The following is a 72,089-nucleotide window of genomic DNA, read 5'->3' as shown; positions in this document are numbered from 1 at the left end:
ATGAACTCACTCACCGGCAACGCACTTGCAGACAGTGGCTAGTGTGCTTGTTCTTTCAGTCAAAGTTAAAGGGGAATAAATAAACAATATTGAACGGTTTCAAAGTAAACTCAATCGCCAGCAACGCACAGGTGGGCAGTGGCTGGTGTGCATGTTCTTTCAGTCATAGTTGAAGGGGAACGAAGAAACAATATTGAACGGTTCAGAAGTAAACTCAGCCACCAGCAATGCACAGACGGGCAGTGGCTTGTGTGCTTGTTCTTTCAGTCAAAGTTAAAGGGGAATAAATAAACAATATTGAACGGTTCAGAAGTAAACTCAGTCACCAGCAATGCACAGGCGGGCAGTGGCTAGTGTGCTTGTTCTTTCAGTCAAAGTTAAAGGGGAATAAATAAACAATATTGAAAGGTTCAGAAGTAAACTCAGCCACCAGCAACGCACAGGCGGGCAGTGGCTAGTGTCCATGTTCTTTCAGTCAAAGTTGAAGGGGAACGAAGAAACAATATTGAACGGTTTAGAAGTAAACTCAGCCACCAGCAACGCACAGGCGGGCAGTGGCTAGTGTCCATGTTCTTTCTGTCAAAGTTAAAGGGGAACGAAGAAACAGTATTGAACGGTTTAGAAGTAAACGCAGCCACCAGCAACGCACAGGCGGGCAGTGGCTAGTGTCCATGTTCTTTCTGTCATAGTTGAAGGGGGACAAAGAAACAATATTAAACGGTTCAGAAGTAAACGCAGCCACCAGCAACGCACAGGCGGGCAGTGGCTAGTGTCCATGTTCTTTCAGTCAAAGTTGAAGGGGAACGAAGAAACAATATTGAACGGTTTAGAAGTAAACTCAGCCACCAGCAACGCACAGGCGGGCAGTGGCTAGTGTCCATGTTCTTTCTGTCAAAGTTAAAGGGGAACGAAGAAACAGTATTGAACGGTTTAGAAGTAAACGCAGCCACCAGCAACGCACAGGCGGGCAGTGGCTAGTGTCCATGTTCTTTCTGTCAAAGTTGAAGGGGAACGAAGAAACAGTATTGAACGGTTTAGAAGTAAACGCAGCCACCAGCAACGCACAGGCGGGCAGTGGCTAGTGTCCATGTTCTTTCAGTCATAGTTGAAGGGGAACGAAGAAACAATATCGAACTGGTTAGAAGTGAACTCACTCGCTGGCAATGCACAGGCGTGCCGTGGGTAGTGTACATTTTCTTTCTGTCAAAGTTGAAAGGGAACGAACAAACAATATTGAATGGTTTAGAAGTAAATTCACTCACCTGCAATGCACAGCAGTCCTGTGCCCCTTTGGTCTTTCTCCCCCTATGGGTGGGCAATAGAGGCAATCAGGCTTCGGAAAGTGTGGTGATTTAGTCACTACAGGGTGAAGTGTTCTCGGTCCCCCCTCAAGGGGAAGTTTTGCTATGCATACCTTCACAGAGGAAGGGTGGGAGAGCCGGGTTATGTGAAACACTTAAGCTGGGAGAGGTCAGGACTCTGGCCGATTCAAGAGTGAATAACTAATTGTTTACTTACCAGAGGTGAATTGACTCACTCCCAGGTGACCCCATTTATGATATTCAACCGTTTATGTTACAGATGCGAACAGACTGATTTAACCGTGATTCAAGAGTTAATAATTAATTATTTATGTATCGGAGGTGAATTGACTCACTCCCGGGTGACCCAATTTATGGTATTCAAACATGTATGTAATAAATGTGAACTGACTTACCCTGAATGTTAGGACCTGTTTAATCTGACAGTGTGTTATTTGAATCAAATTTGGCCTATATAAAGCAAGCTATCATCAAGCTGGTAAAGTGAAGATAAGTCTGTGACTGTTTTATTTACAATATGTGCACCCTAACCAAGGTTAGCAAGCAGGTCTAACACATCTCATAGAAGAGAGCCCACGCTGGCCAGAGCCTACTAGTCTCTCTGGGTGCGGGCCATGGTCATCATAAGAGAGTCCCCTCCTTGCCCCTTGGGATAACATTTCACACGTGTGTGCGGGAAGGTGTGAGTATCCCATTCTCAGGACTCCTACAGGTTGCAGCACATGCCACTTGTCAGATATTTTAGGGAGAAACACCTGACACAGAGGCCTATCTGTTCCTTACATAAAATAAAATAAAAGAATTCCTTCACCTGGCCATTCATTCAGGGAAAAGGTTTTCTGGTCTTGGTGCAAATCTATTAGTCGTCACAGTGCCCTTCCCATAAAGGAGTAAATCTCTATCACTTCACAGGGATTCTTTTCATGCTCACCTATGTCAGTGAATCTCTATCACTTCACAGGGATTCTTTTCATGCTCACCTATGTCAGTGAATCTCTATCACTTCACAGGGATTCTTTTCATGCTCACCTATGTCAGTGAATCTCTATTACTTCACAGGGATTCTTATCATGCTCACCTATGTCAGTGAATCAATATCACTTCACAGGGATTCGTATCATCCTCACCTATGTCAGTGAATCTCTAATACTTCACGGGGATTCTTATCATGCTCACCTATGTCAGTAAATCTCTATCACTTCACAGGGATTCTTTTCATGCTCACCTATGTCAGTGAATCTCTATCACTTCACAGGGATTCTTATCATGCTCACCTATGTCAGTGAATCAATATCACTTCACAGGGATTCTTATCATCCTCACCTATGTCAGTGAATCTCTAACACTTCACAGGGATTCTTATCATGCTCACCTATGTCAGTAAATCTCTATCACTTCACAGGGATTCTTTTCATGTGTACCTATGTCAGTAAATTTCTATCACTTCACAGGGATTCTTTTCATGCTCACCTATGTCAGTAAATCTCGATCACTTCACAGGGATTCTTTTCATGCTCCCCTATGTCGGTAAATCTCTATCACTTCACAGGGATTCTTATCATGCTCACCTATGTCAGTAAATCTCTATCACTTCACAGGGATTCTTTTCATGTGTACCTATGTCAGTAAATTTCTATCACTTCACAGGGATTCTTTTCATGCTCACCTATGTCAGTAAATCTCGATCACTTCACAGGGATTCTTTTCATGCTCACCTATGTCAGTAAATCTCTATCACTTCAATGGGATTCTTTTAATGCTCACCCATGTCAGTAAACCTCTATCACTTCACTGGGATTCTTTTCATGCTCATCTATGTCAGTAAATCTCGATCAATTCACAGGGATTCTTATCATGATTACCTATGTCAGTGAATCCCTATCACTTCACAGGGATTCTTTTCATGCTCACCTATGTCAGTAAACCTCCATCACTTCACTTGGATTCTTGTCATGCTCACCTATGTCAGTGAATCCCTATCACTTCACAGGGATTCTTTTCATGCTCACCTATGTCAGTAAACCTCCATCACTTCACAGGGATTCTTTTCATGCTCACCTATGTCAGTGAATCCCTATCACTTCACAGGGATTCTTTTCATGCTCACCTATGTCAGTAAACCTCCATCACTTCACTGGGATTCTTGTCATGCTCACCTATGTCAGTGAATCCCTATCACTTCACAGGGATTATTTTCATGCTCACCTATGCCAGTAAACCTCCATCACTTCACAGCAATTCTTTTCATGCTCACCCATTGAAAGCTTTCTCCTCCTGGAGTGTTCTCAGTGACATTGAGATTTCTTTTACCCTAGAAAAACAGGTGTAAAGCCCAATGTGTTTTAAAATGTCAGAGAATTATAGTGAAAATCCATGATTCATCAGGATTTATAATGAAGGATGTGTGCCTTGGTGGGTCTCTTTTCTAAATACACCATTGGAGAGTTCATCACACTGGAAATTAAGTCTGTGTGTTCTGAAGGCCTCTTTGTCTGTGATCTAGTGGGAGGCCACAGAGTAAGTGATGAAAGTATATCAGCCTACTCCTGTTAGGGAGAATTCTCCAGAATGGATAATTTCCCTTACCTGCTGAGTCCCTCAGCAGCTTTGCTGGATTTCTAGGATTTATTCTTTTCACCTGGTAAGAGTGTCAGCCTTTTTCCCCACTCTTACATGTGTTTTGCTGTGTGTTTTACATTTTTGTGTTCATAGACTGTGGAGCCTCACCCACTTCGTAGGCATCATCGTTTTACTGTGTGTCACACAGCACCTTTAGTGCAGTGGCACCGGGTTGTCTTTTTCAGACTTCCCACTTTAAACTCCATATTCTGGGGCTGACTACTGTCTGTGTCATGATTCCTGCCCCTCATGTCCCCAGCCCTCCAAGATGTCAGGCTGGAGCCAGGCCACTATCACCTAGATGGCCCTCAAGGGCCTCTCCATCCCTCCAAAGACCCACTTGGAGTCAGACTTGGCGCTTGTGGCACCAGACTAACTCACTTCCATAGGATAACATTGGGGATTGGACTTGTAGTGCATTGATGGGGACAAGATGGATGCCCCCACATATTTCGGTTCTCAGAACTGCCTGTGCAGTCTAGTCTTTTGGGTGTTGTTCAGCCCAGAGACACCTGGGATACCCAGAGACTATTTAAGCCACGCGCGGACTGAGAATCATGCTTTGTGTTTTCTGCACCTGCAGCGTGACACTCACCGTGTTCGGATCGGTCTCCAGTAGGCCTGCATCTTTCTTCTGCGCTCAGCTCCTGCAAGAACAAGAACACTGTTAGGAACAGCCTTACCTTGCAGCGCTTCTGCCCATCATTCATGCTCCTTCTGTTCTGCGGGCATCTTCGGCGGTGTCATTCCCATCCCGGCACGCCGCTTCCTAAGGAAAAGGGAAAAGAACAGAAAAAAGGCATTAGTAAGCATTCAGCAAATCTTCGCTTATTTTTAAAGACTGTACGAGCTTCAAACGCATACCTGAATCCCAGCCGCTCTGGGGGAACTCTGTCTCCGGAACTTCTCATCCATCTGCAAGAGGGAAAAGGCACTCCGTTCCCCGGCCCACCCCTCCTACTCCTGGTTACATCCGCATGGGGCCTTGCCTCACTGTATTCACAGTTGTGGTTTACTAGGGTGCTTTTTCTCCCCTCGCAGGATTCTCAATCTTAGGTGGCCCGGTACCTAATACGCATTACTGTTTTTGCTCTGATTTGTGGTATACTAGGGTGCTTTTTCTCCCCTCGCAGGATTCTCAATCTTAGGTGGCCCGGTACCTAATACGCATTACTGTTTTTGCTCTGATTTGTGGTATACTAGGGTGCTTTTTCTCCCCTCGCAGGATTCTCAATCTTAGGTGGCCCGGTACCTAACACGCATTACTGTTTTTGCTCTGATTTGTGGTATACTAGGGTGCTTTTTCTCCCCTCGCAGGATTCTCAATCTTAGGTTGCCCGGTACCTAATACGCATTACTGTTTTTGCTCTGATTTGTGGTATACTAGGGTGCTTTTTCTCCCCTCGCAGGATTCTCAATCTTAGGTGGCCCGGTACCTAATACGCATTACTGTTTTTGCTCTGATTTGTGGTATACTAGGGTGCTTTTTCTCCCCTCGCAGGATTCTCAATCTTAGGTGGCCCGGTACCGAATACGCATTACTGTTTTTGCTCTGATTTGTGGTATACTAGGGTGCTTTTTCTCCCCTCGCAGGATTCTCAATCTTAGGTGGCCCGGTACCTAATACGCATTACTGTTTTGCTTGCTCTAATTGTGGTAACTTGTGCTTGCCGCTCACTTCCTGTCTGCGTGCTCTCGTTTCGTCTGTCTCCCCCCCTCCCTCCTACTCCATGGTGCTCTCCGTCTCGCCTATCGTCTCTAACTGCTTCTCCATTGACTATCCTGCTCTCCTCACTAAATCCGGTAGGAAAAAGTTTAAAAAGGACATCCTGGTCTCCAACCCAGGCCTCCCTATCGCTGACACCTACACTAATGCCTGCTCTAAGGAAACTCTCACTGACATCCTCTTTTTCGTGCCTTCGCCTGACCTATGGACCCTTCATATGGTCTCTGTGCTCTCTCCTTTCTCCTCCTGTCCCATTAATGGTGGCACCCGTTGGGATGTCCTCTTGGCCCCCTTCCGCTCCTCCAAGGCCATCCTTAATGTCTACGCTAATGGGACCGTCTTGGTCCAAGGCCCTCAGGCCAACCTTCACCTCTTCGATAGACGCTTCCCACACCTCATCAACTTCCTCTCCTCTCCTGCTGTCCCCCCTCCTCTATCCTTGGCTACCTTGCCTCTACCCTCCCTCCCTGCCCCCTCTCATGCTCCTTCTTCACCTCCTTCTTCAATACCTCCACAGGGCGTACCTCTGATCTGTACCCCTCCCCGGAAGTTCTTCAAGGATGGCAACCTTCTCCACATTGCCACTCTAAATTCTCGCTCTGCCATCAAGCACTCCTCCAATATCTGTCACCTTCTTGAGGAACTGGACCTCGACGTCCTTTGTCTCACTGAGACATGGTTCACAGCCAGCTCTGCCACCAGCTTTGACACACTCCTACCTGATGGTTACAAGATCCTCTCCGTGCCCAGGCCCAACCGTGCAGGGGGTGGTGTTGCCCTTATCTTCCCTGAGTGGATTCCTGCCACTGTCACTCCTACGCAGACCTACTCCTCTTTTGAATGCCTTGTCTGCCGACTCTCTCTCTCTCCTAGCCATTCCCTTACCGTGGCTACTATCTATCGGCCACCTGGTCAAATTTCCTCCTTCCTCTCTGAGTGGGCTGACCTCTCCTCTGCACTCCTGTCCTCAACCACTCAACTCCTCTTTCTTGGCGACTTTAACATCCACCTTGATGCCTCCAGTCCCCCCACTGGTCTCTTTCGTGACCTCTGCGACTCTCTATCACTCTCTATTCTCCCATCTGGGCCTACTCACTCTGCTGGGCACACTCTTGATGCTCTGATCTCTTCTGACCTTCCCCTCTCCGTCCCTCTCTCCACTCCTCTCTCCTGGAGTGATCACTTTCTCCTATCCTCCCACCTCACCCTGCCTACCCCACAGGCAAAGCCACCCTCTTCACTGCCACCCACCTTCTCGGTCATCCGACCCATGAAGCGTGTGTCAGTTGAGGCTTTTGCTGCTACCTTCTCGCCCCCCCCTGCCCCTTCGGCTGACTCCCACCCTGACACAGCCCTCTCCATGCTCCACTCTGCTATATCTGTTACTCTTGATATCCTTGCCCCCGTCATGAGAATCCGCCTGAAGCCCAAAGCCAAATGTAACTCCTGGTATGACTTGGATCTCGCCACCCTAAAACGCAAGTGCAGGGTTGCAGAGAGGAAATGGCGTGCTTCATGTTCATCCTCTGACAAACTGGCCTGCCGCCTGCTCCAAAGGCAGTACCGGCTCTCCGTTCTCACCAAGAAGAGAGCCCTTATCCAAGCCCGCATCTCTGCGGCATCAAACAACTCCGCCGAACTCTTTAAAATCTGCAAGGAGCTGGCCAACCCTGTTGCAGTCTCTACCTCTCCTGTCCCCTCCCAGGCCCTCTGCACTGCACTGGCCTCTCACTTCATCTCTAAAACTCAGGACATCCTCTCCTCGCTCTCCTCCTTTCACCTCCCTCCCTCCCTACCCGAACCTTCCTCTAGCCCTTCTGCGGTCACCCCTCCTCCCTCTTTCTCTGCCTTTCCACCTTTCTCTGCTGACGAGGTTTCCAGACAAGTCCGATCTATGAAAGTCTCGTCTAAACAGGTTCACCCCTGTTCCTCCAAAACTATCAAGGACCACATCGACTCCCTGGCTCCTACCCTGGCTGACTTTTGCAACCACTCCTTCGCCTCTGGAGTCTTCCCTTCCCCCCTCAAGCACTCCCTTGTGCACCCTCTTCTCAAGAAACCCTCTTCCGACCCCTCCTGCCCGGCTAACTATCGCCCTATCTCCATCACTCCCTTCCTGGGCAAGCTCCTGGAGAAACTGGCCATCTCCCAGTTTAACCTCCATGCTGAATCTGTTGGTAGTCTTCATGACCATCAATCTGGCTTCAGAGCTGCCAGAAGCACGGAAACTGCTCTCCTGAACATCCGTGAAGACCTGCTCTTGAACCTCGATTCCAACACTCCGTGTGCTCTCATTCTGCTCAATCTCTCCTCTGCCTTTGACACTGTCAACCATGCCATCCTGCTCAACCGTCTCCGGGAAAACCTGGGTATCACTGGTCAGGCTCTGGCGTGGTTGACCTCTTTCCTTTCAAATCGACCCTCCCAGGTCCAACTGGGGCCCTTCCTCTCCGACATCTTTTTCTCCACCTGTGGTGTCCCCCAGGGATCTAATCTCTCTCCCTGGCTGTTCAACCAGTATCTGGCACTCCTTGCCCACCGCATCGCCGCTCTCTGCCCTAATTTCCAGTGCTATGCGGACGATACCCAACTCATCTTCAGGCTACCCTCAGCCTCCCCCTCTCCTTCCCTCATCTCTGACTGTCTGTCTGCTATCCAAGAATGGTGTGCCGCCAATGACCTCTGCCTTAATGCCAGTAAGACTGAGATCCTACTCATCGGTACTCCCACTCCCTCCTTCCCTGTAGCTCTCTGGCCTGCCTCCCTTGGCCCCCTCCCTGCTCCTACCTGCAAGGCAAAAAACCTTGGGGTCATCTTCGACTCCACACTCTCCTTCTCTCCTCATATTTCTGACGTCGCCAAGAGGTCACACTACCAGCTGCACCTCCTCAGAGGTATTCTTCCCTTCCTCTCCTTCCCCCAGAAGCTCACTGTCTCCCGAGCCCTGGTTCTCTCAAAGCTGGACTACTGTAACAGCCTCTATCTTAATCTGCCTGCCTCCACTCTCCGCCCTCTGCAACTCATCCAGAACAGAACTGCGAGACTTGTCCCTGGCCTCAAGCCCAGGGACCGTATCTCTCCAGGACTCAAATCTCTACACTGGCTCCCAGTGGCTGCGAGGATAAAGTTCAAAACCCTCTGCATTGTCCACAAGGCCTTCTGGGGCCTGGGTCCTAAATACCTTCAACTCTCTCTTCCCAAATATCTTCCTTCCCGAGCCCTTCGCTCATCCGCCTCCAATTCCCTCAGGGTTAGCCGCTTCTCGAAGCAACGAGCTGGGGGTAGATCTCTCTCCGCGGCAGGGGCCTCCCTCTGGAACAGCCTTCCTGCCTCCCTGAAACTTGAGGAGAACCTTCTCCGGTTCCGGAAGCACCTCAAAACCTTCCTCTTTGCTTCTGCTTTCTCTCTCCCTCTCCCCTGCTGAACAGCTAATTTAATTCCTCACTGAAACTGCACTGATCCTGCAACTGGACCACTCTAAACGGCCTCGGCCCTGGGCCCTGCCACTCTCCACTTGCACTGATGCCCTGGAACCCCTTTGCACTGCGGGACTGTCTCTGTATCCCTACAGCCCCCCCCCTCCCCCAGCACCTGTTCTGCACTTACCTCACACTTGCCACCAGCTGGCCCTATTTATTTATTTATTACGTTACGCCACTTACCTTGTACTGCACTTCCCCCCTCCCCTTCCCCTTGCACTTTTCCCCCTCCCCCACCCCTGCACTTGCGCGATCTGAATGACACCTGGCCTAGTAAGATCGTTGTCTGTCTCCCCTTGTACCCCCCTCCCTGCCTCGTCGCGCCTTGAAACACATGTGTATAGGCGCGTTACAAATACCATATCATATCATATCTCATATCTCAGGTTAGCGTGGAAACATCTAGAGGCGCCGCATACCGCGCTTACTCACAGCATTTCTTCTTTATAACCGGCATCCACGCTGAAAACGTCACAGCACCTAAAAGACACAGAAAAAGAACTCAGTTCAATACAAATACGAAAAGGTCGCATCGCGCATCGCGCTCTCACTCACCTTCAGCGCTACTCATCTCAGCAGCACGTCGCCATCCCCGGAGGACGGCCATCATCTAAGGAAGGAAAGGAACGAAGTTAGAGAACTGTTCAAAAGACTCATTATACTTACCTGTCGGACTCTTGCTAGTGAAGTAACTAGGCAGCAACGAGCCCGCATCAATCAACGCGCCCCTGCGCTGAAAGCAGGACGGAAAGCACACTTTCCAAGAAAACAAGGTGAGCTGTGGATCAAAGGGAAGGGTTGGACCCCGGGGAAGAAGGGGTTCAAGCACGCAGAGACAATAGGGAGTTAAACTCTACCAATCCTGAGTTTCAGGCCCAGTCTCCAGTCGTGTAGACTCCAGGAAAGGGTTTGAGGTCGTAAGAGGTCAGAACAGGATGAGTGACGTCCCCGTGGATACCAGGTGAGCGTTACAGAACACAAAGCCTCACATCAAAATCCACCTGGGCGTTATGGAAATGTCAGAAACCGACCAGTTAGCCCACATGTTGGGGCAGCTACGTTCCGAAGTACATGCAGCCAGGCAGGGGACTAACACCCTGAGGAGAGAGTTGATAGTAGCCAAAGAACGCACTGATGATTTAAGCCGGCAACTTCTCCAGTCACAAGCAGGGCATGCACCATTGCCGGGAAGTGTGCCCTCGATGCCAGCACCTTCAGCCAATCTCGTTCAGATAACCCTTCCTGGGGCAGTTCCCTTGGCCCCGCCCGAATGATTTACGGTGGATCCCAAGAGGTTTACAATGTTCATTAACCAGTGCCGCCTGCACTTCCTTTGTAGACCAGGGGCCTTTCCGAATGACCAATCACGGGTCGCTTTTGTGCTATCCTACCTCAGTGGTAGCGCCACGGACTGGTCTGTACCCTTTGTGGCCCAAGACAATCCTTTGCTGCATGACTTCAGGGGCTTTCAGGGGGTTTCAGCAGGAGATGGAAAAGCTGTTCGCCCGTCGTACTCATGGACAGGCATTAGACAACGAACTTCTGTCCCTACGCCAAGGGAATCAAGACCTATTAACGTACATAGCCACGTACAATAGACTCGTAGTTGAAGCAGAATGGCCAGTGGAGAAGAGAACCATGTTATTTCATCAAGGGTTGCGGGGGGAGCTCAAGGATGTTCTCGCACCCCCCGAAAGACTGCACAGAAGTCATTGACCTTGTTGTTCAACTGGATCATAGGTTGCAGGACCGAAGAGCAGATCGAACCAGACCGGACCCTCGCCCTATGTATGTGCGTTCAAAGGACAATATTGCCCGCACAACGGAAGGTTCAGGAGAACCAATGCAAATCGGGGGGGTCAGATCCCCCTTGACTAAAGCGGAAAGGGATAAAAGGAGACAGCAGCAGTTATGTCTGTACTGTGGAAGGTCAGGTCATTTCCTTAAAGAGTGCCCTGTGAAGCCACCGAGGAGGACAGTAGGGGTCATGGACAAGGAAGATACCATCAAGGAATCGGAAAACTCCCCAGCCCGGCAAGTGTAGGGGTCCACTTGTCGAGTGAATAAAGTGAATTTGATCAATCACCAACAACCATCTCGGATGCACGCAGTAGGAGCGTACATTGACAGTGGAGCCGTTGGGAATTACATCGACCAGGATCTTGCGGCAAAGATGGGGCTTCCGTTAACCCCTAAATCAACCACCGATACTGTTACCACTGTCGACGGCACGGAAATAGCTTCTGGTCCAGTGTCCCAATGCACTGCAGCTTTAACCCTTCTGTGCCAGGATGGACACCAAGAATCTATCGTTTTCGACCTCATTAAGGCACCACAGTTCCGGTTGATGGAATGCCATGGTTGGTAGCTCACAATCCTCAAATCGATTGGCGAGCAAAAGAATTGGCCTTTCCCGAGACTTGCGCCCACACATGTTATCGCCAAGAGAAACAACCAATAGACACCAGAAACTCCACGTTTGCGACTGTGGCAATCAGCACCCTACCAAGTGAATATTAGGACTTCAAGATGTCTTTCAGAAAGAACAGGCTAATACCCTGCCACCGCATAGACCATACGATTGCCAAATTGACCTGATACCCGGCGCACAAATCCCTCGTGGGCGAATTTACGCACTCACGGAACCAGAAAACCAGCACCTGAAGGCCTATGTTGACCAATACCTGGCCAACGGGTTAATCCGTCCCTCGAAGTCTCCAGCAGCCAGTCCTCTATTCTTCGTACCGAAAAAGGAGGGGGGCTTGAGAACGTGCATCGACTATCGCGCACTGGACCAGATTACCGTAAAAAACTGCTACCCCCTGCCACTGATCCCTGAATTACTTGATCAAGTCAAAGATGCCCAAATCTACACAAAATTAGACCTGAGGGGGGCATATTACCTTGTTCGCGTAAAACAGGGGGATGAATGGAAAACTGCTTTTCGCACCAAATACGGCTTGTACGAATATCAAGTAATGCCCTTTGGCCTTTGCAACGCACCTGCAGCATTTCAATACTTCATGAACAATGTCCTACGGGAATTGATTGTTGTCTGTGCTCTAGTGTACATCAACGATATTCTAGTATATCCCGCATCAAAGCAGGACCACGTTAAACATGTCCGATCCGTATTGGAGAAACTCCGTCAACACCAGCTCTACGCCAAGCTTGAAAAGTGCTCATTGCAGGTCTCTGAGGTGGAATTCATGGGCTTTAGTCTCAGCCCAAATGGAATCCGAATGGATGTACACAAGGTAGATGCTATCCTGAACTGGCCATCCCCAAATTCATTCAAGGGGGTTCAAAGTATGCTGGGTTTTGCAAACGTCTACCGCCGGTTTATCCCAGGATTTTCGCAAATCGTGCATCCCATCACGTCATTGCTAAGGAAAAGCAACAAAAAGTTCCAGTGGACAACAGAAGCCGGAACTCAAAGCAAGATTCACATCTGCCCCAATCTTTTGCCACCCTCGCCCTGATCTCCCATACCTGGTGGAAACGGATGCCTCAAGCATGGCTATGGGAGCGTCCTCTCACAAAAGGACCCCGAAACGGGCCAGTTACACCCTGTTGCCTTCTGGTCGTGTAAATTCACACCCCCTGAACTCAATTATGCTATCACAGACAAAGAGCTCATGGACATTAAGTCAGCCTTTAAGGCATGGCGGCACTACCTCTTGGGCGCCAGACACACAATCACCGTAATAACTGACCACCGGAACCTCCAGTACCTAAAAACGGCAAAGGCCCAATCCTCACGACAACTACGTTGGGCTCTTTTTTTTGCTGAATATGACTACGTGATTATATTTCGACCAGGGGTGAAAAACGGGAAGGCCGATGCCCTTTCCCGTATAGGGGTGGAAGAGCAAGGGTATCAGACCCCTGACCCAATAGCAATCATCCCGAGTGACAAGCTCCTAGGAATCACAGCAACCATAACTCAGAAAGAATTACATGAAGAAATCCAAAACCTGATGAGTCCAGAGCAATTACAAGCGTGGAGTGCACAAGGAGAACATTACATGATAAAAGATCATTTGCCCTACTTCAGAAATCGTTTATTCTTACCAAACCAAGAACTACGAGAACAAGTCATGTCCGGTTATCATGATTCCTTGATCGAGGGCCACCCCGGAATCGCTAAAACCCTAGCCAAGGTAAAACGAAATTATTGGTGGCCCACGTGGCATAAAGACATTATCCAATTCATCCTATCTTGTGGGGTGTGTGCTCAAAACAAGTCATCCAAGCAGAAACCGGCTGGGCTATTACAACCGTTGGAAATCCCACCAGCACCCTGGCACACGTTGTCCCTTGATTTTATTACTGACTTACCACCCAGTCAAGGGTTTAACACTATTCTTGTGGTCGTGGACCTATTTTCAAAAATGGCACATTTCATTCCTCTTAAGGGGCTCCCAAATGCTTCCACTCTGGCAAAGGTATTTCTTGAAGGCATCGTACGGCTCCATGGGTTTCCTTCAGTTTTGGTCTCAGAACGAGGTACTCAATTCGTATCTAACTTCTGGAGAAAATGCTGCTCTGTGGCCCAGATCGACATCCGGCTATCCACCAGTCACCATCCCCAAACGGATGGTCAAACTGAGAGGACAATGCAGATGCTCGAGCAGTATCTGCGTTGCATGTTACACCAAGCTGAAGGAAGCTGGTCCGACCTATTATGGATAGCTGAATATGCTTATAATAATTCCCTACACACCAGCACTGGGCAGACACCCTTTATACCATGTATGGCAGGCACCCACGTACTTCTGAGTTGGACGTTCCTAGAACCCTGGAAATGCCAGCAGTCAAAACCTTGCACACAACCATTTCTCAAACCTTTAAAAGGGCAGCTGAACACCTACTTCAAGCTAAGAATCGGCAAAAGAAGTTTGCTGATCAACACCGAGCAAAGGCCCCAACTACCAAGTGGGAGACAAAGTCTGGCTGGCGTCTAAACACGTGTCCATTAAAGGAACCCGAACTTTCCGTCCAAGATACCTGGGTCCATTCACCGTCACCTCCGTGATAAATCCTGTGGCAGTCAGACTAGCTCTGCCGTCAAACATGCAGATTCATCCTGTGTTCCACGTGTCTCTCCTTAAACCTGTTCAACCTGGGACCCGGGTAGCATTGCCACCGCAGCCATTAGTAGCCGCCGGGGAGCCAGAATTCAAAGTCAAGGACATCCTGGATTCAAAGTACGTCAGATCCAAATTATACTACTTAGTAGACCCGAAGGGGAATGGTCCACAAGACAGGACATCGGAGCCTTGTGAGTACATCCATGCACCTCGCTTGCTTAGACGATTTCATCAAAACCATCCAAACAAACCAGGACCAGACAGAAGAGCCATCTTGAGAGGGGCCTTGGTGGGGAGTGCTGTCATGATTCCTGCCCCTCATGTCCCCAGCCCTCCAAGATGTCAGGCTGGAGCCAGGCCACTATCACCTACATGGCCCTCAAGGGCCTCTCCATCCCTCTAAAGACCCACTTGGAGTCAGACTTGGCACTTGTGGCACCAGACTCACTCACTCCCATAGGAAAACATTGAGGATTGGACTTGTAGTGCATTGATGGGGACAAGATGGATGCCCCCACATATTTCGGTTCCCAGAACTGCATGTGCAGTCTAGTCTTTTGGGTGTGGTTGAGCCCAGAGACACTTGGGATACCCAGAGACTATTTAAGCCACGCCCAGGCTGAGAAACATGCTTTGTGTTTTCTGCACCTGCAGCGTGACACTCACCGTGTTCGGATCGGTCTCCAGTAGGCCTGCATCTTTCTTCTGCGCTCAGCTCCTGCAAGAACAAGAACACTGTTAGGAACAGCCTTACCTTGCGGCGCTTCTGCATAGCATTCATCGCTCCTTCTGTTCTGCGGGCATCTTCGGCGGTGTCATTCCCATCCCGGCACGCTGCTTCCTAAGGAAAAGGGAAAAGAATAGAAAACAAGGCATTAGTAAGCATTCAGCAAATCTTCGCTTATTTTTAAAGACTGTACAAGCTTCAAACGCTTACCTGAATCCCAGCCGCTCTGGGGGAACTCTGTCTCCGGAACTTCTCATCCATCTGCAAGAGGGGAAAGACACTCCAGGTTAGAGTGGAAACATCTAGAGGCGCTGCATAAGGTGCTTACTCACCGCATTTCTTCTTCATAACCGGCATCCACACTGAAAACGTCGCGGCACCTAAAAGACACAGAAAAAGAACTCAGTTCAATACAAATACGAAAGGGTCGCATCGCGCATCGCGCTCTCACTCACCTTCAGCGCTACTCATCTCAGCAGCACGTCGCCATCCCCGGATGCCGGCCATCATTTAAGGAAGGAAAGGACCAAAGTAGAGAACGTTTCAAAAGACTCATTATACTTACCTGTTGGTCTCTTGCCAGTGAAGTATCTAGGCAGCAACGAGCCCGCATCAATCAACGCGCCCTACGCTGAAAGCAGGATGGAGAGCACACTTTCAAAGAAAACAAGGTGAGCTGTGGATCAAAGGGAAGGGTTGGACCCCGGGGAAGAAGGGGTTCAAGCACGCAGAGACAATAGGGAGTTAAACTCTACCAATCCTGTGTTTCAGGCCCAGTCTCCAGTCGAGTAGACTCCAGGAAAGGGTTCGAGGTCGTAAGAGGTCAGAACAGGCTGAGTGACGTTCCCGTGGATACCAGGTGAGCGTTACAGTCTGTCAGAATATGTAAAGTCACCATTGACTTTATTAGTCTTTTTAAATTCACAGACCCAGTACAAACTATCTTACATAGAGTACTGGAAAGGGTTAATAGTTATCCCTTTTTGTCTGTCTCTCATGGAACATTATTTCGTTCCCCTTTCTTTAGGATTTGGCTGGTGGCAGTGGTATCTACCATATTATTCCTACCGCGGTCTATGAAAATAGCCTTGGTACTGTTTTAGGCTATGTTAGTAGCCTCGAACTTAAATCCGCTCGACCCCATTTACTTTTATTTGGTTCCGGTTGGGTTTATTCACCATTTCTTTTTGTAAAAGTCTTTCTCGTGTTTTACTCTGCGCCCCAAACCAGGTTTGGATCCTTTGTTCGCCGACTTTTGGCAGGCTTCTGCACAGAAGCCCTCCTTAGGCGCCTGAGAGTCTGGGTGGACAGGATGTAAGGGAGAGGTTTTAGGCCCCCTGCACAGGGTTCCCTTGGAAACCCAAGTCACACTCTGGTTTGATTGGCTAGGTGACTGTCCTGCCAGGACAGCCACCCTGCTGTGTGATTGACAGCCAGGCTGTGAGAATGGGGGAAAACTGCATAAAAAGCAGGTCTCTGGGACTTGGAAGGCAGAGTCGCCACTGGATCGAGAGAACCAAAGAGAAGCTGAAGGAAGAGGACCACTACCACGACTGAGCCCTCCGGTGAAGCCCTGCTGCGGGTCCGAATCTCCAAACTTCGACTACAGAGAAGATCTGCAAGGAATCTTCTTCCCTTGAGCTGGTGGGACCAACCAGTTTGCCAAACACCAAGCAAGGCCTCCCTCCCCTGGTCGAATTTGCTGTGCACAGCTGCAGTGTACCGGATAGCCAGGAGGACCGGACCCTGTTTGGGTTTTAAAGAGCGCAACTTTTATTCGTTGCTTTGCTCTGCTGCTGGTTTCTTCCCTGGGCAGTGCAGGACCCTCCAGTCTTCCTTCTTCGTGTCAGTCCGACAGTCGCTTCAGGAACCGTGAGCCTGCAGGATCTGCCAGGAACGTCTGCCTCAGCTACAGCATTCTTCTTCTTCTAAGGTACTGTTCAAACCCGGTTGTTCGTTCCGTCCGACCACGGTGAAAGTGTTTTAAATCTTTCGCCAATCCGAGGGCTTGTCCTTCTCTACTCTTTTAAATAACCTTTCCTTCAACCAACTTCGTTTCGAACTCTTGGCAAAGACTTAACAGCAAACTACTCCGAACTGTGTGATCCTCTGCAAAGACTCTGAACCATTGACATTGGGCCAGGCCTAATGATTGAATCTTCATTGTAGTGAGCCTTTTCTAGATTGCTCTGCCTATTTATTTGTTGGTGCTGTTTGATTTTGTATAACCTTGTCTTTCCCTCCTTTTTAAATTGTTGGAGTGTCATTTTGCTCACACTTCATTTTGAGCTTAACTTGTCCAGAATTCATTGTGTGTTGTGTAGTGTATTAAGAGTGTGATTTTCTGCTGCTTCACTTTAGTGAATTGTTTGATAACTGATAGTGTAAATAAATGTATATTCTTTTACTCAGAAACCTTGAGTCAGTGTTTGCTTGAACCATAGCAATTGCTGTCCTTTGTGTAACTTCTGATACTGCTCACTTTACTTTGAGATAAGTCTGGCTGCTCAGCCATCGCTATCACTTTACTGTGTAGTACAGGCTTTTACCAAAGGTGAATTTGTACTTACACCTGTAGTCTTAATTGTGTGTGGTGTTCCCAAAGGGTACTGCATACGATTCTGCCTAACACTGGTGTACAGTGGTGAGGATGAAGTATAGTGATTACACATAGAGTGCTGCTATTGTCTTGGATCAACTAACCATAGGGCTAAACACCACTAAATAAAGCAAATTGTAATCATGTCTGATATGGAAAGCTACAGTCAGGAGACCCTCCTTAGTTACACTGTGGATTATCTGAAAAATCTGTGTAGAGAAAGGAATCTCTCTGTTAAAGGCAAAAAGTCAGAATTAATTGAAAGGTTGTTCGAGAAACAAAGTCTGGAGAGTGGGTCTGGAAAATGATGAGGATGATAATGTGTCAGTTATTATGGATGAGTTAGATGAGGCAGATGTGTCTCACAATGTAGGCCTCACTGCTCCTCTAACTGCTCAGCAACCTCAGCCTTTGTCCACTGGGACCCCATCAGGTCCTACACTCATTCCTGAATTCATTGTTCTAGAAAAGATGGGGCTTGAATTGGGAATTCAAACGTATTAATGCTCAAACTGAACAAAAGCATCAAGAACTTAAGCTCAGAGAAATGAAGTTGAATCATGCACTAGAAATGAAGAACTTGTCTATTGAATATGCTTCTCTCCCAGAGTCTTCTAGGTCTTCCAGTCCTGAGAGACCATGTATGCCTAAAGAAATTGTTGGTATGTATGAGGCTAAGCTTGATATTTTCGATTGGTTGGCAATGTTTGAATATAACCATGCGATTCAAGACATTACAGGGAATCAGTTGCTTCCTTGGCTCTTCTCTAGGCTACCCACTGTTGCATCTGATGTGATGGAGTTGGGGAGGTGGATAGGATGGATTATGAGTGTGTGAAGCTAGCTTTAATTGCGAGATTTGGGAAGACCCCTTTCCAGTATCTTGAGAGGTTTAGGACCCTCATAAAGCATTATGGTACCCCTTAGGCTACCTGGGTATGTGAATGTTTGAAAAACTTATATGGTTGGGTTAAGGGTTACAGAGTAAACACTTATGAAGGTATGAGAAATCTTGTTATGTTGGAGTCAATTTATGATGCCTGCTGCCCTGAGCTCAGACAGCACTTGGCTGATTCTAAGGAGATAGATCCAAAGAAGTTAGCTAAGGCTGCTGACTTCTGGGTTGCCAACAGGGCTACTCACAAGGATTCTGGGGCCACTCAGAAGAAGGATGAGGGAAATCAGCCAATGAAAGATAACAAGGAGAATTCTAATACCTCCCATCCAAAAGAGGGCCCAAACAAAACCATAAGGGTAAGCAACAAGGGAAACCGAATCAGCCTAGTGCACCATCTGGACCCAAACCAGATGAAGGTCAGAACAAGCCCCCATTCTTCAAAACATTTGGGAAATGTCATGTTTGTGGGTCAACTGACCATGTGAAAGGGGATCCCAGATGTAAGGGTAAACCTTCAGGGTGCACCCTGTCTCCGTAGCCTTCTCCCATTACTGGCTGATGAACCCATGAGAGTCTCAGCTAGTGTTTCTTTAGTGCCCCTGGGTTTGTGGGAACAACAGAATTTAAATGTCTATAATTCCATCCCAGATCATACTAAAGAATATTATAAAGATAGTGTTCTTGTGAATGGCCAGGAGACCCCTGCCACCAGAGACACTTGAGCCAGAATATCTATGGTTGATGAATCATTTCTCAAGGTCGAGGATGTTGCTAAGGCACCCAAACACCTAACCAAGTTAGCTGGAGTCCCTGTGCAAATGCTTCCTCAGTTACCAGCTCTCATCCAGTGTAATGACATGACTGTCAAGATACCTGCTAGTGTGCAGAGTGAAGTGCCTCAGAGAGTCCTGTTGGGTAATGACCTGAAAACTCTTGGAGTTGTGTCTAACACCCCCAGGCCTCCCAGTAAAAGGAAATAGGAACTCACTAGGCCTACAAGGGAGAGGACCTTGAGAGGCTATCCAGGGGAATTATAGAGGAAACTATCACCCCCAGTCCACAGGAATTGCTCACTGCTATTTCAGGAAAGAAAGAGGCAAAGGGGAAACCCAAGACCTCCAAGAAGAAAGCAGATAGCACCCCTGTGCTACCAACAAGGACATACCCAAGATTGACCAAAGTCACACCTGTGTCTCCTCCACCTGCTGAGGCTGAGTGTGAGGTACAACCCTGTATGGTTGAGCCAGCTTCTGAAGAGTCAGATCTGGAAGAAGACATTACTCTAGTTGGAGACCTGGATCCTGTTGGCCATCCTGAGCTGCAGTCTTTACTGGTAGAAGGTGGACCCAACAGGGCAGACTTCAGCAGAGGACAAAGAGAGTGTCCTACTCTTGAAGGTCTTCAACAACAGGCAGCTTCTCAGCTTGATGGGCAAGCCCCTGGGAAGCATAGGTTGCACTGCGAAGATGGCCTCTTCTACAGTGAGCCAACTCAGTCTATCCCTGGGGACTGCAAAAGACTTGTAGTGCCCCTCCTAGAAAATAGACTCCAGTTCCTACAGTTGGCTCATGAGATACATTTGGCTTCTCATTTGAGTTTCAAAAAGACCAAGGAAAGGATCTCCTTATACTTCTACTGGCCTAAAATGGGTTCAGAAGTTGACAAATTCTGTAGGAGCTGTCACACTTGCCCAACCTCTGGCAAAAGTGGAGCCAAGAAAGGGTGCCTCTCCCAGTGGTGGGAGTTCCTTTTGAGAGGGTGGGCATCGACATTGTTGGTCCCTTTGACCCTCCCACATCTTCAGGAAACAGGTTTGCCCTGGTTGTAGTAGACCATGCTACTAGATATCCTGAGGCAATACCTATGAGGACTGTTATGGCTCAGGCTGTGGCTAATGCTCTGCCTGGTATTTTTACCAGAGTAGGGTTTCCTAAGGAAGTGATATCCGGCAGGGGATCCAATTGTATGTCCTACTACATGCAAGCCATGTGGAAAAACTGTGGTGTCACTTACAAGTTATTCACAGCCTACCATCCACAGATAAATGGACTGGTAGAGAGGTTTAATCGTACTATGAAGAGCATGATAGGTGCTTTAGAAGAACCCCTTAAAAGAAAGTGGGACCTTCTACTGCCATGCCTTCTCTTTGCTCATAGAGAGGTCCCTCAGGAGGGAGTTGGATACAGTCCCTTTGAACTCTCTATGGCCATCCAGTCAGATGTCCATTGGCCCTGATTAAGGAGGGGTTGGAGAGTGCTCCTTCCCCTAAACCAGTCAGAGTGACTGACTATGTGATAGGTCTCCAGAGGAGCATGTCACACATGATGGCAGAAGCTAGAGATAACTTGAAAACAGGTCAGGCTCTGGTCAAACATTGGCATGAACAGAAGGCTAACGTGGTTTAGTTTACTCAATACCAGCTTGTACTAGTTATTGTGCCAACAAGGCAGAGGGCCTGGCAGGACAAATGGATATGACCCTTCAATTTTGAGGGCAAACTTGGAGAAGTAAACTATCTGGTGGATTTAGGCAGACCTAAGGAGACTCCCAGAGTCTTTCACACCAACCGTTTGAAGGCATATGCCTCGAGACCAGAAGGTGAGAGCTTTGCTTCTAGCTTCAGCTCAAGAAGAGGAGAGTGAACCTATACCTGACCTACTCGGAGGCCAACTTCTGGATGAGAAAATAGGAGTTAATCTCTCTTCTAATCTGACATCTGAACAGCAGGATGAGTGCAAGTTTCTGTTAAATCAGTTTTCCTCCCTGTTTTCACTTTCACCAGGCTTGACCCCTTGGGGCCAGCATGATATTCTCACTGGTGACTGTTTACCTGTGAAAATCAGAGGTTATAGAATGTCTGAACATGTGAGATCCCACATCAAAGGAGAGGTCAACAAGATGCTTGATCTCGGGGTTATAGAGCCCTCTACAAGTCCATGGTCTAGTCCAGTTCATTTGTTCTAGTACCAAAGAAAGGATCCAAGGAGTTGAGATTCGGTGTGGACTATAGAGCTCTAAATACAGTCACTAAGGCTGATGCCCATCCTTTACCAAGGACAGATGAACTGGTGGATAAACTTGGTTCAGCCAAGTATCTCAGTACGTTTGATCTGACGTCAGGCTATTGGCAAATAGCATTGACAGACCATGCCAAAGAGAAAACCGCATTTTCAACCCCAGCAGACCTCAATTAGTTTAACGTTATGGCTTATGGACCAACAAATGTACCTGCTACATTCCAAAGGATGGTAAATCAAGTTCTGAGGACTTCTGCATGGCTTACTTGGATGACATTGCAGTGTACAGCCCTACTTGGAAAGAACATGTTGATCACTTAGGATATGTTTTGCAGGCTCTTGAGCAGGCCCATTGACCATAAAGGCAAGCAAATGTCAAATTGGTCAGAGCAAAGTGGTCTACCTTGGTCATGAGGTATGATATGATATGGCATTTATAACGCACCTATACACAAGTATTAAAAGGCGCATAGAGGGGGGGAGGGGCAACAGAAGGAATACAGACAACGATCTTACTAGGCCAGGTGTCATTCAGATTACGCAAGTGCAAGGGAAGGGGGAAAGGGAAAAAGTGTGGGGGAGGGGTAGGGGAGAGTGCAGTACATGAGATAATAAAGTAATGAGATAAAAGAAACAGCCAGCTGGTGGCAAGTGGAGGGTGAGTGCAGACATAAGTGCTGGTGCTGCTGGGCAGACATAAGTGCAGGGGTTGCCAGGGAGGCAGTGCAGGCATACAACAGGCAGGACTTGGGCCCGAGAACAGAAGGGTGGCCAGGTAACCAGTGCGGCCTCAGTATCAGCCAGGAATTCAGCAAGGGAGAGGGGGGGAGAAAGCAGAAGTGAAGAGGAAGGTTTTAAGGTGCTTCTGGAACAGAAGATGGTTCTCCTCAAGTTTCATGAAGAGCACGAGAAGGAAGATATTTAGGAAGAGAGAGCTGAAGGTATTGAGGCCCCAAGCCCCAGAAGGCCTTGTGGACGATGCAGAGGGTTTTAAACTTAATCCTTGCAGCCACTGGGAGCCAGTGCAGAGAAGTCAGTCCTGGAGAGATATGATCCCTGGGCCTGAGGCCAAGGACAAGTCTCGCAGTCCTGTTCTGGTTGAGTTGCAGAGGGCGGAAATTAGAAGCAGGCAGATTTAGAAAGAGGCTGTTGCAATAGTCCAACCTAGAGAGAACCAGGGCTCTGGAGACAGTGAACTTCTGGGGGAAGGAGAGGAAAGGAAGAATACCTCTGAAGAGGTGCAGCTGGTAGTGTGACTTCTTAGAGATGAGGAGAATCTCAGTCTTACTGGCATTAAGGCAGAGGTCATTGGTGGCTCACCACTCCTGGATATCAGACAGACAGTCAGAGATGAGGGACGGAGAAGAGGTGGGCGAAAGTAGACTGAAAATGGGTTGAGTGTCATCCGCTTAGCACTGAAAGTTGGAGCTGAGAGCGGCAATGCAGTGGGCAAGGAGTGCCAGGTATTGGTTGAACAGCCAGGCAGAGAGGTTAGACCCATGGGGGACTCCACAGGTAGAGAAAAAGATAGCAGAGAGGAAGGACCCAAGTTGGACCTGGGAGGGTCGGTCAGAGAGGAAGGAAGTCAGCCACGCCAGGGCCTGACCGGTGATGCCCAGTTTATCATGGAGACAATTTAGCAAGATGGCATGGTTGACATTGTCAAAGGCAGAAGAGATAAAGTAAGATGAGGACACAGGGGGTGTTAGCGTCAAGGTTGGAGAGAAAGTCTTCACGGATGTTCAGGAGAGTAGTTTCCGTGCTTCTGGCAGCTCTGAAGCCAGACTGATGGTCATGAAGACAACCAACAGATTTGGTGTGGAGATTAAGCTGGGAGATGGCCAGTTTCTCCAGGAGCTTGCCCAGGAAGGGAGTGATGGAGATTGGGCGATAGTTAGCCGGGCAGGAGGGATCGGCAAAGGTTTCTTCAGAAGAGGGTGCACAAGGGAGTGCTTCAGGGGGGATGGGAAGGCTCCAGTGGCAAAGTAGTGGTTCGCTCAGATGTCAGCCAGGGCAGGGGCCAGGGAGTCAATGTGGTCCTTGATGGTTTTGTAGGAACAAGGGTGAACCTGTTTTGACGAGACTTTCATAGATCGGACTTGTCTAGAAACCTCATCAGTGGAGAACAGGGAAAGGCAGAGGAGGAGGGAGGAGAGGTGGCTACAGAAGGGTCAGGGGAAGAGTAGGGAGTAGAGGAAGGGAGGGGAGAGGAGGAGAGTGAGGACAGGATGTCCTGAGTTTTGGAGATGAAGTGAGAAGCCAGTGCTGTGTAGAGCTCCTGGGAGGGGACAGGAAAGGTAGAGACTGTGGCAGGGTTGGCCAGTTCCTTGCAGATTTGAAAGAGTTCAGCCGAGTTGTTAGATGCCGCCGAGATGCGGGCTTGGATAAGAGCTCTCTTCTTGGTGAGGACAGAGACCCGGTATTGCCTTTGGAGCAGGTGGCAGACCAGGTAGGAGGAGGGGAAATCAGGCCATTGCCTAGCAAATTACAAGCTGTACAAAACTCGGCCACCCCTATTACTCAAACCCAAGTGAGAGGCTTCCTAGGTCTCACTGGGTACAACAGGAATTTCATTGAGAACTATGGATCCATAGCTTCTCCTATGAATGTAGTCTCCGCTCCAAAATTCCCTAAAAAGGTTAAATGGAATGAGGAGTGCATTCAAGCCTTTGAAAACCTGAAAACCCACACACATAAACAAATCTACTTCACAACACATCTCCTTTTCTCACGAAAACACAAACCACATTCACACAGCAACGTGCACCCTTTAAAGAGGGTGTGCTACTCTAAAAACATCATGGGGTTGACTCCACAGCCACCTTTGAAACACTGATGGCTCAGGCGCGACCCAACCATCATCCAATGGAGGCGTGACCTCTCACTTCACCTCTGTGTAAATCACAATCCCACCTTTGATATATGGCGGTAGGCAACTGTCAGGGAACCCTCCCTCTTCTAATAAATGGTTCTTGGCGTGACCTAACCATTACCACCTTGTAGAGGCGTGACCTCTTACTAAATATAATTTGAAACGTACTACTCCCACATATATATCTGAGTGCAGGCATGACCTCACCCCGTTAACCATTGCTTATTAGACCGTTAACCATTGCTGAGGCATGACCTTGTATAACATCTTCTTTGGGAATGACCCCTACTTCACTACTTTAATCTGACACCCAGATTCTCAATGTGGGAGACACAACCTCCCTTTATTTAAGTATATTAGGCACAACCTCAACTTAAACATTCAAGGGCACACAATTCTTGCACATTTGCTGACATAATCACTCTGATCCCTCTGTCATCCTTGGTACATGTTTCTCAGTTAACATGCTGCGCAGGGGACATCTATTATCACTCACCCATTTATTCCTGCACCTTTCTATGCTGGCATTTCTGTTGGGTTCTGCGCAGGACACTAACTAATGGGGTTTCACATTTGTTAAGCTGGTTTTTCCTCCCTCTGCATATCGCACTGTGTGATTACTACCCTTACTTTGGGCTTTTCTTTCTCATCTTTGATCCCTGGTTGATGGTACTTACTTCATTTCCTTGGGGGGGCAATAGTTCCTCTTCTCATCTTGCTGCTCCACCCTCAGCAGACTGTTACTTCTTTCGGCACGCTTGCTCTTTTTTTTCAGTTTTCCTCGTCACCATTGATGTGAAGCAGCCTAGGTACGCTTTGCAGGTGAAACACTTAAGGTTTATTCTTATTTACATCAAGATCTTAGATTAGAGGACACCTGAGGACACCACTGGGTCCCATCACCCAGGTAGGCCAGCTCCAACTGGCATAAGCTGGAACCTTCAAACTTTACAACAGGCTCCAAGTACTACAAAATAATGCTCTTTGTGCAGCGCAGGAAATGAGTAAGTTTGACCATATCTGTGAAGCTAGGAGATCTGTCCACTGGCTCCTTGTCTGGGAAATAATCAAATTCAAAACCCTATCCATTGCCTATCACTGCTTGTCCAACAACGGATTGGCCTTCTGCCGCCAGCCAATAAAAGCAACGTACAGCCGTGTAGCGAAGGCGTTCGGCAAAGGCCTGCTACACTCTCAGCTGCTCTTCCCTGCTCAAAGCTGCCTAATGTTACCGGCTGCCTCTCAGTTAAGCCACATGTCGCCCTGCAAGGCATTGGCTCCTCATGTCAGCCCCCTTCCGGTGGGTCTTATGCATTCCCTCACTCCTCATCAGACTCGCCCGCCTCCGTGTGCCTACCCTCCCGATGCTTCTCGCATCCTCACCCAGGCCCACCAGCTGGCAAAACTACTTGGCAGGACAGAGATTTCTAACCCCTACCTCTGGGTCCACCCTCATGCTCCCCTTTCGCCTAGCGCCTCCTCCAGTACGCTGCTGGGCAAGCTTGACACTCATGACCAACGCTACTAAGAATCACCTGGCAGGAAACCCAACGTACCTTAATCGGGCCATCCCCCTGAACAGCAACATGCAATCGCTGCCCGCCACAACAGCTACCGTACAGCCTATGCACCCTCCCACCCTCATGGCTGCACCAGCCCCCCCAAGCATTGTTTCAATCTCTGACGACAGCAACATAGCTACAGCACTCCCCACTGCCTGCAACACGTGGCTTACAATCCACGCAAAGCTTGCCAGCAGCACCATTTCCACCCCTATGCCACCTGACATGTACACCTTCTGGGTGCCTCCTTAACCTAACAGTGAGGACAGTGAGGATAAACCTCACTGGCACTTACATAACTTCACTCATTGTAAAGACACTCTCCATCGTGCATGCTTGATATGAACTCTCCCTAGTCTAACAGTGAGGACAGTGAGGTTAGACCTCACTGGCACTTATATAACTTTACTCATTGTAAAGACACTCTCCATCGTGCATGCTTGACATTAACTGTCCCTAGCCTAACAGTGAGGACAGTGAGGATGAACGTATCTGGCACTTATATAACTTTATTCAGAATACAAAACACGTCATCATGCATGCTTGACATTAACTCTCCCTAGTCTAACAGTGAGGACAATTAGGATGAACGTATCTGGCACTTATATAACTTTATTCAGAATACAAAACACGTCATCATGCATGCTTGACATGAACTCTCCCTAGTCTAACAGTGAGGACAGTGAGGGTAGACCTCACTGGTACTTTTAAAGAAGCTTTTCATCGTGCATGCTGGGCATGAACTCTCCCTAGTCTAACACGGAGGACAGTGAGGGTAGACCTCACTGGTATTTATAAAGAAGTTTTCATCGTGCATGCTTGGCATGAACTCTCCCTGGTCTAACACGGAGGACAGTGAGGGTAGACCTCACTGGTACATATAAAGAAGCTTTTCATCGTGCATGCTTGGCATGGACTCTCCCTGGTCTAACACGGAGGACAGTGAGGGTAGACCTCACTGGTATTTATAAAGAAGCTTTTCATCGTGCATGCATGACATGAACTCTCCCTGGTCTAACACGGAGGACAGTGAGGGTAGACCTCACTGGTATTTATAAAGAAGTTTTCATCGTGCATGCTTGGCATGAACTCTCCCTGGTCTAACACGGAGGACAGTGAGGGTAGACCTCACTTGTACTTATAAAGAAGCTTTTCATCGCGCATGCTTGGCATGGACTATCCCTAGTCTAACAGTGAGGACAGTGAGGGTAGACCTCACTGGTATTTATAAAGAAGCTTTTCATCGTGCATGCTTGGCATGGACTCTCCCTAGTCTAACACGGAGGACAGTGAGGGTAGACCTCACTGGTATTTATAAAGAAGCTTTTCATCGTGCATGCATGACATGAACTCTCCCTAGTCTAACACGGAGGACAGTGAGGGTAGACCTCACTGGTATTTATAAAGAAGCTTTTCATCGTGCATGCTTGGCATGAACTCTCCCTAGTCTAACACGGAGGACAGTGAGGGTAGACCTCACTGGTATTTATAAAGAAGTTTTCATCGTGCATGCTTGGCATGAACTCTCCCTGGTCTAACACGGAGGACAGTGAGGGTAGACCTCACTTGTACTTATAAAGAAGCTTTTCATCGTGCATGCTTGGCATGAACTCTCCCTAGTCTAACAGTGAGGACAGTGAGGGTAGACCTCACTGGTATTTATAAAGAAGCTTTTCATCGTGCATGCTTGGCATGAACTCTCCCTGGTCTAACACGGAGGACAGTGAGGGTAGACCTCACTTGTACTTATAAAGAAGCTTTTCATCGCGCATGCTTGGCATGAACTATCCCTAGTCTAACAGTGAGGACAGTGAGGGTAGACCTCACTGGTATTTATAAAGAAGCTTTTCATCGTGCATGCTTGGCATGAACTCTCCCTAGTCTAACACGGAGGACAGTGAGGGTAGACCTCACTGGTATTTATAAAGAAGCTTTTCATCGTGCATGCATGACATGAACTCTCCCTAGTCTAACAGTAAGGGTAGACCTCACTGGTATTTATAAAGAAGCTTTTCATCGTGCATGCATGGCATGAACTCTCCCTGGTCTAACAGTGAGGACAGTGAGGGTAGACCTCACTGGTACATATAAAGAAGCTTTTCATCGTGCATGCTTGGCATGAACTCTCCCTGGTCTAACAGTGAGGACAGTGAGGGTAGACCTCACTGGTACATATAAAGAAGCTTTTCATCGTGCATGCATGGCATGAACTCTCCCTGGTCTAACAGTGAGGACAGTGAGGGTAGACCTCACTGGTACATATAAAGAAGCTTTTCATCGTGCATGCTTGGCATGAACTCTCCCTAGTCTAACAGTGAGGACAGTGAGGGTAGACCTCACTGGTATTTATAAAGAAGCTTTTCATCGTGCATGCTTGGCATGGACTCTCCCTAGTCTAACACGGAGGACAGTGAGGGTAGACCTCACTGGTATTTATAAAGAAGCTTTTCATCGTGCATGCATGACATGAACTCTCCCTAGTCTAACACGGAGGACAGTGAGGGTAGACCTCACTGGTATTTATAAAGAAGCTTTTCATCGTGCATGCTTGGCATGAACTCTCCCTAGTCTAACACGGAGGACAGTGAGGGTAGACCTCACTGGTATTTATAAAGAAGTTTTCATCGTGCATGCTTGGCATGAACTCTCCCTGGTCTAACACGGAGGACAGTGAGGGTAGACCTCACTTGTACTTATAAAGAAGCTTTTCATCGCGCATGCTTGGCATGAACTATCCCTAGTCTAACAGTGAGGACAGTGAGGGTAGACCTCACTGATATTTATAAAGAAGCTTTTCATCGTGCATGCTTGGCATGAACTCTCACTAGTCTAACACGGAGGACAGTGAGGGTAGACCTCACTGGTATTTATAAAGAAGCTTTTCATCGTGCATGCATGACATGAACTCTCCCTAGTCTAACAGTAAGGGTAGACCTCACTGGTATTTATAAAGAAGCTTTTCATCGTGCATGCATGGCATGAACTCTCCCTGGTCTAACAGTGAGGACAGTGAGGGTAGACCTCACTGGTACATATAAAGAAGCTTTTCATCGTGCATGCTTGGCATGAACTCTCCCTAGTCTAACAGTGAGGACAGTGAGGGTAGACCTCACTGGTACATATAAAGAAGCTTTTCATCGTGCATGCATGGCATGAACTCTCCCTGGTCTAACAGTGAGGACAGTGAGGGTAGACCTCACTGGTACATATAAAGAAGCTTTTCATCGTGCATGCTTGGCATGAACTCTCCCTAGTCTAACAGTGAGGACAGTGAGGGTAGACCTCACTGGTATTTATAAAGAAGCTTTTCATCGTGCATGCATGACATGAACTCTCCCTAGTCTAACAGTAAGGGTAGACCTCACTGGTATTTATAAAGAAGCTTTTCATCGTGCATGCATGGCATGAACTCTCCCTGGTCTAACAGTGAGGACAGTGAGGGTAGACCTCACTGGTACATATAAAGAAGCTTTTCATCGTGCATGCTTGGCAGGAACTCTCCCTAGTCTAACAGTGAGGACAGTGAGGGTAGACCTCACTGGTATTTATAAAGAAGCTTTTCATCGTGCATGCTTGGCATGAACTCTCCCTAGTCTAACACGGAGGACAGTGAGGGTAGACCTCACTGGTATTTATAAAGAAGTTTTCATCGTGCATGCTTGGCATGAACTCTCCCTGGTCTAACACGGAGGACAGTGAGGGTAGACCTCACTTGTACTTATAAAGAAGCTTTTCATCGCGCATGCTTGGCATGAACTATCCCTAGTCTAACAGTGAGGACAGTGAGGGTAGACCTCACTGGTATTTATAAAGAAGCTTTTCATCGTGCATGCATGACATGAACTCTCCCTAGTCTAACAGTAAGGGTAGACCTCACTGGTATTTATAAAGAAGCTTTTCATCGTGCATGCATGGCATGAACTCTCCCTGGTCTAACAGTGAGGACAGTGAGGGTAGACCTCACTGGTACATATAAAGAAGCTTTTCATCGTGCATGCTTGGCATGAACTCTCCCTAGTCTAACAGTGAGGACAGTGAGGGTAGACCTCACTGGTACATATAAAGAAGCTTTTCATCGTGCATGCATGGCATGAACTCTCCCTGGTCTAACAGTGAGGACAGTGAGGGTAGACCTCACTGGTACATATAAAGAAGCTTTTCATCGTACATGCTTGGCATGAACTCTCCCTAGTCTAACAGTGAGGACAGTGAGGGTAGACCTCACTGGTATTTATAAAGAAGCTTTTCATCGTGCATGCTTGGCATGGACTCTCCCTAGTCTAACACGGAGGACAGTGAGGGTAGACCTCACTGGTATTTATAAAGAAGCTTTTCATCGTGCATGCATGGCATGAACTCTCCCTGGTCTAACAGTGAGGACAGTGAGGGTAGACCTCACTGGTACATATAAAGAAGCTTTTCATCGTGCATGCTTGGCATGAACTCTCCCTAGTCTAACAGTGAGGACAGTGAGGGTAGACCTCACTGGTACATATAAAGAAGCTTTATATCACGCGTGCTTGACATGAACTCTCCCTAGTCTAACAGTGAGGACAGTGAGGGTAGACCTCACTGGTATTTATAAAGAAGCTTTTCATAGTGCATGCTTGACATTCGACTGACTCCAGTCCAGGCCCACAGACCTTTTAAATATACAGCCACGCTGCACACTCTCCATAATGCTCACTATTGATGTGCATTTTACATTGTATTATTACCATGACATTATCTACAGCCTGCCATGAAATCTCACACTCCATGAATGCACATGACAGGATTGTAAATTAAATGAGTTTTCAGTGTTCAACCAATGTGGGTCTTCTACAGCATGTGCCATGGTTTTCTGAACCATTTTAGAACATTATTTCACTAAGTATAAAAATGAAATAACACCCCAAAATGCAAAAACATGGTCGGGGAGCACTTCTACCGAGAGTGAACACAGCCAAATAACCTGTTCTCTGGGAAGCTGCCACTTACTTATGTACCTTAACACCTGGGCTCATGTTTGTTGTTCCCACGTAATGCAAAGCTACTGCCAAGACCGTAGGCAAGACACCACCTGATTTTCCTGATGAGAATGCAAGCAAACACAATATGTACATACTGCGCAGTGATTGGGACAGCTCATCAGTTCAACAAACATACTTGATTTTGATGGACATTTCTTTAAAAGACAGAGCTGACAAGTCACTAAGAAGGGGCGAGAGAAGAGCAAGTCCACTCTCAAACAATACAGAAAAGTCTCTAAACTCCTCAACATGAAGCGCACAGCCTTGTTTCTCTGCCTCTTGGCGCTGATTGCTGGTAAGTGATATACTTATGAAGGTGCACACCTCTTCCGGGATGGTCATCAGATACACAGGGCCGACGTTTGATTTTCAGGAGGGTTGGCACTCTTTTTTGTACACACTCTGAATCCTTAACACTAGTGTGTGTGTTGTACTGTTTACTTTTCCCCTACGTGGTGGAAACAATTAATAATGAAGAGAAAGGCCCTTTTGACCAAATGTGCAAACAATAGGACTCAAAACAAATGACCCCACACTCCTTTTAATCAATTGGTTTCTACAATGACGTCCACATTGTCAGGTTGGTGTATCATATGACTTCTGCACTTTTAAAGACATCTGTATTATTTTGTTTAGTTGACCACATATTTGAAGCAACTTGAAATGGGAAGATACATGGTCAAGCACCTACAATTCAGACTAGCCTCAAATTACAGCTTTAACACAACCAAAGTGTGTGATCCTTGGCAAATCATTCAATCTCGCCTCGCCTCCCAAATGTAGGTGCCCCTAGAAGTGATTCAGCTTGAATTTACGATGTTCCAAAAAAAGCCCCACTCATGATTACCTTGACTAGTGTTGCTCCATATATAATAATAGGGACCCTTCACATTCACCATGCAAATTGAACGATATTGTTTGCAAATGTGTATGTCTCCTTTAGGCTAGTGGTGCTATTTACTATTGCTGCTGCACCCTGTCTCTCTCCTTCATACTAGCACTACCTAGCACACTCAACTCAATTAGGCAAATACAGCAACAATACCACTTTTTTGCTTCAAATGACATTGCAAGCCACAACATGTCCGACTCCATGCGGCAGTACTGTGGTAGAACGGGGGATCTGTCATTCACAACAAGATTACAGGCCTCCGTTCCCCTACTCAGGGGTCTGCTGGGACTAGCCGCAGTGTTCAGGGAGGCACTGCTAGAGATGGCCTCCATTCCCCTACTCAGGGGTCTGCTGGGACTAGCCGCAGTGTTCTGGGAGGCACTGCAGTAGATGGCCTCCATTCCCCTACTCAGTGGTCTGCTGGGACTAGCCGCAGTGTTCTGGGAGGCACTGCTGGAGATGGCCTCCATTCCCCTACTCAGTGGTCTGCTGGGACTAGCCGCAGTGTTCAGGGAGGCACTGCTGGAGATGGCCTCCATTCCCCTACTCAGTGGTCTGCTGGGACTAGCCGCAGTGTTCAGGGAGGCACTGCTAGAGATGGCCTCCATTCCCCTACTCAGTGGTCTGCTGGGACTAGCCGCAGTGTTCAGGGAGGCACTGCTAGAGATGGCCTCCATTCCCCTACTCAGGGGTCTGCTGGGACTAGCCGCAGTGTTCTGGGAAGCACTGCTGGAGATGGACTCTATTCCCCTACTCTGTGGTCTGCTGGGACTAGCCGCAGTGTTCAGGGAGGCACTGCTAGAGATGGCCTCCTTTCCCCTACTCAGGGGTCTGCTAGGACTAGCATTAGTGTTCAGGGAGGCACTGCTGGAGATGGCCTCCATTCCCCTACTCTGTGGTCTGCTGGGACTAGCCGCAGTGTTCAGGGAGGCACTGCAGGAGATGGCCTCCATTCCCCTACTCAGTGGTCTGCTAGGACTAGCATTAGTGTTCAGGGAGGCACTGCTGGGGATGGCCTCCATTCCCCTACTCTGTGGTCTGCTGGGACTAGCCGCAGTGTTCAGGGAGGCACTGCAGGAGATGGCCTCCATTCCCCTACTCAGTGGTCTGCTGGGACTAGCCGCAGTGTTCAGGGAGGCACTGCTGGAGATGGCCTCCATTCCCCTACTCAGGGGTCTGCTGGGACTAGCCACAGTGTTCAGGGAGGCACTGCTAGAGATGGCCTCCATTCCCCTACTCAGGGGTCTGCTGGGACTAGCCGCAGTGTTCAGGGAGGCACTGCTAGAGATGGCCTCCATTCCCCTACTCAGGGGTCTGCTGGGACTAGCCGCAGTGTTCAGGGAGGCACTGCTGGAGATGGCCTCCATTGCCCTACTCAGGGGTCTGCTGGGACTAGCCGCAGTGTTCAGGGAGGCACTGCTGGAGATGGCCTCCATTCCCCTACTCAGGGGTCTGCTGGGACTAGCCGCAGTGTTCAGGGAGGCACTGCTGGAGATGGCCTCCATTCCCCTCCTCAGTGGTCTGCTGGGACTAGCCGCAGTGTTCAGGGAGGCACTGCTAGAGATGGCCTCCATTCCCCTACTCAGTGGTCTGCTGGGACTAGCCGCAGTGTTCTGGGAGGCACTGCTAGAGATGGCCTCCATTCCCCTACTCAGTGGTCTGCTGGGACTAGCCGCAGTGTTCAGGGAGGCACTGCTGGAGATGGCCTCCATTCCCCTACTCAGTGGTCTGCTGGGACTAGCCGCAGTGTTCTGGGAGGCACTGCAGTAGATGGCCTCCATTCCCCTACTCAGTGGTCTGCTGGGACTAGCCGCAGTGTTCTGGGAGGCACTGCTAGAGATGGCCTCCATTCCCCTACTCAGTGGTCTGCTGGGACTAGCCGCAGTGTTCAGGGAGGCACTGCTGGAGATGGCCTCCATTCCCCTACTCAGTGGTCTGCTGGGACTAGCCGCAGTGTTCAGGGAGGCACTGCTGGAGATGGCCTCCATTCCCCTACTCAGTGGTCTGCTGGGACTAGCCGCAGTGTTCTGGGAGGCACTGCAGTAGATGGCCTCCATTCCCCTACTCAGTGGTCTGCTGGGACTAGCCGCAGTGTTCTGGGAGGCACTGCTGGAGATGGCCTCCATTCCCCTACTCAGTGGTCTGCTGGGACTAGCCGCAGTGTTCTGGGAGGCACTGCAGTAGATGGCCTCCATTCCCCTACTCAGTGGTCTGCTGGGACTAGCCGCAGTGTTCTGGGAGGCACTGCTGGAGATGGCCTCCATTCCCCTACTCAGTGATCTGCTGGGACAAGCCGCAGTGTTCAGGGAGGCACTGCTGGAGATGGCCTCCATTCCCCTACTCAGTGGTCTGCTGGGACTAGCCGCAGTGTTCAGGGAGGCACTGCTAGAGATGGCCTCCATTCCCCTACTCAGTGGTCTGCTGGGACTAGCCGCAGTGTTCAGGGAGGCACTGCTAGAGATGGCCTCCATTCCCCTACTCAGTGGTCTGCTGGGACTAGCCGCAGTGTTCAGGGAGGCACTGCTGGAGATGGCCTCCATTCCCCTAGTCAGTGGTCTGCTGGGACTAGCCGCAGTGTTCAGGGAGGCACTGCTGGAGATGGCCTCCATTCCCCTAGTCTGTGGTCTGCTGGGACTAGCCGCAGTGTTCAGGGAGGCACTGCTGGAGATGGCCTCCATTCCCCTACTCAGTGGTCTGCTGGGACTAGCCGCAGTGTTCAGGGAGGCACTGCTGGAGATGGCCTCCATTCCCCTACTCAGTGGTCTGCTGGGACTAGCCGCAGTGTTCAGGGAGGCACTGCTAGAGATGGCCTCCATTCCCCTACTCAGTGGTCTGCTGGGACTAGCCGCAGTGTTCAGGGAGGCACTGCTAGAGATGGCCTCCATTCCCCTACTCAGTGGTCTGCTGGGACTAGCCGCAGTGTTCAGGGAGGCACTGCTGGAGATGGCCTCCATTCCCCTAGTCAGTGGTCTGCTGGGACTAGCCGCAGTGTTCAGGGAGGCACTGCTGGAGATGGCCTCCATTCCCCTACTCTGTGGTCTGCTGGGACTAGCCGCAGTGTTCAGGGAGGCACTGCTGGAGATGGCCTCTATTCCTGTGCCTACTGACTGACATTGCTACTGTGCTTCCTGCCACCTCTGAGCACAGCTGTGGCCACTTCTTCCTCTGCTACCTGTAGCTGTTGCTTCCGTGCCATCTGCCTGACAATACAACTGTGCTTCCTACCACCTCTGAACTCAACTTTAGCGTCTTCTTCCTCTGCTACCTGCAGCTGTTGCTTCCGTAACTTCTGCCTGACATTGCTACTGTACTTCCTGCCACCTCTGAACACAGCTGTAGCCACTTCTTCCTCTGCTTCCCGTGGCTGTTGCTTCCATGCCTTCTGCCAGAGATTGCTACTGCGCTTCCTGCCACCTCTGAACACAGATCTAGCCACTTCTTCCTCTGCTTCTTGTGGCTGTTGCTCCTGTTCCCCCTGACTGACATTGCTACTGTGCTTCCTGTCGCCTCTGAACACAGCTGTCACTGCTTCTTCATCTGCTTCCTGTAGTTGTTGCTCCTGTGCCTCCTTTCTGACATTGCTACTGTGCTTCCAGCCACCTCTGAACACAGCTGTAGCCACTTCTTCCTCTGCTTCCTGTGGCTGTTGCTCCTGTGCCCCCTGCCTGACATTGCTACTGTGCTTCCTGCCATCTCTGAACACAGCTTTGGCCACTTCTTCCTCTGCTTCCTGTAGCTGTTGCTCCTGTTCCCCCTGACTGACATTGCTACTGTGCTTCCTGTCGCCTCTGAACAAAGCTGTCACTGCTTCTTCCTCTGCTTCCTGTAGCTGTTGCTCCTGTGCCTCCTGTCTGACATTGCTACTGTGCTTCCTGCCACCTCCGAACACAGCTTTAGCCACTTCTTCCTCTGCTTCCTGTAGCTGTTGCTCCTGTTTCCCCTGACTGACATTGCTACTGTGCTTCCTGTCGCCTCTGAACACAGCTGTCACTGCTTCTTCCTCTACTTCCTGTAGCTGTTGCTCCTGTGCCTCCTGTCTGACATTGCTACTGTGCTTCCAGCCACCTCTGAACACAGCTGTAGCCACTTCTTCCTCTGCTTCCTGTGGCTGTTGCTCCTGTGCCCCCTGCCTGACATTGCTACTGTGCTTCCTGCCACCTCTGAACACAGCTTTGGCCACTTCTTCCTCTGCTTCCTGTAGCTGTTGCTCCTGTTCCCCCTGACTGACATTGCTACTGTGCTTCCTGTCGCCTCTGAACACAGCTGTCACTGCTTCTTCCTCTGCTTCCTGTAGCTGTTGCTCCTGTGCCTCCTGTCTGAAATTGCTACTGTGCTTCCTGCCACCTCTGAACACAGCTTTGGCCACTTCTTCCTCTGCTTCCTGTAGCTGTTGCTCCTGTTTCCCCTGACTGACATTGCTACTGTGCTTCCTGTCGCCTCTGAACACAGCTGTCACTGCTTCTTCCTCTACTTACTGTAGCTGTTGCTCCTGTGCCTCCTGTCTGACATTGCTACTGTGCTTCCTGCCACCTCTGAACACAGCTGTAGCCACGTCTTCCTCTGCTTTCTGTGGCTGTTGCTCCTGTGCCCCCTGCCTGACATTGCTACTGTGCTTCCTGTCGCCTCTGAACACAGCTGTCACTGCTTCTTCATCTGCTTCCTGTAGTTGTTGCTCCTGTGCCTCCTGCCTGACATTGCTACTGTGCTTCCAGCCACCTCTGAACACAGCTGTAGCCACTTATTCCTCTGCTTCCTGTAGCTGTTGCTCCTGTGCCTCCTGTCTGACATTGCTACTGTGCTTCCTGCTGCCTCTGAACTCAGCTGTGGCCACTCCTTCCTCTACCTGTAGATGTGTTTCCTGTGCCTTCTGCCTGACATTGCTGATGTGCTTCCTGCCACCTCTGAACTCGAAAGAGCTCATATACAGCTTCTCTTTGCAACACAACACCCTGTTTCCTTTCCGTTATGTTATCGCACAATCTAAACAACCCTATGTATCGAAGCGCAAAGCATTATGCAATTCTGAGATATGATCCATTACCAGGCATGCAGGACTAGCAAGAAAGAAAGGCATTATTGTGGTGACATCAGAGGATATACACGAATAATGGAGGGACTGCATTCTAGGAATGGAGTTTTCAAGTGAAAGCACATTCGTGTTATTGCTGCTGAAGTAAACATGAAAGGATGCATGTGTAATTGGAAGCCACCTTCTATTGGCCTCTCCTACCAACACCAGCACCTGCCTTTCATTTAAAATAATATGTTTTTTAGTAGAAACCACAATAATTCCACTGCCCTTGATGATTCCTCTGCTTCTTCCCCTTCTTCTGCCTCCTTTGCCCTCTTTCCCTGTACCTCCACTTCTCTCTATCTATACACGTCCCACTGCCCTTGATGATCCCTCTGCTTCTTCCCCTTCTTCTGCCTCCTTTGCCCTCTCCTCCCTGTTCCCTCGTTCCTCTCCATCTATACACGTCCCATTGCCCTTGATGATCCCTCTGCTTCTTCCCCTTCTTCTGCCTCCTTTGCCCTCTTCCTCCTGTTCCTCCGCTCTTCTCCAACTATACACGTCCCACTGCCCTTGATGATCCCTCTGCTTCTTCCCCTTCTTCTGCCTCATTTGCCCTCTTCCCCCTGTTCCTCCACTCCTCTCCATCTATACACGTACCATTGCCCTTGATGATCCCTCTGCTTCTTCCCCTTCTTCTGCCTGCCTCATTTGCCCTCTTAACCCTGTTCCTCCACTCCTCTCCATCTATACACGTCCCATTGCCCTTGATGATCCCTCTGCTTCTTCCCCTTCTCCTGCCTCATTTGCCCTCTTCCCCCTGTTCTTCCGCTCCTCTCCATCTATACACGTCCCATTGCCCTTGATGATCCCTCTGCTTCTTCCCCTTCTTCTGCCTCCTTTGCCCTCTTTCCCTGTTCCTCCGCTTCTCTCTATCTATACACGTCCCATTGCCCTTGATGATCCCTCTGCTTCTTCCCCTTCTTCTGCCTCATTTGCCCTCTTCCCCCTGTTCCTCCACTCCTCTCCATCTATACACGTCCCATTGCCCTTGATGATCCCTCTGCTTCTTCCCCTTCTTCTGCCTCCTTTGCCCTCTTCCTCCTGTTCCTCCGCTCTTCTCCATCTATACACGTCCCATTGCCCTTGATGATCCCTCTGCTTCTTCCCCTTCTTCTGCCTCATTTGCCCTCTTCCCCCTGTTCCTCCACTCCTCTCCATCTATACACGTCCCATTGCCCTTGATGATCCCTCTGCTTCTTCCCCTTCTCCTGCCTCATTTGCCCTCTTCCCCCTGTTCTTCTGCTCCTCTCCATCTATACACATCCCACTGCCCTTGATGATCCCTCTGCTTCTTCCCTTCTTCCGCCTCCTTTGCTCTCTTCCCCCTGTTCTTCTGCTTTTCTCCATCTATACACGTCCCAAAGCCCTTGATGATCCCTCTGCTTCTTCCCCTTCTTCTGCCTCCTTTGCCCTCTTCCCCCTGTTCCTCTGCTCTTCTCCATCTATACACGTCCCATTGCCCTGGATGATCCCTCTGCTTCTTCCCCTTCTTCTGTCTCCTTTGCCCTCTTCCCCCTCTTCCCCCGCTCCTCTCCATCTATACACGTCCCATTGCCCTGGATGATCCCTCTGCTTCTTCCCTTCTTCCGCCTCCTTTGCTCTCTTCCCCCTGTTCTTCTGCTTCTCTCCATCTATACACGTCCCAAAGCCCTTGATGATCCCTCTGCTTCTTCCCCTTCTTCTACCTCCTTTGCCCTCTTCCCCCTGTTTCTCCGCTCCTCTCCATCTATACATGTCCCATTAATCTTGATGACCCCACTGCTTCTTCCCCTTCTTCTGCCTCCTTTGCCCTCTTCCCCCTGTTCCTCTGCTCTTCTCCATCTATACACGTCCCATTGCCCTGGATGAAACCTCTGCTTCTTCCCCTTCACCTGCCTCCTTTGCCCTCTTCCCCTGTTCCTCCGCTCCTCTCCATCTATACACGTCCCATTGCCCTGGATGAGCCCTCTGCCTCTTCCCCTTCTTCTGCCTCCTTTGCCCTCTTCCCCCTGTTCCTCTGCTCCTCCCCATCTATACAAGTCCCACTACCCTTGATGATCCCTCTGCTTCTCCCCTTCTTCTGCCTCCTTTGCCCTCTTCCCCCTGTTCCTCCCCTCCACTCCATCTATACACGTCCCATTGCTCTTGATGACCCCTCTGCTTCTTCCCCTTCACCTGCCTCCTTTGCCCTCTTCCCCTGTTCCTCCGCTCCTCTCCATCTATACATGTCCCATTGCTCTTGATGACCCCTCTGCTTCTCCCCTTCTTCTGCCTCCTTTGCCCTCTTCCCCCTGTTCCTCCCCTCCACTCCATCTATACACGTCCCATTGCTCTGGATGATCCCTCTGCCTCTTCTCCTTCTTCTGCCTCCTTTGCCCTCTTCCCCCTGTTCCTCTGCTCCTCTCCATCTATACACATTGCATTGCCCTTGATGATCCCTCTGCTTCTTCCCCCCTCCTCCTCCTCTTTTGCCCTCTTCCCCCTGTTCTTCCCCTCCTCTCCATCATCTATACACGTCCCTTTGCCCTTGATGACCCCTCTGCTTCTTCCCCTCCTCCTCCTCCTTTGCCCTCTTCCACCTGTTCCTCCACTCCTCTCCATCTATACACGTCCCGTTGCTCTTGATGATCCCTCTGCTTTTTCCCCTTCATCTGCCCCCTTTGCCCTCTTCCCCTGTTCCTCCACTCCTCTCCATCTATACACGTCCCGTTGCTCTTGATGACCCCTCTGCTTCTTCCCCTTCTTCTGCCTCCTTTGCTCTCTTCCCCATGTTCCTCTGTTCCTCTCCATCTATACATGTCCCATTGCTCTTGATGACCCCTCTGCTTCTTCCCCTCCTCCTCCTCCTTTTCCCTCTTCCCCTGTTCCTCCGCTCCTCTCCATCTATGCACGTCCCGTTTCTCTTGATGACCCCTCTGCTTCTTCCCCTTCTTCTGCCTCCTTTGCTCTCTTCCCCCTGTTCCTCTGCTCCTCTCCATCTATACATGTCCCATTGCTCTTGATGACCCCTCTGCTTCTTCCCCTCCTCCTCCTCCTTTGCCCTCTTCCCCTGTTCCTCCGCTCCTCTCCATCTATACACGTCCCACTGCTCTTGCCATGTTTCACCTCCTGCTAATTCTCCTTTTGTTTGCTGGAAAGTGGTCTATGAAGCGCTGTAGAAAATTGGCAATAATAGCAACAGGGTGCTCCACTTTCTAATAGCTGATTATCTTATGATGGCCTCTTTCTCATCTCTCATGTCTTGGTTCACAGATGTTACAAAATAGAAAAAGGCTGCACTCGTGAACTCCTGAAGATGAACACCTGGACCTGCTCACCTGCTCCCTTCAGGGTTAAATAAGATAATCAACTGCTTGCATTTCTTGTCAACATTAATCAATCAAATCTATACTTTGGCAATTTCTGCAGAGAGCAATACTGCATATGAGTGTGCTATTATATCTGCACATTAATGATGATCTGCTGTCCAACATTCATGCGCTGATTTTTCTTTCAATTTGCTTTGTTTTGTTTAATGAAAGAAGGTGTGTTTTTGCCATTCGTCCACTGGAAGTCTATGTTTGGTGAAGTCTAACATGGAGGTGCCCTGCGTGGTACTGCTGGGGTACTGATGCCATTAGTCACTGAATGCAATGAGAGGACTATGCATAAAGGGATCTAACATGGAGGTGCCCTGCGTGGTACTGTGGGGTACTGATGCCATTAGTCACTGGATGCAATGAGAGGACTATGCATAATGGGATCTAACATGGGGGTACCCTGCGTGGTACTGTGGGGTACTGATGCCATTGTCACTGAATGCAATGAGAGGACTATGCATAATGGGATCTAACATGGGGGTACCCTGCGTGGTACTGTGGGGTACTGATGCCATTAGTCACTGGATTCAATGAGAGGACTGTGCATAATGGGATCTAACATGGGGGTACCCTGCGTGGTACTGTGGGGTACTGATGCCATTAGTCACTGGATGCAATGAGAGGACTATGCATAATGGGGTCTAACATGGAGGTGTCCTGCGGGGTACTGTGGGGTACTGATGCCATTAGTCACTGGATTCAATGAGAGGACTGTGCATAATGGGATCTAACATGGGGGTACCCTGCGTGGTACTGTGGGGTACTGATGCCATTAGTCACTGGATGCAATGAGAGGACTATGCATAATGGGGTCTAACATGGAGGTGTCCTGCGGGGTACTGAGGGGTACTGATGCCATTAGTCACTGGATGCAATGAGAGGGCTATGCATAATGGGATCTAACATGGAGGTGCCCTGCGTGGTACTGTGGGGTACTGATGCCATTAGTCACTGGATGCAATGAGAGGACTATGCGTAATGGGATCTAACATGGAGGTGCCCTGCGTGATACTGTGGGGTACTGATGCCATTAGTCACTGGATGCAATGAGAGGACTATGCATAATGGGATCTACCATGGAGTTGCCCTGAGTGACACTGTGGGGTACTGACGCCATTAGTCACTGGATGCAATGAGAGGACTATGCATAATGGGATCTAACATGGAGGTGCCCTGCATGGTACCGTGGTGCTGCTGGGGTACTGATGCCATTGGTCACTGGATGCAATGAGGGGAGTATGCATCATGGGATCTAACATGGAGGTGCCCTGCAGGGTACTGCTAAAAACCTCATGGTCATCTTCGACTCCACACTCTCCTTCTCTCCTCACATCTCCGACATCTCTAAGAAGTCACACTACTAGCTGCACCTCCTTAGAGGTATTCTTCCTCTCCTCTCCTTCGCCCAGAAGCTCACTGTCTCCAGAGCCCTGGTTCTCTCTAAGCTGGTCTATTGCAACAGCCTCTATCTAAATCTGCCTGCCTCTACTCTCCGCCCTCTGCAACTCATACAAAACAGGACTGCGAGACTTGTCCTTGGCCTCAAGCCCAGGGATCGTATCTCTCCAGGACTGAAATCACTGCACTGGATCCCGGTGGCTGCAAGGATTAAGTTGAAAACCCTCTGCATTATCCACAAGGCCTTCTGGGGCCTGGGGCCGCATTACCTTCAACTCTCTCTTCCCAAATAACTTCCTTCTCAAGCTCTTCGCTCATCTGCCTCCTACTCCCTCAGGGTCAGCCGCTTCTCCAAGCAACGAGTTGTTGGGCGATCTCTCTCTTCGGCAGGAGCCTCCCTCTGGAACAGCCTTCCTGCCTCCCTGAAACTTGAGGAGAACCATCTCCGTTTCCGGAAACACCTCAAAACCTTCCTCTTTGCTCCTGCTTTCTCTGCCTCCCTCCCCTGCTGAAATTCCCTGCCAATTCTGCACTGGTCACCAGGCCACCCTTTCTGATCTTGGGGCCAGGTCACGCCTTTTGCACACCTGCCCTGCCTCCCTGGCAACCCCCTGCACTTACGGACTGGTTTGTGTCCCCTCAGTCCCCTTACCAGCACTTATTTCTGCTCTTACCTTGCACTTGCTACCATCAGGCCGTTTTATGTATCGTATTTATTCTTCTTTCCCATGTACTGCACTTTCCCCTTTTCCCCACTGGCACTCTTCCCTTTCTCCCTATCCTCGCACTTGCGCGATCTGAATGACACCTGGCCTAGTAGGATCGTTGTCTGTCTTCCTCTGTTTTCCCCTCCCTTGCCTCGACGCGCCTTGAAACACTTGTGTATAGGCGCGTTATAAATGCCATATCATATCATACTGAGGCCATTAGTCACTGGATCCAATGTGAAGACTATGCATGGTGGGGTCTACCATGTAGGTACCCTGCAGGGTACTGCTGGGGTACTGTTGTCATACTTCAATGTTGTTTAACATAAATGTTAAAACTGAGTGAAACACCTTAAAGATGTAAGAAGACAAGAGTTACGCATTAAAATTACAAATTTGAGTACAATCCTAAAATTTGCAATACTTTTTTTTCTATCTTTTCGATGTTTTTCAAAAATCTCATGAAATACAGTAACTGTAGCTGTTATTTTATTTATTTATTGGTTTTATACAGCAGCCACATATAGGGGTTTGTTCTCAATAATTCACACACATTCCACAAACTCTTCTGTTCCAACACAGAGTGGGCATCTGTAAGGTGCACAGGTCGGGGGCATCTGTGTGGCAGGATATGAACCACATCAGAAGGCTGCGAAAGGATGGAACTGCACAGTTCTGAGAAGAAGGTCGAGCAGGAGTGGACCATGCGTCATTCATTTTGATAATGCTGCCACAATGGAGCCTCAGGTCAAGTCTTGTGACATGAATCATTGAGCGTCAATCTCATGATTTGCAACTCACTCTCATTGGATGGTGTTATCCACCACTCTCAGCTTCCGGATAGGCTCACTTCTTGCATGTGACCCATCTCCTCCTAGCAATCACATGTATTCATATCCTGGCACTTCAATGGAACTACCCTCACATCCTCTAGAGGGCGGTGTGGTTGTAGAAGACACAGTTCAGCCTGTTCAAATGAAGAAGGTCATGTGACGTCTGACTCGCCCACCAGCCAGTCACAGGCTGCATTTTCTTCATTGCTCCTTTCACCTGTCCCGCCCTCAACTTACTTAATTTCTTTGGCAGGTTTTCACTTGATTCCCAACATAACAATTCCCCACCAGAATGTCTCTGAAAGTAAGGGAAAAACAGAAGTAAGAGCAATTCCCCCCAGAATGTCTGTGAAAGTAAGGAAAAGCAGGAATAAGAGCAATCCCCCCAAGAATGCCTCTGAAAGTAAGGAAAAGCACGAATAAGAGCAATTCATCTCCCAGAATGCCTCTGGAAGTAAGGGAAACAGGAATAAGAGCAATCCCCCCTCCCGAATGTCTCTGAAAGTAAGGGAACACAGAAATAAGAGCAATTCCCCACCAGAACGTCTCTGAAAGCAAAGGAACACAAAAGTAAGACCACCCCCCCACCAGAATGTCTTTGAAAGTAAGGGAAAGCAGGAATAAGAGCAATTCCTCCCAGAATGCCTCTGAAAGTAAGGGAACACAGAAATAAGAGCAATTCCCCACCAGAATGTCTCTGAAAGTAAAGGAACACAGAAGTAAGAGCAGCCCCCCACCAGAATGTCTTTGAAAGTAAGGGAAAGCAGGAATAAGAGCAATTCCCCCCAGAATATCTCTGAAAGTAAGGGAACACAGAAATAAGATCAATTCCCCCCCCCACCCCCAGAGTGTCTCTGAAAGTAAGGGAATACATAAATAGGAGCAATTTCTTTTTGCTGATATTAGGACATGAAAATGTCCAGAACCCTTACACCATCTAGTCGAGATAAGTCAAATTCCAATTGTCTCACTCCATAACACACCACTGGTGGTAAGGTATGCCACACTGAAATCTCATCCACATCACCTTCAAAGAACCCACACATCATCCATAGAAAGAGCCCAGAGACTCATCAGCACATACTGGGCAATCACACACCACTGATGGTAATGTAGACACCACTGAAAACCCATCAGTATCACCCTCAAAGCAACCCACACAGCATCTATAGAAAGAGCCCAGAGGCTCACCACCGCATACTGGGCAATCACCAGGTGGCAGACATAAAAGACATCATCGTTATCTATTACCTGGATGTACTCTTTATCACTGAACATTGGGTCAGTCTAGCCTCTACTCATATCCTGGACCTCCCCATCAATGACTACATCAGTGAAATCAGAGACGAGCCTCACAGGACCAGCGGAGGAACCACCAGGACCACGTCATTATGTCCCTGCACCATACTCGGTGTAGCCACCATCTGCTTCTACAAAGCACTCTCCAGCTCTTCTCCCCCACATACCTTTAAGTTTATCTACAGACCACCTAAGCCCAACACACTATGCAATGACAACTTCACTGACATAATCGCTGCTGTGCACCTTGCATAAGCCAATAATGTTTTCCACAGGGACATCAAACTCCCAGGCAACATAGAGAAGATAAGGTAATGTAAAGTAGTCCCGTGTGGCACGCGTCTGCCAATAATGCAGGATTAGCTGTGTTTGGCTCTCTAAAAAATTGAGTTGGCGGGGATGGTGAGGTGTGGAAAGGCTGTTGTGTTGGTGGGTGCGAGTCGGAAGCACCCATTACCTGTGAGCTGAATATGGATTCTGGCATGTCAGGGAGGGGAAACCTGCCCAGATGTATGTTGGCCATACGGAGTGTCCCATGAATGATGGGATAGTTGTGCGTGCATTGGGGTGGTGGGGAGTGATGTATGAAGCCGTGTATAGCGTGCTATATCCCATGATTGGTCTGATGGGTGGGTGATGTGGTGTAAACAATGTGAAGATTTAGCTGTGGGTAATTAGTGACGGATGCATAGCTGAGAAGGAGGAATCAGGGATGTGTTTAGTAGTTTCTTAGGAGAGTTTGCAGCACTTTTGCTTTGTTCCAGCAGACACAACCCCCTGTCGAGGGTTTGTTAGAAATGGATGTTTGGGTACCCGTAAGCTTATGAGTTGAGATGTATGGAAGATGGAGGTTCCTGATTAGGATTGGGCCCCTGTACATTTTATGAGTTGAGATGTATGGAGATGTGTGGCAGCTGGCGGTCCTGATTAGGATTGGGCACCTGTACGTTTTATGAGTTGAGATGTATGGAGATGTATGGAAGCTGGAGGTTCCTGGTTAGGATTGGGCACCTGTGGGTTTTATGAGTTGAGATGTATGGAGATGTATGGAAGCTGGAGGTTCCTGACTAGGACTGGGCACCTGTACATTTTATGAGTTGAGATATAGGGAAGCTGGAGGTTCCTGACTAGGACTGGGCACCTGTAAGTTTTATGAGTTGAGATGTATGGAGATGTATGGAAGCTGGAGGTTCCTGATTAGGATTGTGCACCTGTAGGTTTTAAGAGTTGAGATGTATGGAGATGTATGGAACCTGAAGGTTCCTGTATTGGATTGGGCACCAGTACATTTTATGAGCTGAGATGTATGGAGATGTATGGAAGCTGAAGGTTCCTGATTAGGATTGGACATCTGTACATTTTATGAGTTGAGATATAGGGAAGCTGGAGGTTCCTGATTAGGATTGGTCACCAGTCCATTTTATGAGCTGAGCTGTATGGAGATGTATGGAAGCTGGAGATTCCTGATTAGGATTGGGCACCTGTAAGTTTGAGTTGAGATGTATGGAGATGTATAGAAGCTGGAGGTTCCTGATTGGAATTGGGCACATGTACGTTTCATGAGTTGAGAGTTATGGAAGCTGCAGGTTGTTGATTAGGCTTGATAGGTATGGCCATGTATGGAAGCTGGAGGTTCCTGATTAGGATTGGACACCTATAGGTTTTATGAGTTGAGATGTATGTAGATGTATGGAAGCTGGACGTTCCTGATTAGGATTGGGTGAGCTATGCTGATAAATCGATGAGACTCAAGCTGGCCCCTTTACATGGTAAATGCACTGGGAAAGTGGAGTGAAGTGAAGGAACTTTTCATCCTAAGGAGAAGTTTATCCGCTGTGCTTTTTGCCCTTTGTAACTTTCCATGAGGTAGTCTGAGAGTCCTAGATAAAGGCTATTTGCATTATTCAGTCTTGTTAGGACAGCTTATATGACAGCTATGGTCCAGTGTGTGAACAAAAGGTATGGTAGTGGCGTCGTAGCGTGTGTTATTGCTAAAGACACATTCTAATGATCGCCATCAATTGTGGTTCAATCATGAAGCTACTGTCCATTCTTCTACTAAGGTTCCTTTGCGTTGAGGAGGGCTCTAGGCGTGAGCCAACCCAACAGGCCAAGGGATTGAGGCAGTGTTTGACGGGTTGCACTACAGAGCATGAGTTAAGTTTTGGAAGAGTTGAGTTTCGCTCTGCTTATCATCATCTGGGCATGTATTACTGGTGAGGTAGTGAAGGGTAACTTCCCAGTTTGTAGATAATTCCAGCAGGTGAGGCCAGAGAGCCTGATGAGTTCCAGCAGTGGAGTCATGTAGATACTGAAGCACTGTACATTCCAGGCGATGTGGATCTGGTCATGTTGGTGGTTTTGTTGCTTGAGGAGAGGAAGTGGATTATCCGGTGGAGCGCTGTTCCCTTGATTCATATATCTCACAATCACTTTAAAGCATCTTGTGATTACTGGTGTCAAAGGTTGCATAAATGTCCAAAAGGAAGACAGAACTCCTGGAGTTGTTGCCGGTGCTTTTCTTCAGCATATCCCATACTAAGCGTAAGGGTAACTCTGTGCCCCTCACAGGCCTGCCACCATGAGCATGAAAGAGGACTCATTCAGACCTACTGAACACATTGACCTTCTCCCAGTGCACACCTGAGCCAAGATACCCAGCTCACGGTAAAGGTAACATCCTGGACCTAATCATTACAGTTTCAAGATTCTTCCAATACAATATATGCCTACCTCGTGGCATGACCGATCATTTTACCGTTCCCCTGACCAAGCGTATCAAGAAAACCTCTCTATCCTTCAAAGACTTCTCTTTAGACAAAAATAAAATGAATGATAGAAGCATTCAGCAACACTCTGAAGTCAAACATCAAAATACATGGCCAAGATATTTTCCTGATAGTTGAAAGTTTCCTTCCATGATACACAATTTAGTTGCACTAGAATCCACTATAAATATGAATTGCTTGTGTCCTATCTCTGCCCCACCAACGGTTCCTCTTCAGGGTGGATAGTCATCAACAGGACTGGACAATGCGAGTGCTGTATGTGGGCTATCCTAATCGGAATACGTGCTCATTCCAGGGAAAGAGAAGGTGCTACCTCCCACTACTGCTACTTCCTAAAGGGAGCAGCTGTCCCACCTTGTGCCCTAATTACCGGGGTCAACATTACCCTGTTGTTGCTGCGGTGGGTGCCTCACTTGTGTGTTTGGTGTATGAGGTTGCTGATTGTAAGTTTGGTATTGCCCCAGAAGATACTCCTGGTTCTGGTCCCCTTGACCTTGTTGCTAGTACCCTACTCCTTAAGGTCCTGGGTGCCTTTGGCCCTGCTGCTGCAGCCCACAACTATACCCCACTGTGGACCTGCTCCGGCACTCCCTTCCGAAATGCCCCTACCTTAAACAATTCCAACATTGAGACTGTCCGAACCCACCTCCCCTGGATCCAAACCCTCCCCATCTTGCTCCTCGAAATCCCCCCCTCCCTCGCTGTGGCCCTCCTTGCTGCCACTGTGGGCTGGGTTACTGTTGCCCCTGCTCCACTGTCCTTGTCCTCCTTCCATCCAGATCGCTGCAATAGTGGCACTCACAACTTGCTGTATGCTCTTTGTTCCCTCCACCTGTACTGGCATTGGCACAGGCACCTGAACTTCCGTTTTTGCCAGTTTTCCTCTACCAAATTTGCTTCGTCCCCCTGACACCTTTGTGCTGTTTCCCTCTCCCACTCCCTAATCCTTTTACAATGGTGCACTATTATGCTCTGTTTTTCCGGCCAGCCCTTCGCCTCAATACCCACAATCTTATCAAGTGCCTTCTGCACTTCCTTTGGCAAACCCCTCTTTACACTAAAATAGAAGAAAGGTATTGATTGGTCACATGGACCCATATGGCCTCATTACGACCCAGGTGGTAAGTTACCGCCTGGGTCGTACCTTTACCACCATGGCGTAAACTACGTTTACGCCATGGTGGTTGGCGGACTTACCGCCCCATTCCGAGGTTGGCGGGGCGGTAAGTCCCCAATCCCCATTTACCCTTCCCCATTCCCATTTTTGCCCCATAGGGCATAATGGGAGTGGGGAAGGCGTTAATTACGCCACCGTAAATTACAGTGGCGTAATTAACATCAAGGTCCCTTAGCGCCATGGATTTTAACACCTGCTAAAAGCAGGTGTTAAATCCTCCATGGCGCTAAGGGACCTCGGAATCAGGCGGTAAGGGTCGGCGCTGTTTACTCTGCCGTAAACCCCTTACCGCCTGGGTCGTAATGAGGCCCATAGTCTCTGTGCTCCATTTCTCCTGCATTTTGAGAATAAATCCAGCTGGATCCTCATCATTCCCCACAGTAAACTGCATTAAAGACTGCAAGTCGGACGTTACTGGGAACGCCCTCCATAGTGTGTCCCATACCATTGCCCTAACTCCATTAAATGAGGTGCCATCATGTGCGTCATCCTCCAGGGTTACTCCGGGGTATCCAGCATTAACCCACACCTCCCCAGCCTGATCCCAGATTATGGCAACCAATAGGCTCTTAGGATCTCCTATTGCTAGGGGCACCCCTGGCATTTGTTTTTCAGATTCATATATCCACTTACTCGCCCCTGCTGTAAATTGTGGGAGGGCCTTAATTAAATTATTCTTCACGATTTGGAGTCAGGGCACATACTGTGTCCTCCCTCCTCCCATATGTATAAGAAGCATCTGCATTTTTGCTCTACTTCGACACCCTTCTTGACAACTCCTCTTCTCTTTACTAATGCCATCCAGCCAACCCTGTTCCACAACCTGCTTCCCGCCCATATACCTTCTACTTGAGGGGTATTTTCAGCCACCACTTTACCCCTCCCTTCGTCTTCACTCAGATCCTCTGTAAAGGTACCAGCATCCCCTCCCTAGACATTTGCTCCCAACACCGTATTCCCCTTCCCAAAATAATCCATTCACCCAGGCTCCTCTCTTTCTAAACACCTACACGTTTTATACCGTCTGTATCCACCTTGAGCCATATTTCCCCTGATTTCCGCTCTCCCAATCCCTCTCTTAGGGCACTTATATCTCTTCCTGTTTCTTGGGACGTCTGTAACCTTTCTAGTTCTGCTAGTAAACTTCTCAACCTATCCTGGAATTCCCTAGACATGTACTCCATTGATGCCGGTACTTCACGTGGAATAGTATACAGGTATGGAGGAGCCATAGCCTGTGATGTTACTAACACTGTGAGAGACCCTACCGCAGCGGAATGAGTCCCTATCATGGTGGGCACATAACTTGGATTAGTGTACCCTTCTGCGGGATATGGTGTTAAGGGATATAATCCCCTAGCCCCCACTGGTGCCCTACCTTCTCCTTTTCCCTTTCCGCACTTCTCATTTCTCTGTCTCTGCGCCTCCTCTCCATTCCCTTGATCCTCTGTGTCTTCAAACATACGACAAAGATTGAGAATCTATTTTCTCTTCTGTAGCTGTTTCCCCTTATATTTTGCTATTAAAAATGTGGACATGTGTTCCAAAGTACTCTTGTTATGCGAGCCCTGCTGTGGCCATGGGCAGGTCACCCCCCCTCCTGTCTCCACGATCCACTGCTTATGCTATTTCTCTATCCTGTCACGATACAGTGGCAGGGCCTTGTACATGTGCTCTATCAGTGATCCTACCCTCATGCTAATGATGTCTATTTCTGACTAGCCCCACAAAGCCCCTCTAATGTGCTACGCACGCTTTGGCTTGCTTACAACAATAACAACAAGTAAATCAATCCCTGCCCTTCCCTGTGTGCACACACCACTCCACAACTCATCCAACACCAATCCACACTACAACACCCGCAATTTACCACCTCTTCTGGATCTGTTCCTTGCCCACAAAGCACAAAAACAATAAATAGAAACAAATCCCCTGAACTAGCAACCACTACTTGTTCCAGGCCTACTACTCATACAAGACCCCTACCCGTATTTCTATATTTCTCCTTGAAACAATATACTGTCCTGTTCTGTGGTACCGCCTTCCCTCCCCTACCGAGGAAGGGCTCCCTGCCTTACCTTATGACTTACCTTATAATACTTTGCCAAACCAATCAACCAATAATACACATTTTAACCACCAATAAACCTAACCTCATCCATGTTACATCAATGACCTCACTCCCCACATTCTTACACCTTTCACACTTCCCCAGGCATCTGTTCCCTATGTGTTATCTCTTACAAGAGTCTACTCACATGTGCATGCTCACCTGAACTCCTCCGTCATTGGATTCCAACACCGGCCTGCACTCTCATCGGAGCCACGCCCCACCTTAAAGAGCAGAGAGAACTTTTCTTAAAATGGCTCCTACTAGAGAACTCGGAACACGTGTTCTTTCGGGACCGGTCGCTGTAGGTTGGGGATCACATCGGGCCACCAACTGACAGCAGGCCTTTGAACGCTCACACCAGAGAGAATACAACCAGCTAGGGTAGAAAGGCCCAAGTCAATCTTGTAAGGATAACAAGTTTAATCTCATGCGCAGCTGAGAGCAACAGCAAAGAACTCTGCTGCAAGGAACCTTCTGCTGAAAAGTAGTACAAGCAGAATCTTATAAAACAAAACATTGTCATAAGTGACATACATGCAATGAAAACCCACACAGCTGATTGGATGGACCCTGAACAGGTGCTGCCATTGTCCATTTGGGAAGGCAGTTTATTTGTCCAAGGCCAGTCCGTCTGTCTTCCATCACATGGGTGCTGTGGAGCTCGTCTTCTTCTCACGTTGAAGGTCAGGAAACAAATTAATTATACTCCTATTTTACAGCTTGTTTATCACTCATACTGTGCACTTGGTAGGCCTTAAAACGGACACACAGGAGGTTCCAAGGTACTTTAGCAGTCACACACATATTTCACTCACTCTCCCTGCGCTATCCGGATCCAATGTCTCCGCCCTCGTTTTGAACTATAATGGATCCCCCTTAGCACCTTGCACTACAAATCACACGATTGTCCATTCTATGATAAGCCCTGTCCATCCTCTTTGAACATTTCAGGATGTGTTACTGTGGGGTTGGTGGTCAAAGGGCACCTGGTGTCATGGAATTTGGGGATTTTAGGGTTCAGTCAGTTATATGGGTTATAACTCGTGGTCACTCGGGAATGGGCCGGTTCATGCTTTGGCCAAAATGGGATAACATGCACACCAGGAGCCGGCATCTGATCGTGGCCTTGTAGGGCACATTCATCTTGGGTGAAAGACGCATCTTCTCAACACTTTCAAGAACAATGAACAAACAGTGTGGCGGCTGTGGGTGCAAACTGTCCTCATGGGAGCTCGGGCATGACTGGAGATTTCTGTAGCCTGGTGGATTTGTGCCTAGTGCATGCAAGGCCGCCGTTATCGTGCTTACCTCACAAGCCTTCCGTTCTACGTAGGAATATTAATATCTACACAAAATAGCGATGCCACCCGTACCTTAGGCCACACCATATGGATAAACTATAACTGATTATATTAGCATAGGGTGCTGCTGAACGGGAACGCGCTGCTTTCACTGACCCCTCCTGCCCCCTGGATCATCCCAGCGCCTCAAATGCATCTTGTCTTACTTTAAAGCGCCTAGGGAGGGGGGATGGGGCTGCCCACTTCCAAACACTTGGCACAAGTCCAGAATCCTATGTGGCCCAACTTCCCTTCAATAATGGCAGAGAGATGATCAGCAAAAGCTCCAACTATCAGATCATGATTGATTTTGATTGATTGTTTATTTGTAAAGCGCCTATGCACAATGTGCTTCAAAGCGCTTCAAGGAAGGAGGGAACATGGGAAAATACAGTTACATTCTAACAGGTCCTTGAAACAAAAAAACTATCAAATCATAACAGATAGTACAAGTGCACATGGAACAATAAGGGAGAGGAGAGGAAAAAAGGAGCACGATACTAGCAGTAACATTACTATGCCTGATGACAATTGTTGCAGTGCAAGAGTGACAAGAGGAGGGGGAGGAGGGGAGGTTGGGGGAGGGGAGAAGGGAAGAGGAGAGGTACAAAACAATTGACTATCTTAAAGGGTCAGCGACTGATCAAGGTAGTCCCCCATCAGGGGAGGGAGTGGGAGGAGAAGACAAGGAGGCAAAAAAGGGGGTACAGACAAGCTCTTAACAGAGGTCAAGGGACGATGATAAGAATAAGTGCTTGGATAAAGGAAAGGTGAGAGAGGGGAAGGAGAGGACAAGATAACTGTAGGAGGCAGGCACTACAATTACTCTGCCTGACGGCATTTGGGGTAGTGCCTAACTTACAACAGGACGGGGGAGGGTGAGAAAGGAAGGGAGGGGAAGAGGCTGCAAAAAGGGCAGACGACTACAATTACTATGCCTGACGGCAATTAGGGTAGTGCCAGAGAAATTACAGAAAGAAGTGCAGGGAGGAGGAGGTGGGGAGGCGAGGAGGGGCGGGGAGAGGGCAAGGGTGCGAGGCATGAAAGAGGTAAGGGGGAGAGGGAACCTCATGGGGGAAGTGGGAGGGTGGGAGGTGGACATTGATAAAAGAGGGAGACATTTGTTGAGGAGGGGGCTATGAAGAAGGGAGAAGTGGAGAGGAGGGCGCCCTGGGGGAATTCAGTCAAAAAAAGGGGAGAACAGAGGTACTAGGGGGCAAGACCTAGAAATACTACCAGGGTGAAGGGAGGACTCAGACACACTAGCAGCAGGGGGGACACAGACACACTAGCAGGGGGCAGGGGGGACTCAGAGACACTGCAGGGGGCAGGGGGGACTCAGCCACACTAGCAGGGGGCAGGAGGGGACTCAAAGACACTAGCAGGGGGCAGGAGGGACTCAGACACACTAGCAGGGAGTAGGGGGGCCTCAGACACACTAGCAGGGGGCAGGGGGGACTCAGACACACTAGCGGGGCTTACCGTGGTGGACAGGGGTAGACAGGGCCTTTGTTGTGGGCCTTGGGTAGTGGTGGGCGGCTCCCACCTCCCGGTTCCTCTGATTGGCTTAAAAGACAATTACAACCAACGGGAGGGGGAGCAGGGCCAAGCCAAGCCAAGGCAGCACATCAGCTGAAAGTTGCACGGCCATTTTGGAGGGCCCAAACACAATGAGACAAAGTACTAGATGCCAAGGAAAATGTCACAAAAGCAGCAGAAATGAGGGTCCAGAGACACGCTGCTCACCAGGGATGGATTTCAACATGCGCACGTTCAACATGACAATTTAAAAGCATTTTTTGTCCGAAAATCATGCCGCGCCACGTGCGCTTCACAGAATATTCAGGCTTACCCCAAAATTCTGTAGGTGAATCAGGAAGCGGGATGAGGCAGGTGTGGAGCCCCAAAAGCGTTGCTGGAGTTCATCAGGAGGCAGAAGAAGCAAAGAGAAAGAGAGCAAAATCCAATAACGAAAACATGGCTCTCTTCAGGGCAGTCAAACAAATGGACAACATCCTCTCCAATCTCCTCATGGTCTGGGGTCTAGGAATATATGGTCAGCACATAATATTAATATAGTAACAAACCACAATAAATATAAAATGCACAGCCATTTCAGTCCAAATGCATTGGAAGGCGCCACATAATGAAATCACATGACTGGCTATAACATTGGAGTCATGTGACTGATTTCAAAACCAAATATAGATGTGAATTTAGCAAAGCAGTCCTCATCACATGCCTGTACTTGCAATACATGATTACATGGGAATAAAGTGGTCCTCGTCACATGCCTGTACACACAATACATGATTACATGGGAATCATTTATTCATTTACATATTTTAATAATTCTCTTTTTTCCAGCTACTAGAACATGGACAATATATACCAATTGTGAATTTTCATGTAATTCCGAATATATAGGTCACAAGAATGGTACAAGTCCATACAGGAAAGATTATTCACCGTAGTGACTGCAGTACTTCTAGTCTAGAGTCCCCTTTCCTCCATACTTCTAGGACTTTCCTTCCTGTGGGACGTGACTGGAGCGTGCCTTGTAGCACCACACAAATGTGTCACTTAAAGAAAAGTGTACACAGGTCCCACTGCATGTGTGGCGACAGGGCACGCCTCCCAAAGCCCCGCCTTGGACCTTCTGTACTTTTCCATCCACTGAGGTTGGGCTCTGACTGTAAGCGATGGCATTGTAGGGGGAAGTAGGGTGAGCATGTGAAGAGAAGGGGTCTGTCTCTGGACTCTGAGTACAGCAGTCACTACAGTGAGTTGCTTCTCCTTACTCTAATGTGCCGTCCTCTTTCCCTGAGACTTCTTGAAGATTCACACGCACACATCTACCTGTCGGTGGACAGTCCTAACTTCAATCTACCACGTACTGCTTAAATTCCTTTCAGTGTTGCACGATTTTCCTCCAACCCATGGGAGGATCATACAAAGGATGGAAAAGACGGGTTGGGGAATCTTATAAACCCAGAGGATTCATCATACACCTTCTCAGATATCCCCAGGAACACGAGACGCTCAAGACCGCTGGAGCCTCAAATCCGCTAAAATGGGATGGCCACAATATGTCTGTAAACTAGGATTGTGCCTCAGATACAACAGAAATAATGGAAAGGTATCTAGCCATTGGCTGAGCCTCAACAGCGCAAAATCCATAGGTCCTTAGAAGGCTAGGGCGCCCCATGCGACTGCAACGTGATTACACACGGGTCACCAAGTAGCATGTAGTAAAGGAGATTGAGCATGTAGCCTGGGAGATTGAACATGCAGTCCAGGAAATTGAATGTAGCCCAGGGGATTAAGCATGTAGCCCAGGAGATTGAGCATGTAGCCCAGGAGATTTAACATGTAGCCTAGGAGATATAGCATGTAGTCCAGGAGATTGAGCATGTAGCCCAGGAGATATAGCATGTAGCCCGGGAGATTGAACATGTAGTCCAGGAAATTGAGAATGTAGCCCAGGAGATTACGCATGTAGCCCAGGAGATTGAGCATGTAGCCCAGGAGATTTAACATGTAGCCCAGGAGATATAGCATGTAGTCCAGGAGATTGAGCATGTAGCCCAGGAGATATAGCGTGTAGCCCGGGAGATTGAACATGTAGTCCAGGAAATTGAGAATGTAGCCCAGGAGATTAAGCATGGAGCCCAGGAGATTAAGCATGTAGCCCAGGAGGTTGAGCATGTAGCCCATGAAATTGAGCATGTAGCCCAGGAGATTGAGCAGACAGCCCAGGAGATTGAGAATGTTGTCCAGGAAATTGAGAATATAGACCAGGAGATAAAGCGTGTAGTCCAGGAAATTGAGCATGTAGCCCAGGAGATTTAGCATGTAGCCCAGGAGATATAGCATGTAGTCCAGGAGATTGAGCATGTAGCCCAGGAGATATAGCATGTAGCCCGGGAGATTGAACATGTAGTACAGGAAATTGAGAATGTAGCCCAGGAGATTAAGCATGTAGCCCAGGAGATTGAGCATGTAGCCCATGAAATTGAGCATGTAGCCCAGGAGATATAGCATGTAGCCCGGGAGATTGAACATGTAGTACAGGAAATTGAGAATGTAGCCCAGGAGATTAAGCATGTAGCCCAGGAGATTGAGCATGTAGCCCATGAAATTGAGCATGTAGCCCAGGAGATATAGCATGTAGTCCAGGAGATTGAGCATGTAGCCCAGGAGATATAGCATGTAGCCCAGGAGATTGAGCATGTAGCCCAGGAGATTTAGCATGTAGCCCAGGAGATATAGCATGTAGTCCAGGAGATTGAGCATGTAGCCCAGGAGATATAGCATGTAGCCCGGGAGATTGAACATGTAGTACAGGAAATTGAGAATGTAGCCCAGGAGATTAAGCATGTAGCCCAGGAGATTGAGCATGTAGCCCATGAAATTGAGCATGTAGCCCAGGAGATTGAGCAGATAGCCCAGGAGATTGAGAATGTTGTCCAGGAAATTGAGAATATAGACCAGGAGATTAAGCATGTAGTCCAGGAAATTGAGAATGTAGCCCAGGAGATTGAGCATGTAGCCCATGAAATTGAGCATGTAGCCCAGGAGATTGAGCAGACAGCCCAGGAGATTGAGAATGTTGTCCAGGAAATTGAGAATATAGACCAGGAGATTAAGCATGTAGTCCAGGAAATTGAGCATGTAGCCCAGGAGATTTAGCATGTAGCCCAGGAGATATAGCATGTAGTCCAGGAGATTGAGCATGTAGCCCAGGAGATATAGCATGTAGCCCGGGAGATTGAACATGTAGTACAGGAAATTGAGAATGTAGCCCAGGAGATTAAGCATGTAGCCCAGGAGATTGAGCATGTAGCCCATGAAATTGAGCATGTAGCCCAGGAGATATAGCATGTAGCCCGGGAGATTGAACATGTAGTACAGGAAATTGAGAATGTAGCCCAGGAGATTAAGCATGTAGCCCAGGAGATTGAGCATGTAGCCCATGAAATTGAGCATGTAGCCCAGGAGATATAGCATGTAGTCCAGGAGATTGAGCATGTAGCCCAGGAGATATAGCATGTAGCCCAGGAGATTGAGCATGTAGCCCAGGAGATTTAGCATGTAGCCCAGGAGATATAGCATGTAGTCCAGGAGATTGAGCATGTAGCCCAGGAGATATAGCATGTAGCCCGGGAGATTGAACATGTAGTACAGGAAATTGAGAATGTAGCCCAGGAGATTAAGCATGTAGCCCAGGAGATTGAGCATGTAGCCCATGAAATTGAGCATGTAGCCCAGGAGATTGAGCAGATAGCCCAGGAGATTGAGAATGTTGTCCAGGAAATTGAGAATATAGACCAGGAGATTAAGCATGTAGTCCAGGAAATTGAGAATGTAGCCCAGGAGATTGAGCAGGTAGCCCAGGAGATTGAACAAATAACGAGAACTAATGCCTGATGGATCCTAGAGCGAGCTGGCAAATATATCATCACTGATTCTGTTGTCACAAGCAGTCAATAACTTCATGAATACGTCTGCAATATCTAGGTCCACACACCATGAACTCTCCCCTAACCTCAGACTGGGCAATCGTCTTCCCGCTGTTTCCTCCTCTGGTTGCTTGCAGAGCCTTTGCTGTCAATTTATTCAGCTTATCAGCCCTCAAGGTCCACACAAATGTACTAATAGATGCAATATTACTGCTTACAGTAATACTCCATAAAGTAATACCACTTGCAGTAATGCTATTTGCAGTAATACCATTTGCACTAATACTGCTTACAGTTATAAGGCATTTCCTCATGAGGCGTAGGAGATCCTAAATTGGGGGATGACTGAAGGGTCCACATGACTCAGGAACATGCAGGCCCTTCAAGTTACTGCATGCTTACGGCATACAGTAATGCATCTTGCAGTAATAAGGCATTTCCTCATGAGCCATAGGCCACAGGCTTCAGAATCATTCATGCCCTTCAAGTTACTGCATGCTTACCAAATACAGTAATACCGCTTGCAGTAATAGGGCATTTCCTCATGAGCCATAGTCCACAGGCCTCGGCATGATGTGAGCCCATCAGGTTACTGCATGCTTTCCACATACAGTAATACCGCTTGCAGTAATAGGGCATTTCCTCATGAGTCACATATGGCTCTTAAGCAGGGATAACTGAAGGGTCCACATGACTCAGAATCATGCGGGCCCTGCAAGTTACTGCATGATTACCACATTCAGTAATACTGCTTGCAGTAATGTTGCTTGCAGCAATATTGCATACAGTAATACCACTTGCAGTAATAGGGCATTTCCTCATGATCCATAGACCACAGGCCTCAGAATGATTCAGGCCCTTCAAGTTCCTGCATGATTACCACATGCAGTAATAGCACTTGCAGTAATAGCACTTGCAGTAATACCGCTTAAAGTAATAAGGCAGTTCCTCATGAGCCACAGAGGGCTCCTAAATGTGGGATAACTGAAAGGTCCACATACCTCAGAATCATGCAGGCCCTTCAAGTTAATGCATGCTTACCACATGCAATAATACCACTTGCAGTAATACCGCTTAAATTAATAAGGCAGTTCCTCATGAGCCATAGTTTGCAGGCCTCCGAATCATGTGGGCCCATCAGTTTACTGCATGTTTACCGCATGCAGTAATACCGCTTGCAGTAATAAGGCATGTCCTCATGAGCCATATGGGACTCCTAAATGGGGTAAAATGAAGGGTCCACATGCCTCAGAATCATGCAGCCCCTTCGAGTTACTGCATGCTTACTGAATGCAGTAATACCACTTGCAGTAATTCTGCTTGCAGTAATAAGGCATTTCCTCATGAGCCATAGTACACAGGCCTCAGAATCATGTGAGCCCACAGGGTTACTGCATGCTTACCGCATGCAGTAATACCGCTTGCAGTAATAAGGCATTTCCATGAGCAAAATGGGACTTGTAAATGGAGACTTACTGAAGGATCCATATGCCTCAGAATCATGCGGGTCCTACAAGTGACTTCAGGCTTACCACATGAAGTAATACCGCTTCCAGTAATAAGGTATTTTCTCATGAGCCATATGGGGCTCCTAAATGGGGGATGGCTGAAGGGTCCACATGACTCAGAATCATGCAGGCCCTTCAAGTTCCTGCATGATTACCAAATGCAGTAATACCGCTTGCAGTAATACTACATACAGTAATACTGCTTAAAGTAATAAGGCAGTTCCTCATGAGCCATAGTTTGCAGGCCTCTGAATCATACGGCCCATCAGGTTACTGCATGCTTACCGCATGCAGTAATACAACTTGCAGTAATAAGGCATTTCCTCATGAGCCATAGGGGACTCCTAAATGGGGGAAACTGAAGGGTCCACATGCCTCAGAATCATGCAGGCCCTTCGAGTCACTGCATGCTTACCACATGCAGTAATACCGCTTGCAGTAATACCACTTGTAGTAATTCTGCTTGCAGTAATAAGGCATTTCCTCATGAGCCATAGTCCACAGGCCTCAGAATCATGTGGGCCCACAGGGTTACTGCATGCTTACCGCATGCAGTAATACCGCTTGCAGTAATAAGGTATTTTCTCATGAGCCATATGGGACTCCTAAATGGGGGATGACTGAAGGGTCCACATGACTCAGAATCATGCAGGCCCTTCAAGTTCCTGCATGATTACCAAATGCAGTAATACCGCTTGCAGTAATACTACATACAGTAATACTGCTTAAAGTTATAAGGCAGTTCCTCATGAGCCATAGTTTGCAGGCCTCTGAATCATGTGGGCCCATCAGGTTACTGCATGCTTACCGCATGCAGTAATACCACTTGCAGTAATAAGGCATTTCCTCATGAGCCATAGGGGACTCCTAAATGGGGGAAACTGAAGGGTCCACATGCCTCAGAATCATGCAGGCCCTTCGAGTCACTGCATGCTTAGTGCATGCAGTAATACCACTTGTAGTAATTCTGCTTGCAGTAATAAGGCATTTCCTCATGAGCCATAGTCCACAGGCCTCAGAATCATGTGGGCCCATCAGGTTACTGCATGCTTACCGCATGCAGTAATACCGCTTGCAGTAATAAGGCATTTCCTCATGAGCAAAATGGGGCTTGTAAATGGAGACTTACTGAAGGGTCCATATGCCTCAGAATCATGCAGGTCCTACAAGTGACTTCAGGGTTACCACATGCAGTAATACCGGTTCCAGTAATAAGGCATGTCCTCATGAGCCATATGGGACTCCTAAATGGGGGTTGACTGAAGGGTCCACATGACTCAGAATCATGCTGGCCCTTCAAGTTCCTGTATGATTACCAAATGCAGTAATACCACTTGCACTAATACCGCTTGAAGTAATAAAGCATTTCCTCATGAGCCACAGAGGGCTCCTAAATGGTGAATAACTGAAGGGTCCACATACTTAGAATCGTGCATGCTCTTCAAGTTCCTGTATGATTACCGCATGCAGTAATACCGCTTGCAGTAATACTACATACAGTAATACTGCTTGCAGTAATAAGGCATTTCCTCATGAGCCACAAAGGGCTCCTAAATGGGGGATGACTGAAAGGTCCACGTGCCTCAGAATCCCGGGGCAGCACGGTACCCTATCAGACAGCTGTACCAGCCGCTGATACGAAATGACGAGTACCTACAGACGGTCCACGAAGAGACCCAAAGAGCCCTAATGGAAGGCCAGTGGAAATGACTCAAGGACTTGAACAGACTCGTGAATGAACAAAAGCAGCTATCGAAGATAACACGCCAGTGCAAGTAACTACGAAAATAAATATAATGGACACAGAGAAGAGACAATGTTAAAATGTGAGGAAACGGTGCTACGAGACAAGATGGAAGCAACCGACCTGTTAACCATGTGTAAATAGGCTTGAAACGCAAGATGCTAAGAAATCGATACTGCTTGCAATGCTTAGTAGAAGATAGAGCGGCAAGCACCAACCATATATCTACCTCAATAAGGCACATTATGCAAGTGTGACTCCATTTTGTAAAAGCAGAAATGTACCCAGGCTGCCAGAGGCCTGACAGGCCAAGTTTCGTAACCCAGCCAAAGGCAAGAGAAGGAGCGGAATCGAAACTCAACAAAGAGCGGCTCATGCCTAAGAAATCGAGGTCAACCAGAGAAAGGGAGGAGAGCATCAGCTAACAAGACTCAAACTTCAGAGCATACCAGCCTGCCTCATGAAGGTCAAGATCAGGGGGGCCCATGCAGGTAGCGAGGCTGAAACAGAATTAAATTGTTCTAATCTTGGTGATCCGCCTTGATGGTCGTGCAGCTATAAACTACCTCCGTCCCCAAGTACCGCTCGAGCAGGTAAAGAATACTGCCCTAGCAATCTTTGAGGCCACAGGTGATGAGTGGCGTCGTCAATCAGATACCCGGAACACCGGAAGGACCCCTGAGTGCTGTAAGGCAAAGGTTAGGATCAGGTATACTATGAACAATAATGGCAGTGCAAGCAAACAAGGAAAAAATGGCAAAGCTTACCCTGGGGATGACAGGACAGGTAGTAAGCCTGAATAGACAACGAGGGAAGACCGACAGCAGGCTGGGATGTACAGCACTTCCTCCAACTCACACCGGTAGCCAGAGCGTGACCAGATAGCAAGTCCATCCAAGGTCCAGGTGGTGAACCCCAAATGACTCAGGAGACAAAACGTGATCGCCAGGAGCGTGGGTAGAAGTTTGCCAAAACAGAAGGGTAATCCAGAGCAATTCCAGGGCCAGAAAAAGGGTGGTCAAGAGTTCCAAGGGTCCAGAAGATGCGTCGAAACAAAAAGGGCAATCCAAGACAAGTCCAAGTAACGGTCCGTGGTCGAGTTCCAAAGTGTATCAAGAAGAACGAGGGTAATGCCGAACAGGTCTCTGGTGGAAACAGCTGTGAAGCACTGAGTGTTTCCTCTCAGCTCTTTTTGAAGGAAAGGTAGATCACGTGACAGGGCACGTGACCGCACAGGAGCGTCACGTGACGGACGGACGCCATCAGTGATTGGTGTTCGTCCGATGTGGACGCCGGCGTCGGCTACAGGCGATCCCGTGACCAGTCACGTGATCGTCTGAGCGAGACGCGATCAGGTTCCCCCGTGCGCGGAAGCTGGAGCCGCCGACGCCGGAGCCATCGGGCATGTATGAGACGCCATGGCAAGCGCCAGCACGGAAATGGGCGGAGAGAGGTGGTTCTGCCCCCTCGGACATCCCGCCTGCCGTGTCTTCCCCGTTGGTGTGGGTGGTGGGTATGGGAACAAATGGTGCCTGGTGAGTGACGGGAGGAGGGCAGGACCGGGGACGTGACAGAGCCCCCCCCCAAAGGCCCACGACCGCGTGGGCTCGTAGGATTATCATGATGAAAACGGGCCAACAAACGGGGGGCATGAACATCTCGGGAAGCCACCCACGAACGATCCTCCGGGCCATAACCCAACCAGTCCACCAAGTACTGCAGGACACCCCGATGAACGCGAGAACCCAAAATAGCCCGGACCTCAAACACATCGGGAGAAGAGACAGAGACGGGAGCAGGAGGAGAAACCAAGCGGGTAGGGCCAGGGCAAGGCTTAAGGAGAGAAACGTGGAATACCGGGTGGATCCGCCAGGCGGGGGGAACCGCCAGCCGCAACACCACCGGGTTCAGAACCTTGACTACTTCATAAGGACCCACAAAACGAGGCAACAGCTTGCGGCAGCCAGGGATATGTAGATGACGAGTGAACAGCCAAACCCTATCCCCCACCCCGTAAACGGGCGGAACAGCCCTCTTTTTGTCAGCAGCCGCCTTCATAGAAGCCTGTGCCTCACGTAAGTGGACCAAGGTCTGAGCGTGTACAGATACAATGTCTCGGGCACAAGCCGATGCGGCTGGGGTGTCGGAAGAGGAATAGTCTGGAATGGGGAGGGCACGAGGATGCTGACCGTAGAGTGAAAAGAAAGGTGAGTAACCGGTAGCCGAGTGCAGAGCATTGTTGTAGGCGAACTCTGCAGTTTGTAGCAGATTGAGCCATGTGTCCTGGTATTGAAGTGTTAGGCAGCGTAGATACTGTTCCATCGTTTGGTTGACCCTTTCGGTCTGACCGTCACTCTCCGGGTGATACGAAGAGGAAAACCGGGCATCTATGCCCAACAGAGCGGTTAGGGCCCGCCAAAAGCGGGAGGTGAACTGGGAACCACGGTCAGAGACCAACACATGGGGCAATCCGAAAAGGCAGAATACATGTTTGAAGAAATGTTTGGCCAAGACAGGGGCTGAGGGAATTCCCTTACAGGGTATAAAACGTGCAAACTTGGTATACGAGTCGACTATGACCCAAATAGTGTCAAACCCATGAGTGCGGGGGAGATCGGTGACCAGATCCATGGAGATCGTATGCCAAGGTCGTGGAGGGATTGGGAGAGGAAGGAGCAGACGCAAAGGCCGACCCCTGCGTGATTTGCCCTGGGCACACACCGCACAGGTGTTGACATAGTCCCGTACGTCACGCTTCATCGTAGGCCACCAGCACCAACGCTTAGGGAGATCTAAGGTGCGAAGCTGTCCGGGGTGACCGTTGACGGCAGCGTCGTGGGACCAGGTCAGCGCTTGGTTCCGGGTTTCACTTGTGGGTAGAAGGAGTTTACCCCCCTGAACGAAAGGCAACCCATCTTGCATGACTGGGTCCCATTCCGCCAATGATTGCCGATACCGAGAGGCCCATTGGCGGATAGTGGACAACAAGGAGGGTGTTGGTGTGCATAGACAGATAACGTGATTCTTTCCCAACAGGGTGTCCGGGAAAGAGGGAAGGGTCTCCCCCCAGGTGAACGGGACAGGGCATCGGCTTTACCGTGCCCAACACCGGGCCTGTGTTTGACCACAAAATCATAAGCGGCAAAGAACAGATGCCACCTAACCTGGCGACTGTTGGTGCACTTCAAGGAAGCAAGGTCCTGGAGATTTTTATGATCGGAGAACACCGTGGTTTGATGTTTGGCACCTAGAAGGTGGTGTCTCCAGACCTGTAGTGCATCCTTAATAGCCAGTAGTTCCTTTTCTGTAACCGTGTAGTGTAGTTCGGTAGTCGTGAACTTGCGGGAGTGGAATGCTACCGGATGCAAACGGTTGGTGGTAGGACAGGTCTGGGATAACACCGCACCTAATGCATAGGACGAGGCATCTGCTTCCAGAATATACGGAAGGTCGGGATCAGGGTGTTGTAATACCGGAGCGGAGGTGAACAGGGTTTTCAGTATGTCGAAAGCAGATTGCTGCGCCGTGGACCATACATAGGCGACAGAAGGGCTAGTGAGTGCCGTAAGTGGAGCCGCAACCGAAGAAAACCCTGATATGAATCTCCGATAGAAGTTCGCGAATCCTAGGAACGACTGCAGCTGCTTGAGATTGGTCGGAGTGGGCCATTCGTCGATCGCCCGTACCTTGGATTGATTCATAGAGAGTCCCTTGGGCGTGATATGGAACCCCAGGAATTCGATTTGATTTGCATGGAACGTACATTTCTCGGGTTTGGCGTAAAGGGCGTTGCTTTGTAGTCGCGACAGTACTTCTCTGACATGTTTTATGTGTTCATCAAGGGAAGTGGAGAACACCAGAATGTCATCTAGATAAACAATCACATAAGTATTCAAGATGTCGTTAAAAACATCGTCCATAAAGTGTTGGAAGGTAGCCGGGGCGTTACATAGGCCAAAAGGCATTACAGTATACTCAAATAGGCCTTGTCGTGAGCAGAAGGCCGTTTTCCATTCATCACCGTCACACATGCGTATAAGATTGTATGCCCCGCGGAGGTCTAGTTTGGTGTATATTGTGGCATGGGTGAGTTTGTCCAGCAAGGGAGTGATCAGAGGTATGGGGTAGCGGTTCTTTACTGTGACGGCGTTCAAGCGCCTATAATCGACACAGGGACGGAGGTCCCCTTCCTTCTTTGGAACGAAGAATATAGGGCTTGCAGCCGGAGAAGTCGATGGACGAATATGTCCCAGCCGTAAAGCCTGTTGGACATACTCCTGCAAGGTCCGCTCTTCCACCTGAGTAAGGGAGTAGATACGACCCTTCGGGATAGATGCGCCAGGTATCAGGTCGATAGGACAGTCGTAAGGTCGATGCGGGGGTAGGCCTTCTGCCGAACCCTTATCGAATACCGCCTGGAAATCGCGGTAAACAGCAGGTATCCCACCAGTGACAGCCCCTACTGTATGCGTATCATGGTGGTCTGTATTGTCCCCTATAGCCATGGACGTGACGCTTCCCAGGATGCCCGCTGGACTGGAGAACTGAGGTGTTGCCAGGAGGCAGTAGTGTTGGCATGTTTCGGATTCGAATGAAACCTGACCCGTCCCCCAGTTAATGAGGGGATTGTGCAGTCTTAGCCAAGGAATGCCTAATATTACTCCGAACTGAGGGGTAGAGATGAGATCGAATGATATCGTCTCTTTGTGGTTTTCCTGAACAACCAGCTCTAAGGGAAAGGTCTGTTGCCGGATCGGGCCAGAGGCAAGAGACGTACCATCCACCGCCTGGACCGGTTCGGGACAATCCTTTGTGACCAAAGGCAGGTTCAATGAACCGGCCAAGGCTATGTCGATGAAGCAGCCTGTAGCACCTGAGTCTATCACTATTGACACGGCGTGAGAACCAGTAGCTTGGTTCAGAAAGGCCTGTACTATAATGGGTCGCACAGGACCAAAGGTAGGTTCAGAGGTATTCCGGATAGTACTCGCTCCCACCTCTGATCTTAGGGGCGAGCCTTCTGAAAACCCGGGTTTCTGTTTTTTGGACGGCGAGGGCACTCTTTTATGAAATGGCCGTTAAGACCGCAGTAAAAACAGGCATTGTCCGTTCTCCTGCGCTCTCGTTCAACGTGAGAGATAGGGCTGCGGATCCCGCCTATCTGCATGGGTTTGGGGGTGGCAACGGCCGTGGATGGGAGTGGAAACGAGGATGAACCTTCTCCGCGTCGCTCCGATCGTCTGGCATCGACTTGCAATGTTAAGTCCACCAAATCAGCATATACTGTGGGAAGCGTAGGCACTACGGACAAGGCATCTTTCATGGCCCCAGATAAACCCCGGTAATACACCACAGCCTTTTTATTTTCTGGCCAGGAGGTCTCCGCAGACAGCTGATTGAACCTGGTGATGTACTCTATGAGGGTTGAGCGACCCTGTGTGAGATCTAGGAATTCCATGTCCCTAGACTGCGCTTTGTGCCTGGTGTCGAATACTTTTGCCATCTCTTGGGTCAGCAATTCAAAATCGTACAACGCAGGGTGGTTGTTTTCCAGCAATGGATTGGCCCATGTGGCGGCTACCCCTGATAGATGGGGGAGAAGAAAGGCTGCTTTTGATACGGAATCGGGGAAAGCCTGAGGGCGACACATGAAATGGAGCTTACAGTGATTGATGAAAGTACGGTATTTCTTTGGGTCGCCCTGGTATCGCTCGGGAGTAGCCAAGGGGAAAGGGCTTTGGATCACCACAGGAGCGGCCGGGAAGGAAGGGGGTATGATAGGAGGAGGGTTTTGGGGAGGAATAGTTTCGTCAAATTCGGCTTCTGCAGGTAAGGGATGGCGTGTACTTAGTACCGTGTCGAGGCGGTGGTGTAATGCGGTGGTGGCGGCGGTCATATCAGCGCGTAGGGTTGCAGTAGCGGTAGCCATGTCGACCCTGAGTGCTGTCACTGCCTGCATTAGAGCCGTCACGGGGTCCCCGGCTGAGGTGTCCATAGCTGGACGACCAATAGGCTTCACAGTCTGTTCTGATCTTGGTGATCCGCCTTGATGGTCGTGCAGCTATAAACTACCTCCGTCCCCAAGTACCGCTCGAGCAGGTAAAGAATACTGCCCTAGCAATCTTTGAGGCCACAGGTGATGAGTGGCGTCATCAATCAGATACCCGGAACACCGGAAGGACCCCTGAGTGCTGTAAGGCAAAGGTTAGGATCAGGTATACTATGAACAATAATGGCAGTGCAAGCAAACAAGGAAAAAATGGCAAAGCTTACCCTGGGGATGACAGGACAGGTAGTAAGCCTGAATAGACAACGAGGGAAGACCGACAGCAGGCTGGGATGTACAGCACTTCCTCCAACTCACACCGGTAGCCAGAGCGTGACCAGATAGCAAGTCCATCCAAGGTCCAGGTGGTGAACCCCAAATGACTCAGGAGACAAAACGTGATCGCCAGGAGCGTGGGTAGAAGTTCGCCAAAACAGAAGGGTAATCCAGAGCAATTCCAGGGCCAGAAAAAGGGTGGTCAAGAGTTCCAAGGGTCCAGAAGATGCGTCGAAACAAAAAGGGCAATCCAAGACAAGTCCAAGTAACGGTCCGTGGTCGAGTTCCAAAGTGTATCAAGAAGAACGAGGGTAATGCCGAACAGGTCTCTGGTGGAAACAGCTGTGAAGCACTGAGTGTTTCCTCTCAGCTCTTTTTGAAGGAAAGGTAGATCACGTGACAGGGCACGTGACCGCACAGGAGCGTCACGTGACGGACGGACGCCATCAGTGATTGGTGTTCGTCCGATGTGGACGCCGGCGTCGGCTACAGGCGATCCCGTGACCAGTCACGTGATCGTCTGAGCGAGACGCGATCAGGTTCCCCCGTGCGCGGAAGCTGGAGCCGCCGACGCCGGAGCCGTCGGGCATGTATGAGACGCCATGGCAAGCGCCAGCACGGAAATGGGCGGAAAGAGGTGGTTCTGCCCCCTCGGACATCCCGCCTGCCGTGTCTTCCCCGTTGGTGTGGGTGGTGGGTATGGGAACGAATGGTGCCTGGTGAGTGACGGGAGGAGGGCAGGACCGGGGACGTGACATAAATGCACTAAAAGCTGGAAACTGAAGCAGATTCATGGTGAACTAACACGTGACCAGCCATGCGCGAAGAAATACCACCGCCTGATGTCATCCAGGACCCGAGGATGCCATAACTTTTCCAGATAAGAGACTACAGTTTCGAAGCCATCCTTAGCCAACTAATTGACACATCACCCTAAAACACTGATTGATGAAAGGGAGGCAGGGTGAAACTTGGGACACCAGGTACACGGGTGTCCATTCTACATGACGCTAATTAAAACGGGTATTTATGTCCAGGGGTGTAACCTGCCCAATCACAATGGACCAAATTATCTGGAGTCCTATAAATAGTAGAACCAATAAGGCGTCGTAGTTGTAGTGACGTCCATCACACGTGATGTAGAGGGATGGGCGTAGACGCCCACCCGATAAGAGTTATCCAATCCGCATGCCCTATTATCTTATACAGATATAACACCTATACTTAAGTTACCTTTCCTAACCAATTATATTGCATGATGATTTTTTTATAGAATTAGACGTCAGTGATGATGAGTTTTGCCTATAAAAATGACTGTTCGACTGAAGTTCGAGGAAGTCGGAGTGAGACAGGTGATCGCAATGCTGCTTATTTCCATTTGTTTCTCTGTTTGATGTACTTGTCATTAAACAGACTTCCCTTTGCCAACTTACTGAGTCCTCATTATTGAGTCGTGTTGGAGTAAGTGAATCCTGCACCCCCTGTCCTCACATGGTGCAGCTATCTTGTTTTACAACTTCTAGAGGGTGAAAGCTGATCTATGGGCCCGTCAGTGAATTCCTCTCCTCCTGAACACTTGGTAGCAGAGGATGGTTTCGGCCATTGATTATTGAATATATAATACTAAGACACCTTTAGACCGACGGCACAAATTAACTCTAGGCCTTTGGCAATATCACAAGTCCTTTCGGCATTCCGGCTGAGTAGACTGAGAAGCTTCCCGTGGACAATGATAGAGTAAAATTTTAAAAATCTACAGTGGGTCTGAAGGAACCTGCCTTTCCAAGCATAACCCTGCTCATTCCCACGGGCAGCCACTCAGACGGAAAAACCTTAAAAGGCTGGAAGAGGAAGGGGCAGTGATCCCGAAGTTCCAGAGAAGAAAAGATGCGATCGGTGAGTGAAACAAAAAACTCGTTACTTTGGCAAATGTCTTGTAGGAATTAAAGCAAGTAAGGGAAATGTAACGGAGGGTGGCAGAGAAAAAATAAAGTAGTTAGAAGTAGAGAAGACTGTATATATATATAAGGGGTTAATGACTCGAGTATGAGATAAAAACGTAAGGATTACCAGGGGGGCACCTGAGATAAAAATGTAAGGATTACCAGGGGGGCACCTGAGATAAAAACGTAAGGATTTCCAGGGGGACACCTGAGATAAAAACGTAAGGATTACCAGGGGGGCACCTGAGATAAAAACGTAAGGATTACCAGGGGGGCACCGGAGATAAAAACGTAAGGATTACCAGGGGGGCACCTGAGATAAAAAAGTAAGGATTACCAGGGGGGCACCTGAGATAAAAACGTAAGGATTACTGGGGGGGGGGCACCCAAGATAAAAACAGAGTATTTGCCTTATTCCTGCACTTTAAAACAGTGGTCAGAAGAAACGTGAACTCAGAGCCCACAGAAGGGGGACGATTAGGCTACGGTGACGATTAAAGATGTCATCAAGGGAGTTCGTTTGGATCCCATGACGGGGTATTGATTAGAAGGAAGGTATACGTATGACAAGCTGGTGTTCGTCTAGTCTGTCAAGTGTCTGTAATACATGTCTTGTTGTATGTCAAATGTAAAATAATTGTATTAATGATTGTTTGAAATGCATTTTGGCTTTACGCGATTCTGTAACTAAGAGGGAATCGCCATTGAATTGATCGGTTTTGAGTAAATTGTTGGTATAAATTTTGGCGGGAAAAGATTGGATTGGAGCTTGCATATGTGGTGCTCGCTCATACTATTGGAAGGTTAAAGAACTGTATAAATACTGTTAGTGACGAAATTAAATATGGAGGAAGTTACCCCGCTTGCGCATTTGTGCAAACAGCTGCCCAAGCATGCACCAAAACAAAAGAAATACAGCACGCAGTGGGTTAAGGGTACCGCCAATAAGATGTTTATGCCTTGGCCCCAGAACGGGTCACTCTCTAAAGCCGTCTTACAGCATATGACGACTTTCCTGCATGCCACATATACCGGCAAGAAGTTAGAAAAACGCCTTGCTGTTCTCGAACTTTGGAAAATGTTCGATCAGACGAAGGAGGAAGCACCACCCGCAGACTGGATATTAAATGTATGTACAGAGGGGGGTGAGATGTCTACTGCACCACCAGCCCCGCCTGAGCCATGATCGAAGGAAGTAAGTTAGAGGGTCTGTACCCGCTTAGAGAACTCAAGGCAGCTATGGGGTATAGTAACCCTGCACATGAGTCACCTACGTGCAGTAGTGACGAGATCAAGGAGAGGGAGCAGGAAAATAATCTTGCTTCCGCAGTCCCGAGGGACAAGGAGAGACACGATGGTGAGAAAAAGGATCAGACACAGACTAGTGCATCTCTCGAGAAAGAGAGAGAGGGAAAGAAGCGGAAAGGAAGTAATGAGTTAGCATTCGCAAAAGACGAATGGATGGGAGGACAGATACTTTTGAAATTAGATGGAAAGGGAAGTGATGCTGTAAGGCCGAGAGAGAGGCCTGGTGAAGTGCAAAGAAGGGAGAAAGAAAAGGAGAAGGAAATGAGGACGAAAGGATAAGAAGAAAGGATAGGCTGAGGTGAGAACAACTATATCGCGAAGAGCAAGGAGTACCACTCAGTCGTTCACAATATGCAGCCTTTGAAAGATACAGGCAGAACATGTTAAGGATAGAGGAAGAAAGGAGAATGCACGAAAGGAAGGTAAAAAAGCAGGAAGATTAGGAGATTAGAAGGGCAAAGGAACATAGAAATGAACGGATGAGGTAAGTAGATAAGGCTAGAGAAGAAGCGAAGAAGCGAAAGGAAATAGACGAGGAAGTAGAACGCAAGCGCAGACCGAGGGCACAAGATCTCAAATATTTGGAGCGGGAAGTGATTAAACCCAATCCTACAGTAGAATGGGAAGACATAGAAGAATTCTTTCCTGCAAGCGGTGCGGTACCAGGTACAAGCGGGACAAACATTGAAGATGACTTCGACACCAGAAGCATCGGGGAAACGATTGATAAATTCTATGACGAGATGGGGTTGGAACTAATTTACCAAGGGGGAAAGGAAGATGAGCGCTTAGAGAGCACTCAGCTATATGACACTGAGCATGTCACCCGAAGTATTGGGAGCAGGGGACTGTCCCTAGACAGGCTGGAGATCAGGCAGAACAAAGAGGATGCAAGGAGTTGCGTGAACTGGGATCATTCGGAAACCGACTCCGGTGGGGAAACGGAGGACGAGGCACAAGAGGAAGGGAGACGGTATGAAAAGCGGTTCCCGAAGGGCCAGGGGGTACGATGGTCCGAAGCTAGTAAATCTGAGCCCAGTACATCGAAGCCTGCCACAGTGCATGGCCAACATGAGAGAACTCCCCACGGACAGAGAGGGGAGCCAGCATCTACCTATGCAGGCAGATTAAGGGCACTGCCAGGTAGATGGCAAGGCAGGAATACTGCCCCACCAGTAGACAGGAGAGCTGTGGGAAAAGAAAAGGAAGACTGTGCGTTCCAGTTCCCACTGCTAGAAAAGGGGGGAGCAAAGCCACAAAATATACCATGGACACATATGGACCAAGAGAACCTGAAAAATAAGCTTCCAATGCTGACATCGGGAGCTGGGAAGTGGATACACAAGTTAGAGAAAATGACGGGGGGAGTCACCTTAGCCATAGGGGACATTAAGGGCCTCCTAATTTCTATACTTGATGAAAGAGCAGATGATGTATGGAAGCGGGCAGGCTACCCCGCTTCGAAAGCGCTTCGAATGCTATATCCAGACACGTCTGATATGGGAGCTATAATGACTCGAAAAATGAAAGATTCAGAGGACCCGTTGATCTATATCCAGAATTTTCAAGACGCATGGGTACTCAAAACGCATGAGTCTTGGACAAAATCTATCCCTGTATTCTACCATATATTGTGCCAAGGGTTACCAGAGCCGGTGCAAAAACAGCTCAAGAAATTGGGAGGAATAGAAGCTAAAACGTGGGCCGAAATACAGTTGACAATTGTACACTACTGCAGATTGCTGCAAGAAAAGAACCAGAAAAAGGAGGCAACTCGTAAGGGCGAGGAGGTGAAGCTGGTGCAAAAGAAGCTCTCGAAGTATGCTCTTCAGGGAGCCATGCTCAAAAGCCCAGCCGAACCAAGCACACAACAAGCGACCAACCCATCGCAGACTAATCAGGGTAATGCAGGATTT

The 72,089-nt window shown here is 48.8% G+C and overlaps 1 protein-coding gene and 1 long non-coding RNA gene across 2 annotated transcripts; one reads left to right on the top strand and one right to left on the bottom strand.

Moving 5' to 3' along the window:
- Positions 1-31,102: 31,102 nt before the first annotated feature.
- On the top strand, positions 31,103-42,741 carry LOC138565775 (uncharacterized). The gene is made up of 2 exons (XR_011301606.1): positions 31,103-31,221; positions 40,124-42,741. It is a non-coding gene; the product is annotated as an uncharacterized lncRNA (long non-coding RNA).
- A 12,379-nt stretch (positions 42,742-55,120) lies between these two features.
- On the bottom strand, positions 55,121-57,232 carry LOC138582446 (NADH-ubiquinone oxidoreductase chain 4-like). The gene has a single exon (XM_069653790.1). The coding sequence runs from the start codon at positions 57,230-57,232 to the stop codon at positions 55,121-55,123; it is 2,112 nt and encodes a 703-aa protein (XP_069509891.1).
- Positions 57,233-72,089: the final 14,857 nt, after the last annotated feature.

The sequence above is a fragment of the Ambystoma mexicanum genome, chromosome 1p, assembly GCF_040938575.1.
Source record: "Ambystoma mexicanum isolate Mex_15411 chromosome 1p, UKY_AmexF1_1, whole genome shotgun sequence".
NCBI classification, from domain to species: Eukaryota; Metazoa; Chordata; class Amphibia; order Caudata; family Ambystomatidae; genus Ambystoma; species Ambystoma mexicanum.
This window is presented reverse-complemented; position numbering and strand designations above follow the sequence as displayed.

Bases quoted from the DNA above. Each gene is read 5' to 3' on its own strand.
- LOC138582446 (XM_069653790.1), bottom strand. From the start codon at position 57,232: ATGCTTAATCTCCTGGTCTATATTCTCAATTTCCTGGACAACATTCTC.